Source organism: Nicotiana sylvestris, chromosome 9, assembly GCF_000393655.2.
Source record: "Nicotiana sylvestris chromosome 9, ASM39365v2, whole genome shotgun sequence".
In the NCBI taxonomy this organism is placed as follows: domain Eukaryota; kingdom Viridiplantae; phylum Streptophyta; class Magnoliopsida; order Solanales; family Solanaceae; genus Nicotiana; species Nicotiana sylvestris.
This window is the reverse complement of record NC_091065.1, coordinates 192,539,068-192,611,156: the sequence shown is the minus strand read 5'-3', so window position 1 is coordinate 192,611,156 and position 72,089 is coordinate 192,539,068. Positions and strand designations below refer to the sequence as shown.

The 72,089-nt window shown below is 36.8% G+C and overlaps 6 protein-coding genes across 11 annotated transcripts in view; 3 read left to right on the top strand and 3 right to left on the bottom strand.

Moving 5' to 3' along the window:
• Positions 1–1,947, top strand: part of LOC104241474 (increased DNA methylation 1) — a 10,242-nt gene extending 8,295 nt beyond the window's left edge. The window contains exon 9 of the mRNA XM_009796416.2: positions 103–1,947. Coding sequence (XP_009794718.1) covers positions 103–503 — 401 coding nt within the window. The 3' untranslated portion in view covers positions 504–1,947. The remainder of the gene's footprint in view (positions 1–102) is intronic.
• Positions 1,948–5,676: 3,729 nt separating this feature from the next.
• On the top strand, positions 5,677–7,373 carry LOC104241475 (uncharacterized). Its single transcript, XM_009796417.2, has one exon. The coding sequence runs from the start codon at positions 6,014–6,016 to the stop codon at positions 7,103–7,105; it is 1,092 nt and encodes a 363-aa protein (XP_009794719.1). The 5' UTR covers positions 5,677–6,013; the 3' UTR covers positions 7,106–7,373.
• A 708-nt stretch (positions 7,374–8,081) lies between these two features.
• On the bottom strand, positions 8,082–8,528 carry LOC104241476 (ferredoxin C 1, chloroplastic). Its single transcript, XM_009796418.2, has one exon. It carries the CDS (start codon positions 8,526–8,528, stop codon positions 8,082–8,084), a length of 447 nt encoding a protein of 148 aa, XP_009794720.1.
• Positions 8,529–27,342: 18,814 nt separating this feature from the next.
• On the top strand, positions 27,343–33,675 carry LOC104249371 (uncharacterized). Of its 6 annotated transcripts, XM_070156428.1 has the most exons (4): positions 27,343–27,481; positions 27,591–27,839; positions 28,176–28,270; positions 33,223–33,675. In XM_070156428.1, exons 2-4 carry the CDS (start codon positions 27,608–27,610, stop codon positions 33,346–33,348), a joined length of 453 nt encoding a protein of 150 aa, XP_070012529.1. In that variant the 5' UTR covers positions 27,343–27,481; positions 27,591–27,607; the 3' UTR covers positions 33,349–33,675. The 6 variants fall into 6 exon arrangements, with proteins under 6 accessions (XP_070012529.1, XP_070012528.1, XP_070012530.1 ...); XM_070156427.1 differs by having other exon boundaries at positions 27,343–27,839; positions 33,223–33,671; XM_070156429.1 differs by having other exon boundaries at positions 27,343–27,839; positions 28,179–28,270; positions 33,223–33,663.
• LOC104249372 (uncharacterized) lies at positions 28,858–29,680 on the bottom strand. Its single transcript, XM_009805784.2, has one exon. The coding sequence runs from the start codon at positions 29,603–29,605 to the stop codon at positions 29,162–29,164; it is 444 nt and encodes a 147-aa protein (XP_009804086.1). The 5' UTR covers positions 29,606–29,680; the 3' UTR covers positions 28,858–29,161.
• Positions 33,676–62,881: 29,206 nt separating the features above from the next.
• LOC104249374 (uncharacterized) lies at positions 62,882–63,223 on the bottom strand. The gene has a single exon (XM_009805787.1). It carries the CDS (start codon positions 63,221–63,223, stop codon positions 62,882–62,884), a length of 342 nt encoding a protein of 113 aa, XP_009804089.1.
• Between the last annotated feature and the right edge of the window lie 8,866 nt (positions 63,224–72,089).

The following is a 72,089-nucleotide window of genomic DNA, read 5'->3' as shown; positions in this document are numbered from 1 at the left end:
CTGCTTCGTCTTTGTTTTTCTTTAACATTTCGCTTCTTCATTAAAGAATTTTATCTTTTCTATCAATATTTGTAACTTTGACTTGTACGGCGTTTTCTGCAGCTTGTGATTTACAACATAGTCATCCTCCGCCACCTGCTTTGGTTGAAAAAGCTGATCAGGAATCATCTATCAGGCATGATCGACATCTGCATGATGGCGTATGTGTGAGCATAGTGGAAAAAACTGATGACGGGTTTGGTCCCATGGATTCTGGCTCTCCAGCTTCTGCTGTTCATTTAAGTGCTAGCACTGTGGTTAGAGCACAAGGTGATTGTTGCGAGTCTGATATCCAAATCTCCAGTACGGAGGCAGAGAAGAATTTTACTGAATCAGCCACAAATTTAATGCTCTCTTCTCCATCTGGCGCAAGTAACGGCAGCCCTGATACTGAAGATGCTGCACTAGGTCCTGCAAATATTGCTGTCAACTCTGGTATAGAGCCTATCAATCAAAAAGTTTAGAAAGAAAATGCCTAACCACCTTGGTAACAATCTGGTCTTGTTTCATTAGCTGAAGTTTCTTCCAGGAGCACATCGGTAGAAAACAGATTGAAGAAGCTTCTGATAGTTCTGCCACTAATAACGATCAGAAAGATATTTGTGTGGTTTGCGTAGATGGCTGTTTTCTAGACCCTGCTGTCCAAAGTGCTAGAGAAGAAGTCAGCAGCAATAGACATGGTTTAGCATCTACCTCGACTCCCTATGCAATTTGCAAGGATTTACGTTGAATCAACCAAGCAGATCTGATGTGGTAAATGAGCTGCATGTGGCTCCAAAACAAGCTTCTGATTCTAAATGCGTCAGTGATGCAAATTTTCCATGAATGAGGGCAATTCGGATACCTCTGCAGTTTATGATGGAGGTGGTGATAGAATTAGTGCTGAAGTTTCTTTTTATAAAGCTGGAATTGATTCATCAAATGAAACTCCTTTACAAAATACTGTTTTATAGAATAATGCAAATGATCAACTTGGCTCTTCTGGATCTCGAGTGTGTGACTCTGACTTTAACCCTTGATAACGGTTAAGAAGTAAAGTTTCTCTTGTCGAGAGGATTGTTCAGTCTTCTGATCTTGGTCGAAAATCATTGGAGTGAATGTGATAGATGCTGCACTGTTCCTTGTCCTGCTGATGTTTCCGCACAACGTGGTGCTGAAGAAAAGTTTGAGAACTATGATCCTGTTAGTGTTCTTCTCATACTGGCCATGATATTACCTCGATCAGCAGCCAACTTGAAATAGGACATTGTTTCCCCAGCTGAATCTACAGTCAACTACTCAGGCATCGTTGATGTTTGGAGCTATTTGGGTTGGTTTTCTGTTGAACTGATTCTTGATGTTTCCTTCCGAGCTTTGGCTCAATTGTGCAAAAGGCAGTTTGGAGGAGGACGAGAAAAGAATTGCTCAGCAAGGCTATTGGACAAAGTGGTCTAAATCATGCCGTTTCCATGGGATCTAGGTGGAAGTTGAAATGAAGTTGGAAGGCTATGGTAGTTTCTGATTAGGTGCACTGAACAAGATCCCTCTACCATTTTAAGAATGTGGTCGCTAAATGCCTTTATAGGAGCTGGGGAAAGTACATGGATGCTACAAATCTATCTACACAGCAGTGTATGCTATGGTTTGATGGGAAATGAATGCACTTGTTTTGTTGGAAGGCATTTAGCAATGCCAATGTTTCTTGCCTTGCCGTCTAAACAGATGATTCCTTACAGAATACACATTCAGGAAGATGTGCATTATACTTGATGGCTTTGGCGCATTTTGAGAATTCTGCTGACTTCATTGGTAAATAGTATTCTTGCATTTTCTAAATGAACATATGTAGATATATTTATATCTAATATTCAAGTTTTCGATGGTCATTGAGATCTTTGAAATCCATCATTTGAACGGATAATTTCGCGACATCTGGTTCAATTCTCTTGGAAGCTTTTTTCTGGTGACATTAAGCACCCATCTACCAAGTGAAAAAGGAAAAAGTAGTGTCAAGTATTCATTACCCAAACTGCTGTAACTAGCTCAAGGGTGTGAATATTGAAAACTCAATCTTTCATTTAAAGATTACTCTCTTGAGCCTATTAGTACATGACATTCTTTTCATTGCAAAATGATTCTCATTCATACTATTCTCTTCAGTAAAAAAATCTCTGCAGTTTCCATGTGTAGTTTTTCTCAAATACATTTGTAAACCGTGGCTTTGCCAGTCGGATCCGTTTCTGCCACCTTCATTTGACTTTGCATTTTTCTTGACATTGTTAGTGCTCCTTTCCCGTAATTGGTGGATTTTTAGCACCCCGGAGGCGGATTTGAAGCTTATAAGTTCTTGCTGACTATATTTATAAATATTTAATCGGTTTCTTTATATATATACAGGGCACGCAAAATTTATTGGGTTCACATGGTGTAATCAAGCCTCCGCATCTGCCCTGCCACAATTAACAAACGTTTTTTCTGTAAAAATAGCACAGTCTAGCCAGTTTTCGGACTGGTCATTCAAAAATAGCCAACGTTTACCAAGTCAATGAAAAATAGCCACTATTTTGCTGCAACAGAGACCAGTCCAGCATAATATACTGGAAGCATATACTGGAGTTCGGTGCACCTGTGTATGAACTTTCAACATATTATGCTGGAACTCCAACACACGGAAAGTTCCAGCATAATATACTGGAGATTCGAGCACTTGTGTATGAACTTCCAACATATTTTACTGGATCGGTATACTTTGCTGGAACTCCAGTATATTATAATATACTGGAGTTCTAGTGTACTTATGCTAGAACTCCATCATATTATGCTGGAGTTCCAGCATACTTATCATGGAACTCCAGTATAATATGCTGGAGTTCAAGTATACTTATGCTGGAACTCCAACATAATATACTGACGTATTTTCCTGGTTTAGAATAGTGTTTTAGCTCAGATTTATCTTTACATGAAAAATGGGCTAAATTTCGATTACTTTTGAAATTGGGATATTTTTGAACGACCACTTGTAAATCTGGCTATTTTTGAATTTCTCCGTTTTTTTCCACTAACCAACCGAAGGCTCTTATCATGCTCAAGCTACGGTTACGTCAAACTCCGAGATGTATAGACTTCTATACACATGGATGTTGAGCTTTCAATTTGAGATTGTCGATATACGGGAGAAATTTAAAAATAGCCAGATTTATAACTGGTCATTCAAAAATAGCCCAGTTTCAAAAGTAATCGAAATTTAGTCACTGTTCATGTAAAGATAAATCTGAGCGAAAACACTGTTCAAAACCCGAAAATACGCCCGTATATTATACTTGAGTTCAAACATACTTATGCTGGAACTCCAGCATAATATGTTGGAGTTCCAGCATAAGTACACTAGAACTCCAGCATAATATACTGGAGTTCCAGCAAGTATAAATGTCCAGTATATTATACAGGAGTCAACAAAGTATAAACCGGTCCAGCATAATATGTTGGAGTTTATACACAGATGCACCGAACTCCCGTATATTATGCGGGACTAGTCTCTGTTGCAGCAAAATAATGACTATTTTTCATTGACTTCGTAAACGGTGGCTATTTTTGAATAACTAGTCCGAAAACTGGCTAGACCGTATTATTTTAACTCAATATACACATGATTATAGTTTTGAACCTTGTGTTTTGGATGGTACTATTTTTTGGTAGTACGAGGAAGAGTAGCACTCTCAATCAATCATTAACTCTACCAACGTCCTCCAAGAATAAAGTTACTCCCTCTGTCTCGCGTTATCTTTCGTGTTTTTCTTTTACACGCCTCTTAAGAAATACTCTCTCCGATCCATAATAAGTGATCAATTTACTTTTTTATTTTGGTCCAAAATAAGTGTCCATTTATATAATCAAGAAAAAGTTCAATTTATTTTTCTAAAATTACCCTTATGTACGTATCCCTAAAAAGTCTTTTACTCCTTACATTAACTATGTTGCAACTAGGGGTGTACAAAGGAAATCGACAAACCGCACTAACCTGATAATCCGAGTCAAATTGAGAAAAAAAATTCGACTATGGTTTGGTTTGATTTTAAAAAATCCGACCATAATTGGTTTGGTTTGGTTTTAACGAAAGAAAGTCAAACCGAAACCAAACTAACCCGACATTACATATATAGAATTTTTAGATATTTAATATATAAATATACTTATTGTGATGTAATTTATAAATATTTCTTAAAAGATTTCATAATTTTATCTTTTGAGGTATTATTTCAAGGTTGGACTTAGAACTTTTGAATGTTTCAATAAGTTTTATAGCCATTAACATTAGTAAATTAGTTAGTGCTAACAAAAGCCCAAACCAAAATCAAATCAATACTAATGCTAACAAAAGACATTCAACTCAATACTACGAACAAGAATTTATTGAATATCTATTTTTTGTTTTGCAATAATTTAGATAAAATGCATAACATATTTTATTTTTTCTTTAGCTTTTAGTCATGTAATTAATATTCCCTTATTAGTGTACTTATTTTAGTATGACTTGTACTTTTAGATTATGTTTATTTTTATCATGGCTTGTTAATTAGCGATATTTATATTACATAAGTTTATTATCTTTATTATTGAATATTTTAGGATAATGCCATGACATATCTCATATTTTGTATTATTTTCTTAGAAAATACTTTATATAGTTGTACTAGGACTAAAGAAATATTTTGAGCACAATTTATATGTTTTGTTCAACGAAGATTTTACCGAAAAAAATCCGAAAAAACCCGAATAACCGGAAAACCCGAGAAAAACCGAGAGTGAAAAACTCGAGTTTTATTGGTTTGGTTTGGTCTTTAGATTTAATAAACCGACACAATTGGTTTGGTTTGGTAATTGTAAAATCTGAACCAACCCGATCTATGTACACCCCTAGCTGTAACATTTAATTAAGGGTAGTTTAGTCACACAAACTATTTTTGTCTAGAATTTAGTATTTTCTTAATGGGTGTGCCCAAGGCAAATTGGTCACTTATTTGAACCGGAGGGAGAATTAATTAAGAAAGAGATTGGACTATTCTACTCTTATTTATGTCTTAAGATATAATCTCTCTTTATTGAATATTTATTCTATTTATGTGTTATCTCCATCTTCAAGAACAATTACTACTAAGGGTAAAAAAGGAAAAAAAACATTCAATTTTGTCTTGAACTTCTAAAATGACAGATAATTTGAGACAACTATTTTTAGTAACCACAGCTGTAAATATGAGACGTAGGGAGTACAAAACTAAGAAGTTGTGAGTTCGAGTCTCCCCAAGAGCAATGTGGGAACTTCTTGGAGGGAAGGATGCCGATGGTCTATTTGGAAACAACCTCTCTACCTAGGAGTAAGGTCTGCGTACACATTACCCTCCCCAGACCCCACTAAGTGGGATTATACTGTATTGTTGTTGTTGTTGTTGTTGTTGTTATTGTTGCAGGGATTACAAAACTAAAAGAAAGTACTTCTGCCAAGTTTTATGTGACATCTTTTTCTCTTTAGTTTATTTAAAAAAGAATGACATAGTTTTTAATTTTAAAAAAGAATAGCTTAAAAACTTATAAAAAATATTTATAATAAAATGTGACACAATAATTTCTTATAAAGAATACTCAAATATGAGAGTAAGAATCGAAAATCCTCACTTTATGAATGTTTCCTTTTCCTCTTAGTTATGATTTAGGCCAAAATGATTTAATATTTTGATCCCAAACAAGTCTTCAATCCCAAACAAGTTAGAGTTTAGGCCAAAATGATTTAATATTTGATCCGCGAATTTATGTTTAGTCCGCGAGAAATCTATCGGCAGTGATCTGTGTTACTGACCGTTCGCTGAGCTTATGAGACTAGACCACAGTAGTCATTCCCCACCAACTGTTCGATACATTGTCTCAAAGAAGTTGAAGCAAAGACATTGACTTTTCAGCACTTTTTATGCTAATTTGGAGCTGTAGCTGATTGATTTTTTCCATGTCAATCATGTTATTCAGAAGACAACTCATCAACTTGTCTTGTATACTCAATTCCCAATTTCTTCTAAGAGTATGTTCATATTCCTCAAGACCAACAAGAGCTTGTCAAGCAAATGAACTTAATTTCGTCGATGATAGTAAACCCCATTCAGCTGCTGCAAATGTTGATAACAGGGTTTTTCACCTTTCACCATTGTATAGGGATATTTATAAGGATTCTCTAAAAGATTGCAAGATTGAAATAGTGGATAATGAGACTTGGAGGGTGTCCTCTGGTTTAGCTGAGGCATGGCGAGACAACACAAATGTTGCATCCAAGAAAAAGTCATTTTCCATTGAAACTGAAATTGATGATGAGGCGACTAGTTATGCGTCTTTGAACGAGGACGGTCATGACTTTGATGAGATTGAGGATATGAGGATACGCGGGAACTTGTTTTACAAGCTTGATAAAGATTCCAAGGAATACGAAGAATATAAGTTTGAATTCCATAGAAGGAATAAGAACAAGAATAATGGAAATGACGGTCCAAAAGAGAAGGAAAAATCGAATAACGTTTCAGCTTCTAGGGTCGAGAAAGGTCTAAAGGGTATAGATGAGAAGCAGCAAAACAAGAAAGAGAAACTGAGCTATAACTCTGCCTCTCCGTTTCAGAATTTTCAGCTAAATGATTTCGGAGCATCTCCAATAAAGAGGTTAAGGGTTCCAACTTTTAATCAGCTTACTGCCCCTTATCATGAGCCGTTTTGTTTGGATATTTATGTGTCGAAAGGTTCAGTAAGTGCTAGCATTATCCACAGAGCTACTAGCAAGGTTGTTGTTGTGGCGCACTCTATTTCAAAGGACATGAAATTTGACTTGGGATCAACTAAGAATAGAGCTACTTGTGCTGCTATTGGGGAAGTTCTGGCTCAAAGAGCACTGGCTGATGATATTCATAACGTAGTTTATACGCCAAGGAAAGGGGAGAAATTGGAAGGGAAACTTGAGATTGTACTTCAGTCCATTATTAACAATGGCATCAATGTGAAGGTGAAGATTAAGCAGAGGAAAACCAAGAAACCTGGCTTCCACCGCCCGACAGCTTAGGTGGTCATTCTACATTACGTAGGATGAAATTAAAAGTGACAAGGAAGTTTTATCAACGTCTTATAAGCTCGAAACAGCGCAATGTAGTAAGTAGAACAAGGTCAGAGATGTATTACTACCTCTTTTGCGAGGTTGCAGAACATTTCCCTAAATTCAGTCTTTAAATCGGTTTCAATAGTAGTTACAAACTTGGGAATAAATCTTTTATTTCCTGCAATTTGTATTCTCTTTATGAGAATACATTGCTGTTAACGGAGAAATCTGCTTTACATGTTAGCATTCTTTGTAATTAGTATGATAGAAAGAACAAAAAATTGAGACTTTCTTCTGGTTTAGCACCTGGTCCAGTACCCTCTCTGGGACCCGACATCCGGATTCGGGAAGTCCCACTTTGGGCGGTGAAGTGCTCACTACCAAATCCAAGGGCTCGAACCCGAGACCTTTGGACTCTGATTAAGGATAAAAGGGTACTTACCACCGCACCACAACCTTTGATAGCACACCTGTAACTACATGGTTGAAGGTTTCACACTTGGTGTCTGGTACCCTCTTTTGGGCCCGACATCCGGATTCCGGAAGTCCCACTTTGGGAGTAAAGTGCTCACTACCAGAGGTGACTTCTTCCTACGCCTCGAACCCTTCTTCCCAGGGCTCGAACCCGAGACCTCTGGTTAAGGACGAAGGGGTACTTACCACCCCACCACAACCTTTGATTTCCAAAAAGATAGTCTGAAAACACCTTTAACTACATGGTTGAGCGCTTGTAAAATAATTCTGTATGGGATCAAGAGCAATTTTTGGTTCATTTATATGTTCGAATGCCTTACGTAGAGACGAAAGACATATTCTCAGTAAACAATTTATAGCAAAAAACAGCACATACTTTTGCATTGAATTCCTCAAGAAGTACAACATCTTATATCAGTTTCTACATCAGTCAAAAATGGAATAACAAAAACAGGAGTCATCTTCAGGTTCAGTCATCAGCAGTTGCTAGTTGCAGAGACAAAAGTTCTTCCTCAGGTATAACTCTAATATGACAATCTGATCTTGGATAAGCTGCACATAGTAATGCATAACCTCTCTCCACAACATCATCACTAAGCATACCTTCACTTTGATCCACTTTCCCACTGAGTAACTTAGCTGGACAAGTCATGCAAACTCCTAGTTTGCAATCATATGGTACAGACATGCCGACGTCGAGGGCCTTAGACAAGATTGTCTCATCAGGTTCAACTTCCAACTCTGTGGTTTTACCTTCATGTTCTACTAATACTTTATAAGCCCGGATAACGGTTGATATTCGACGATTTTTGGTTTTCCAGGGACTGTTTAGATGAATAGCAGTAGCAACATTGGCTTGGTTTCTTGGTGAGATGAGGGTGAAAGATGGAGAGGTTGTAAAATGAAGTGTCGCCATGTTAATGAGGGAAATGAGAAGGGAAGGTTTTGTGGGTGTGGATAAAATGTCTTTGATGAGAAGATAAGGTTCTATTGGAAGTTAATTGGTGGATTTTGGTTTGCAGTCTGGGAATGGGCTACTCGTGTAACTGTATTATTGCTGGCTAAAATGGAAATTTGGGCTGCACTTTGCCTGCAATTTTTTTCTTTCCTATACATATGAAACCTTATTACCAAAAATGTGCATAATTTCTAATTTACCCGCCCTGTCCACATTTTTTCTACTGTTATTATACCAATCATTAAATACTAATTAATAGTAGCTGAATCTTCCTAATTTGTTGAGCTAAAATTGAGGAACAGAATATTCTAAAAAGATTTGGCGTAAATCAGATCAAATCATATCTTCCAGATATTCCTATTTAGGCGCGCTACAATTATAGAAGTAAATATTCTTTCAGATATTTTTCATCATTGATAGCCATTAAAAAGCTTGAAAGCTTTGAATTCAAATTTGGGTTTTCAAAAATCATTATTTGTTTGGATTGTGTGTTGTTGAAATTAATCGGGGATATGGTTTGGAGTTTATATCTCAATTTTGAAGGGTTTTGGTGAAGATTAGACTTGGTTTTGACTGAAATTCAGATTGAAACTCGAAGAAGAAGACATATTGCAGAAATTGTAGATTATTTGTATTCTGATTGTAGATGCTTTATTTTCTGTTTTCACAAATAAAAAACGGCTAAAACTTCTACAAATCTTCTGAAAAAACGTAATTATGTCAAAAAACACAATTATGCTACAATTGGATGAGAATTGGGATATTAAAATTCAATGTATCCATTTTGTAGATATTTTGTAGATAAATTGTAGATTATTTGTATTCTGATTGCAGATGCATTGTTTTCTGTTTTCACAAATCCAAAATGACTAAAACTTCTACAAAATCTTCTGCAAAAAACAGTTTACATTTTATCTACAATTTCTGCAATATGTCTCAATCTGAATTTCAGTCAAAATCAAGTCTAATCTTCACGAAAACCCCTCGAAATTGAGATATAAACTCCAAAACATATTCCTAATTATTTTCAACAACACCCAATCAAAACAAATAATGATTTTTGAAAACTCAAATTTGAATTCAAAGCTTCAAAGCTTTTTAATGGCTATCAATGGTGGAATTGCTACTCTCTTGTCTCTTTGAAGGTTTGTTCTTCTTCATTGAGAAAATTTGAAACTGAAGGTAAATGTGTGTATGAACTTTGAAGAGTTTACTTCAATTTTGATTAACTTTATTGTTATTCATTGATGAACTTTAAAACCAACTTTGTTGAAGGGTTTCTTCAAATTTTTATGAATTTAGAGGGAGAATTTGTTTCAAAAGATGGAAAATGGTAAAAAGAACGTCAGTATGGGTAAAACGTGGGTGAGACTGAGGGGTTAGGAGGGAGAAATGTGCAGATTTCTTTAATTAAGGAGTAAAAAATGTACAATTAATTATACTCTTAATTAATTAAGGTATAGAATTGGTAATTTGGTATACTAAGTGTAATTAAATCAAACCTTAAATATTGAGGGTAATAAGGTTTCCTATGTGGCATAGGAATGTAAAAATCTCCTCCACCAATTTGGGTAAAAGTTGTGTGGGGTAGCCAATTTTTAAAGTTGTATTTACTTTTTATCCAGCATTTTTAATACTTAACAATAGTAACTACTAATCTATTAAAATTAATATAAAAAGACTGTGTTACCCTTTCTTCTATCTCTTTTGCTTCCCAAACCCTCTATCAAGTCCGGGTTTGACATAAAAGTCTCTATCCAGTCTTCTACAAATACTGGAACTAATTTGGTCTTGTTGAAAGTAATCATGTATTTCAGTTACTGACAGGATTCTCTGCTTCTTTCTTAGAAGGAAATTATTTCAGGGGAAGCATTCTTTAATTTGTGCAATTCTACTTTGGAACTTAATAAAAATTATGCAATCATGCTGATTAAGGGACGTTTTCCTCTGCTGCCGGCGATATTCAACAACTCATCAATGGGAAATCTTAAGTCAAGTTTGATTGCCTCTAGCGGTAGTTTTTGGAGATTTGAGAAAGAACAAGCACATAAATTAAGTGTCAAAAGTTAAGGACAATAGGTCCTCGACTTACAGTTACAAGTTAAAAAGTCGAGGACAATAGGTCTTGAAGTCCTGAACTTAGACTAACAAGCTCAAAAGTTAAGGACAATAAGTCTCGACTTACAGTTACAAGTTCAAAAGTCGAGGACAATAGGTCTTGAAGTCCTGAACTTAGACTAACAAGCTCAAAAGTTAAGGACAATAAGTCCTCGACTTACAGTTACAAGTTCAAAAGTCGAGGACAATAAGTCTTGAAGTCCTGAACTTAGACTAACAAGCTCAAAAGTTAAGGATAATAAGTCCTCAACTTACAGTTACAAGTTCAAAAGTTAGAGGACAATAGGTCTTGAAGTCCTGAACTTAGACTAACAAGCTCAAAAGTTAAGCACAATAAGTCCTGAACTTAAGGTAAGAAGCCCAAAAGTTAAGGACAATAGGTCCTGAGCTTAGACTAAAGCTCAAAAGTTAAGGACAATATGTCCTGAACTTAGACTAACAAGCTCAAAAGTTAAGGACATTTGGTCCTGAACTTACAGTTACAAGTTCAAAAGTTAAGGACACTTGGTCCTGAACTTAGACTAACAAGCTCAAAAATTAAGGACAATAGGTCCTGAACTTAAACTTATAAGTTCAAAAGTTAAGGACAAGTAGTCCTTGACTTAGAGTTACAAGCATAAAAATTAAGGACAAGTGGTCCTGAACTTCGAGTTTCAAGTTCAAAAGTTAAGGACATGTAGTCCGGAAGTCCTCAACTTAGAGTTGCAAGTTTAAAAGTTAAGGACATGTAAGTTTGAAGTCCTGGATTTAGAGTTGCAAGTTCAAAAGTTAAAGACACTTTGTCCTGAACTTTATGAGTAGAAGAGTGTTTTAGTCCGGGCAAGTAAAGTTTATTAAAACAGTGGCTAAAGACTAAAGACATTTTAAATAATGGCTTAAAAGTAAATACATGTGTTATTAGTGGCTAACCGTGCACTTCCCCTCAATTTAGACGGGAGAAATTAAAAAATACCCAGATATACAAGTGGTCATTCAAAAATAACCATAGTTTCAAAGGTAATCGAAATTTAGCCATTTTTCATGTAAAGATAAATCTGAACGAAAACACTGTTCAAAATCCGGAAAAATACTCCAGTATAATATACTGGAGTTCTAGTATAATATACCGGTCTAACATAATATATTGGAATTTTCCGCGTGTTGGAGTTCCAGCATAATATACTGAAAGTTCATACACATGTGCACCGATCTCCAGTATATTATGCTGGAACTTTCCGTGTTGCAGCAAAATAATGTCTATTTTTCAATGACTTTGCAAACGATGACTATTTTTTAATGACCAGTTCAAAAACTGGCTAGCCCATATTATTTTTACAATTTGGACTACAGTTTGTTTACACACTATGGTCCATTTTCGTAAAGGTAACCAAAATGGTTGTTAGCAGTAGTAGATTCCCAACATAAAACTCTGTACAAACAAAGATAATCCTATTATATAAGACTGGACAAATTACACATTTGACCAGTTGGTCAAAAATAATTATATCCGCTAGTCAAATATGCCAAAAATATGTGTATTACATGTATATTACCCATTATATACAAAGCATACAGTATATTTTGTCGGCTATTATTTTGGGAAGCAGTTATACTATGTAGTTTTCTCTATAAGGATTTCTCATAAGTAACAAAATATTGGCCTCATAAGAAAAAATAATATATGTAAAACTAATGCAGCATTTGATTGATATATTAAGGGAATTTTTCATAAAGCACCATCTTTTTAGTTTAATTAGCCATTTATAGATACCATTTGCTATATTACGTGTTATAGATACCTTTTATATTTTTATACAATGTATTTCATGTATTTAAGTTGTTGTATTCATTAATACAACCAAAAATATAGGCGTAAAATCTGGAATTCCAGCTAAGTTTGACATGTATTTAGCTGTATTCAAGCGACATTAACATTAAATACAGTAACGTATCTGCGCTAAAAACGGAAGGAAATAAAATCACATGATATTCTCCTAATTTAACTCAACGAACTAAAACGATCCCTCATTAATCTGTATTTGAAAGATGCATAATAAAGATTATAGCTGAATAAAGAGAAATGCATATGAATAATACAGTTGAATACAACAAAATACACATTAATTCATCTGAATAAAACACTTGAATACAACAAAAATACAACTGAATACAGCTGAATAAACTCTTGAATGCAACAAAATACAACTAACTTCTGCTGAATAAAATAGTTGAATATAATTAACTACAACTGAATATAGTTGTATAAAACATTTGAATACAACTAACTACTGTTGAATAAAATAGTTAAATACAACTGATTAAACCTGAATACAAGTGAATACAGCTGAAGAATACATTCGAATACAACTGAATACAAATAGGCGATTTGGGCGATCTAGAGAGAGAAACAGGTCTATGGCTTCGCCGGCCGGCGGCCAGCCATTAATTCCGGCTGTTCAGCCCCGTAACACATCTACAAAAACCCTTTGTTGGGTTTAGGTTTTCAAGGGATGCATAAAGCATTGGAAGGCTTTCTCAAAATGGAACTCGTCGGACTGTGGCCTATCCTCTTTTCCCTTTCTGCTTCTGCAACTATGACGTCTACAGTAAGTCGTAGATTTACAAACAAACTTCTTAAAAATCCTTCTTTTTTTTTCTTCTCCACTTTCATTCCTCAGCCTTGTTATGACTTATTTAAGGTTTTCTGATGATAACGTTGGTGACACGGAGCATAAAATTGAGAATTTGGGTGGACGAAGAGTTAAGAAACTAGGGTTTGTGGGAGAAGAGAGTCTGGTTGTATGCAAACAGAGAGAGGTTGTATTGGGGTTTGCAGATACGTGATAATTATGTGAGAGAAAATACAAAAAGGGAGAGAGAAAAATAATATTTAGCATATATGGTGTATTGGGAAAAAACTGAATTTATATTAAAAATGATGTGGCATGACACGTGGATTAGTTGAATGGTCAAAGAACAACAATTGACTAAGAGGCATGGTGAAAACAGCCACGGAAAGAAGAATTTAAATAAGCACGAGACGACGTATAGATACGAGTCTCGTACCAATTTAAATTATTTGCAGCCAACAGATTAGAAGGCATTGAAAGCAAGGATCAGATGACAGAAAGGAGCCCAAATTCATTATTAATTGTCTGATACGTTATAAAGTTGGTATTTAATAGGAATGATTGTGTAACGGCCTATTTAATGTCATTTATTGCTCATGATTATATCATTAAAGCTGAGGCTTTATTCCTTTACCTAGAGTGATCTATAAAAGGAAGAAGGATCATCATTTGTAAGGACACGAAATACTATTGAGAATTCATTGAAATACTTATCTATTTACCTTCTGCCATTATTCTCAAAAGTATTTTATTTTTGTCTCCTGATTATCAGTAACCCGAATTTCTCTTTTAGCTTTGACCAAGGACTCATACTTTTGGTTAAACAAATTGGTTCCGTTACCGGGAATCTGATAATCTTTCCTTTTAAACTATATCTTATCTATTATCGTCACCATGTCAAACAATAACGCCGACAACAACAGTAACAACACATTGGGAAGCCATGAAAATCAAATATATCAAAATCAAGATACCGTGGTTCCCTCTCCTTTAAATTCACCACGTCAATCTCGTGAAGGCACTCCTGTTACTGAATCCCGTGCTGATCAACAAGAGCAATCTGAACATTTTGAAGGAGTTACAACTGAAGCTTTGCAAAAGCTAATCGATGCACAAGTCGGCAAAGCTCTTCAGGCACTTGTTAGTCGATTGCCTGCTGCGCCACCTACGCCGACTCCTAATAATAATACATTGGAGAACCCCCGTTCTGGTCTTGATAATTCTGGAAACGGAGCAACCCCCAGTGAACCACAAGAAGGGGGACCAGGTAATTTAAATAATTCATATTTGCAAAATTTAGTACTAACCTTGCAGAAACAGCTGAAGGAACAAAATGAGCGAATAGAGCAAATCCCTGGAGTTCCACCTGTAATAAAAGGAGTAGGCATGGACAAATACTCACAACAACCATGGAAGCCTAGTGCTGCTCCCCTTCCAATTCCGAAAAAATTCAAAATGCCTGACATCCCGAAATATGATGGTACTACAGACCCACGTGACCACGTGACTGCATTTACAACCGGCGTGAAAGGCAACGACTTGACCAAACAAGAAATTGAATCAGTATTGGTCAAGAAATTTGGAGAAACACTCACCAAGGGTGCATTAACCTGGTATTCTCTTTTATCTGAAAATTCTATTAATTCTTTTGCTGAGCTTGCAGATTCTTTTATTAAAGCACATTCGGGAGCACAAAAAGTTGAGAAAAGGATGGAAGATATCTTCAAAATCAAACAAGGGGATTCAGAGTTGCTTAGAAACTTCGTTGATAGGTTCCAACGTGAAAGAATGACTCTACCTCGTGTGCCTGACAATTGGGCTGCTATAGCTTTTGCAAGTAATTTAAATGACAAAAGTTCTGAAGCCACGAGACGACTCAAAGAAAGTCTTCGAGAATTTCCTGCAACCACATGGAATGATGTTTACAATAGGTATAGCACGAAGCTGCGAATCGAAGAAGATACCGTACCTAAGCTCCATCATGAAGAAAGGGGCGGTACCCGAAGGTCAGATTCCGAAAAAAGATCAGGTAAAAACAGGTACGATCCATATATGGGACCCGCAGAAAAGGACCCACGGTCGAAGCAAGATAACCAACAATACGATCAAAAGTCAAGGAACCGGGATTCTAGCTCTTCTTCAAAGTTCAGGAATGATCGGAATAGACAAGAATCACGTGATGATGACAGGAGTTTAAAGGCACGATTCGGTGGATATAATTTCAACGTCTCTACCTCCGAGCTCGTAGCTGTTTTAAGAAGCATGGGAGATAAGGTACGGTGGCCGAAAGTAATGCGGTCAAATCCAAGTAGACGCAATCCGGATCATTGGTGCGAATTTCACAACGATCACGGGCACAAAACTTCAGAATGCAGATTCCTGCAAAGTGAAGTAGATCATTTATTGAAGCAAGGATACCTCACTGAGTTATTTAGTGAGAAAGGAAAACAAGCTTATATGAAAAACAGACAAGAACCACCACAACCTCCTTCACCCAAGAGGACAGTGAATGTCATAAGCGGGGGAGAAGATATTCATGGCATAACTTACACAGCTTCCAACAAGGTTTCTAAGGTAACGATTACACACGGGAAACGGGTGCGGCAGGTCCTTGACAATGAAAGCATTTCGTTCGATGACGCAGATAACGAAGGAGTGACAACTCCACATAATGATGCACCGGTAATATCTTTACTTGTATATGATACTAATGTAAAGCGAGTTTTGATTGATCCAGGAAGTTCTGTAAATATTATATTACTAAGGGTACTGCGGGAAATGCAAGCTGAAGACAAAATGTTACCCAAGGCGCACACCTTGTCAGGTTTCGACAACTCAAGTGTAGTAACAAAAGGTGAGGTAATACTAACAACTTTTGCTATGGGTGTTGTGAAGGAAACTAAATTTCAGGTAGTTGATATGGAAATGGCCTACAATATGATCATGGGAAGGCCATGGATACACGATATGGATGTTGTCCCATCAACCCTGCATCAAGTTATCAAATTCCCATCACCATGGGGAATTTGTCAAATTCGTGGGGATCAGCAGATGGCCAGAAATGTCAACGATGTAACAAGTACGAGCGCCGTAAATAAAGCAAAATAGCAATTACAGGAAACAGTTGAAAGTAAAAAAGATCAAACTTCAACTGAACAAGAGAAAACAGATTTGGACTCAAGGCCTGACACAATTCAAGAACCTGAAGAGAATGAAAGCATCAAAACGACGATTGAAGAGCTTGATGCAGTGACGTTATTTGACCAACAGCCTGAACGGAAGGTTTATATTGGAGCTAATTTAGACACGAACATGCGAGGTATGATAATCGAATTTTTAAAAGCTAACTTAGATTGCTTTGCTTGGTCCCACGCTGATATGACAGGGATACCTCCAAATGTGATGACTCACAAACTCAACGAGGACCCTTCTTTCACACCAGTAAAGCAAAAGAAACGGAAACAAGGTGCTTTCAAGAACCAGGTGATTCAGGATGAAGTCCAAAAATTATTAAAAATCGGATCAATCCGTGAGGTAAAATATCCAACTTGGTTAGCTAATACGGTGGTTGTACCTAAGAAAAATGGTAAGTGGCGTGTTTGTGTAGATTATACTGATTTAAATAAAGCATGTCCAAAAGATTCCTTTCCCTTACCACATATAGATCAACTAATTGATGCGACCGCAGGTCATGAACTTTTAAGTTTTTTAGATGCATACTCAGGATATAATCAAATCAAAATGGATCCTGGTGATGAAGAAAAAACTTCTTTCATCACAGACAGGGGGACTTATTGTTATAAAGTAATGCCCTTTGGTCTCAAAAATGCTGGGGCAACCTATCAAAGGTTGGTCACCAAAATGTTCCAAGAACATTTAGGGAAAACAATGGAGGTATATATAGACGATATGCTCGTCAAAACCCAGCAATCTCATGATCATATTTCTCATCTATCTATTACTTTTGAAATTTTGCGAAAATTTAACATGAAACTCAACCCAGAAAAATGTGCATTTGGAGTTGCATCAGGTAAGTTTTTGGGTTTTCTTGTTTCTAACCGTGGTATTGAGGTGAATCCTTCTCAGATCAAAGCAATAGAAGAAATCCCGGATATCCTTACTAATAAAAAGGAAGTACAACGATTAACGGGAAGAATTGCAGCTTTGGGGAGATTTATTTCCAAATCCTCAGAAAGGTGTTTTAAGTTTTTCTCTGCACTTAAAAAGCAAGATCATTTTGAATGGAATGAAGATTGTCAGCAAGCCCTTAGAAATTTGAAAACTTATTTGTCAAAACCACCGTTGTTGGCAAAACCGAAGGTAGGGGAAAAACTTCTCATTTATCTGGCCGTATTTGAAGTCGCGGTAAGTGCTGTTTTAGTCCGCGAGGACCAAGGTAAACAATCTCCTATTTATTACGTAAGTAAGTCTTTATTGGAAGCTGAGACACGATACCCACAGTTAGAAAAATTAGCATTAGCTTTGGTCATGGCATCTAGAAAGTTAAGACCTTATTTTCAATGTCATCCCATTGTTGTAGTTACTGCTTTTCCGCTTCGAAATATTTTGCATAAACATGAGCTTTCAGGAAGATTAGCGAAATGGGCTATAGAACTAAGTGAATATGAAGTTATTTATCAACCCAGGACCGCTATAAAGTCTCAAGTACTAGCTGATTTCGTGGCTGATTTTAGCCAGGGGATGCATTTAGAAGCAGAGAAAGAATTATTAGTTTTTAATGGTGCGAACCCGGGGACTTGGGTTTTATACACTGACGGTTCATCTAATGTAAAAGGGGCAGGCTTAGGAATAGTCCTCGTACCACCTGCGGGTGAGACCATTAGACAGGCTATAAAATGTCATTCTATAACTAACAATGAAGCAGAATATGAAGCTGTAATTGCAGGTTTAGAATTGGCACGAGAACTCGGCATAACACAGATTATAATCAAGAGTGATTCTCAACTCGTGGTTAATCAGATGCTGGGGACTTACACAGCCAGAGAGTCACGAATGCAAGAATACCTCGCAAAGGTACGGGAGTTAGTAAAGCAATTCCAAACTTGGAAAGTAGTGCAAGTCCCAAGAGATGAGAATGCAGAGGCAGATGCTTTAGCAAACCTTGCATCCGCAGCAGACGTGGCAAACAATACAGATGCTTCAGTCATACATCTATTTCATTCTGTTCTCGAACCTGACAAAAACGAGGTAAATTTTAATCATCTAACATGGGATTGGAGAAATGAAATTGTTGCCTTTTTACAGCACGGAACCGTGCCTAATGACAAAGGAAAGGCTTTCGCGCTTCGCAAAAGAGCTGCACGATATTGTTTATATCAAGGTAATCTTTATCGAAAGATGTTCGGCGGACCACTAGCAAGGTGTCTCGGCCCTTCTCAAACCGAATATGTCATGAGAGAAGTACATGAAGGACATTGTGGGAATCACGCAGGAGGACGGTCACTGGTAAGAACGTTAATTCGCACAGGATATTATTGGCCTAAGATGGAAGAAGAGGCAACCATTTTCGTGTCCAAATGTGATAAATGTCAAAGGTACGACAATAATATGCACAGACCAGCTGAGTTACTACATACTGTTTTAACCCCTTGGCCCTTTATGAAATGGGGAATGGATATCGTAGGTCCACTTCCAGAAGCGAAAGGTCAGGTAAAATTTCTACTCGTACTTACAGATTATTTCACTAAATGGGTAGAAGCAGGGGCATTTAAACAGGTACGAGAAAAAGAAGTTAAAGACTTCATATGGCGCAATATAATATGCCGCTTTGGAGTACCAAAGGAGATCGTATGTGACAATGGACCACAATTCATTGGAGCACAAGTTACAGAATTTTTTCAAAGTTGGCAGATCAAAAGAATAACATCTACGCCATACCATCCAGTAGGGAATGGACAAGCGGAATCAACTAACAAAGTTATTATCAATAACTTGAAAAAGAGGTTACAAGATTCAAAAGGTAATTGGCCTGAGGTGTTACCCGGAGTACTATGGGCTTATCGTACAACGACCAAAACAGGCACTGGAGAAACACCATTTTCGATGGTTTATGGTACGGAAGCCTTAATACCAGTTGAAATAGGTGAGCCAAGCACACGGTACGATCAGGCAACGGAGGAATCTAATAATGAGGAGATGCGGGTTAGCCTAGATTTACTTGAAGGAAGAAGAGAGGCTGTTTTGATAAGGATGGCAGCACAAAAGCAAGTAATAGAACGATATTACAACAGGAAAGCACGCCTCAGATTTTTCAAAATTGGGGACTTCGTGCTTAAAAAGGTTTTCCAATCTACAAAAGCTGTTAACTCAGGAAAGCTAAGTCCAACATGGGAAGGACCATACAAAGTTCGTGGCATTGCGGGAAAAGGAGCATACCAGTTGGAAACAATGGATGGTAAAGTTTTACCCTCACATTGGAATGCTGTCCACTTAAAAAGATATTACTTTTAAGAAAGTACCTACGGTCAGGTATCATCATGTAAAAATTCTTCTCTTGATTTTTTAATATTTTACTAACGATTTTAGATGCTAGGCTAAATATCCTAACTCGTGCCAAATGATGAGTCACAACCTGCAAGGCAAAATGGAGTATGCATAAATTCCTAGCCCAGGGTTACAATTAATCTGATGGAAATACACACGAGTTAGGCAGTCTTCATCTATAATCACATAGTCGAGTCCCGTATATCTTTCTGTTTCAGGAAAAGGGCCAAAGTAAAAAGAAATAAACAAGTGTTCGAGGCTTCATACTTCACCGCTCAAACACTTGGGGGACTACATATTATACACAGATAGGTGCAAAGAAACAGATACGAGTATCGAATAAAAGTCGGCCAAACTGAAGCAAGTGTTGAGAAGAAGTTACGAAGTCTTCAGCATTCATGAGAACAACAGAGTCATCTCTCAAACTCATAAACAAAGTCACCTCTCAAACCCTTCTTAACATGTAAAGATAGGGTCATGACTATGTACTGAAACAGGTTATGAAGAAAAACCTTGTTTATTTTATGTTATTTACAAATCTGTTACAAGAAAAACAGTTACGAGAAAGTTGTAGATGTATTGTAATACATGTAACAGTCAAACACTTGTTAAAAGTTTATGAATAAAAACTTGCCAAAGTTGTTTCATACAAAACGTGTGTTTTCCTATTACTTTCATCGTATTATAACACCATTATGAAGTTGAGACGTCTTCTTCATTAAGTGTCGATAAAATAAAAGGGCCCTCTTTTATAAGCCTCATGTTAATAAGTCATGAGAAGAATCATAAAGCATTTTCAAAGGATAAAAATGCTAAACTATTCTATAAGTCCTAAATAAGTAAGGAAAAGGCAAGAATAGAACACATTGAAGTACTAACAAAACTTCTTAATATAATTAAAAAGACTAAGTAGAAACTTAGTCAATAAAAGTTTATACAAGTGCCCCATTATGATAACTGGGGACTTTCACCAAAAAATCCCTTAAAAACTAAGGGATAAAACCATCATCCAGTTGAAGGGGTTAGTACATAAGAAGTTACAATATTAATTTCACTTTCAGCCACAGGCACGGTGGCAACTTCTGAAGAAGCAGCAACAGGAACGGTTTCAGCTGAACTTGAGGGGATTGTCACGGAAGCTTCAACTTCCATAGACTGGGTTGTAGAAGTTTCACCCTCTGAAGCTAGAATAGCAACATTTTCAAGAACTTCAAGGGTAGGAGAAGGAGTATCAGTAGACTGTTGGCTTTTCTCGATGGTATCTATGACTTTAGCCAGTTCAGACTGCAAGTCAAAACCCTCTTGAGCAGCTTCTGTCAAAGCATCACGACGAGATTTCAGAAAAGCCCAACTCACTTCTATGTTAAAGTTTTCCTCTAGAAGTCCATATTCCTTTTCCCACATAGCAAGATCGTTTTTTAAAATTTGATTTTCAGCTAAATGAGAATCAAGGGAAGCTTCAAGAGAAGCATGAGAACTCTTCAAAGCTTGAATCTCGACAGAAGAAGTCTGTAAGTCAGCCTGAGCTTGAGTCAAGCTTTGCACTAACTCTCCTGCATATTCTTCCTTTTTAGCCAAAAGTGCCTTCAGCTCTCTAACTTCTTCACTAGCTCTGGATAATTGTTCTGATAAAGAGCATTCCAAAAGCTCTTTGTCTCTTTTCAATTGGCTTGAAGAAGCTTTGACTGTTGCCAGCTCAGAAGTTAAACCACGGTTTTGCTGCTCTAGGAGGTTTTTATCTTCTTGCAACTCTTCTATAGTTCCTTGAGCATTTTCGAACTGTTCCTTCCAGTTGGTTGCTTCAAGTTGGGCTCCCCTAGCTATTTCCTCAGCCTCGTGGATAGACTTTTCAGACTCACGAGCTTTTCTTTCCAGTAAGGAAATTCTTCTCATTAGTTCCGTGCTAATAAGATTAGCCTACAGAGGTAAGTCATGGAAATGAGAAATTGAAGATAATTTAAAAAAAAAAACTTGTTGGTAGAAATACCTTCAAAGTAGAATGAACTACGTTGTTCATCAAAGTTAAGCAGCTATGGCTCTCCATCTTCTTCTTCTCGATATCTCCAATGAGAGGTTCGAGCCAAACATCGGCTCTACCAGTCTTCCTCAGGAGGCTATGATTGGCAGGAACTTCCAAAGTAACACTTCTCATTAACATATTTCCGCTGCTAGAACCTGTCTCTGTATGATGAACAGAGGGAAGAGGAGCAGCGGAGGGAATAGAAGGAATGGAGGGAAAAGATGTCGAAACCAACACCGGAGCAGAAGCAGGTGCGGTTGAAGTAGCCAAGGGAACAAATATAGGAGCAGTAGAAATTGGCAAACAAATGGAAGGTGTTAAAGCTGGTAAAGAAACACTTACGGTAGGCAGAGGAATGGAGGAAATAGGAACAAGTGAGGAAAGAGGAGCTTCGTCAAAAACAGGTCCGAGCTCGCCACTCTCGAAACCACTGTCAAAAAGGTGCTGAATTGATTCATTATTATCTCTTGGTTCGGCATCCTCATCAGATTGAATCAAAACAGGCTCGGTGGCGGAGGTACGAGCAGGAGTGTTTTCAATTTCATCATCAATGACTATTCGTCTCCTGGCCCTTGGCCTGGTAATTAGGGAGGTACCCTCCTCTTCTTCTTCAGAACTTTCCTTTGTAGCTTTTCTTTTAGGCAACAAGGCTCGAGCCTTATCTAAATCCAGAGCAGCATTCGCAGACATGCGAATGGCCATAGCTACTTCAGCTGTCATTCCTCTAATGCCAAATCCTGATTAAAGAATGGATATACATGATTAAAGTTGAGGAAAAAGTGCTTAACATGTAAAACAAAATTTTGTAAAAGAGGGGATACCGTGTGTTTTGACTTTCCAGCCATGTAAGGAAGAAATTGATTTCCAAGTTCTTTGCTCCCTTGTAGCAACTCCCGTTATGCGCGAGGTCCAAAGAAGAGCGGGACCACAAGTGTCTATTGTATGCAGCCTTGTAAGAGGTTGTCTTCACGGCTCGAACCTATGACCTCCTGGTTAGGAGTCACGTGGAAAGAACTTTAGCAGTTACGCCAAGGGTCCCCGTCCGCTAATGAATCATTGTTTACAGATTAATTAATTCAATAAAACGAACTATAATTATTCATAACATTGTTTTCACTCAGTTTTTCTACAGTTCAATTGCAGAATTAATCTAAAATTATGGCCGAGGAAAAGATTGGAATTGCTAAGGATGTAACAGAAGTAAGTTTATCATTTTCTTGTACAAACCATTGTGTTTTAGAATGTTGATAATATTTTGAGGCTATTTTTGGCACAGTTGATTGGTAAAACTCCTTTAGTTTACCTGAATAATATTGTGGATGGCTGTGTTGCGCGTGTTGCTGCTAAGCTGGAAATGATGGAACCATGCTCCAGTGTCAAGGATAGGTAATACATTTTGGTTTTGTGTTGGATAATTTCTTAGAATTTTTTTCTTTTTCTTAATAATTGAGAAATCCGGAGCGTTAGGGACACACAGTTCGAAACTCGGTGGATAATGTCCCACCCTTTTACCCTTCTCCACTTAAATATTATGTTTTCGTATGCAGCATGGTTCGAACACGTGGCATGCTCCTGATCCAGGCATCATGCATTGCGCTCTTACCACTAGATTGTAGCCTGACGTCTAATTTCTTACAAAGTTTGTTCATTGACTTCACAAGAATCATACGGACACTTGATTTTTTTTTGCCACAAGGTAGGGGTAAGACTGCGTAGACACTACCCTCCCTAGACCCAACTTGTGAAATTATACTAGGTAAGTTGTTGTTGCTTCTCGGACCCTGCGTAAATGAGGGGTGCTTTGTGCTTTGTGAAATTCCTGGCTAGGCTACGTCATGGTTAGCTGAAATGTTACTGTAATGCTAGATACACTATGAAACCACTGGTCCTGAGATATGGAAAGGCTAGAACGGGAAGATTGATGCGTTTGTCTCTAGAATTGGAACTGGTGGAACAATAACAGGTGCAGGAAAATATCTAAGAGAGCAAAATCCTAACATAAAGGTGAATTATTCTTTAAATTGCACAAACCATTTGAATTATAGATAATCAGGAATCAATACTTTGTATGCTAATCAGGGGCGAATTTAGGGGGCGAACACCCTTCGCCGAAAAATTACACTGTATATATAAGGCAAAATCTGTTTTTTATCTCTATATATTAAGTTTTGAACACCCTTAACACAATCCAAAAGTGTAGTTTAGTAGTCAAGGGGGTTCAAAATCTACATAAGGTCATCGGTTCAATTCCCACTAGCTACAAAAAAAAAAAACGTAGTGGAATGCCACGAGTGGGGTCTGGGTAGGGTATTGTGTGCAAACCTTACCTCCACCTTATGAAGCTGGAGAGGCTGTTTCCGATATATCCTCGGCTCAAGAACAGTGTCCCCAGACCCCAATTATAGGAATATACTGATATGTTGTTGTTGTTGTATATATCTGGCCAATATGATAGATCAGTCCAAGCAGATACATTATCTGTTGCGACGTGTAGCAATATTAGTTGACTCCATGATTCAACAGTTCGGGAATCAATATAGATGGAGTAATGAATTGGTTTTGGCTTTCTTTAAATTTGTTTTTTCCTGATTTCACTTGGAAAATTTAAGAGCCCTGGACATTAGAAGGCCATTTTCAGTCATGGTACTTGTGCCAATACAATATAGCACGACATAAAAACGATACATTTTAGTATTGTCTAGAGATTGGGACTACGAGACATCGATGGATATGATGCACAAAATAGTTGTGCTTACTGCAAACAGCTCAACACACTTTTCTGTCTGTGTTGCGACCAAAAACACTCACGCAAGTGCACATGATCGCCAAGTAATAGAGTAGTGAGTAGAGTGTCGTTCCCGCGAATACTTATGATTAACTGTTAACTGATTCAAACCCAATTTCTTTATCTACTCAAGAGATTGTTCACAAAAGAGAGATGTAATTGTTCTACTACTTAAACTATAAAGAATTAATCTAACTAAAGCAAGTAACCAAACGAATAGCAATTTCGAGTAACAAACAGTAGGAGAGGATATTCCAGAGTCACGGGCATAGTTAACAATCGTGTTGTGTTCTTGGCTTAAAATGACTAATCAATTTATCTGGGTTATTGATTGACAGGGTTGATATTACTCATAAGAATTTGTCGAGTTCTTACTCGCCTATTCAAGTCAACTCAATGCCTATATGTCTATGGAATTAAGATTAACAGGAACGCATTTGCAATTCCTGTATTTCAACCAAGCAAGGCAATTGGGTATATGTCTATCCCAATTGCGAATCCGTTCCCCGAGGCCTGGGTTCAAGAACTTGCTCTATTTAATTCTATATGCAATCTAAAGTTTCCACTTTCGAGTTCAACTAAAGATTCGTAGATAGTATTTCACCGTTAGCTACTCAGCAAAATAATTAAGAACAGAATTAAATAAACAACCCAATATGATAAATCGACTTTGTCGAATTAAACTTCAAACAACAACATTCATGTTTTACCCATGACCCTAGAACAATGGGTCTTAGCCACTCATACTAGTGTTCATCACAAATAAGTTCAATTTCATCACAAAATAGCAAAAACAAGAGAAGAAAAGAAGAACTTGATGGTCAAAACTCCTCCTTGCCTCTTGCCTCTCTATTTCTTGCACTAAACTATGAAAACCTTCCCCCTTTAACCTTGGACGAGCTTGACTTTATATAGGTTAAGTGGGTTTCTCTCCAGATTTCCAATTTTACCCCTAAATAACGTTTTTCCGGACCGGACACGCGCGAGCTCGCGCATAATTTCGCGCGTTTCTTCGCGCATGATTCTGCCTCGGCCTTTCTTACGCGCGAACTCCTGCGCGGCTTCGCGCGTTTCTTCGCGCACCTGGAGCTTGATTGTGTCCACTTTTTCGTCTCGTCCTTGCGCGCACTCAACTCCGAAGGGTTGTTCTTGCTCATAAATCATTCCAATATCCTCTTGAGAGCATCATATAGGCTCCTCATCCTGCAATGTATACATATCATAATTAGAGCCTATTTTTCATCAATCAACCATAATATGTCATTGGAATATAATCAAGCGGACGCATAAACAATAGCTAAATCACCTAGATTTCGCCTATTATCAGTCTGTCTACTCGTAAACCAAGCTATATTCTTGCTCCTAAATAAGCTTTACGTCCATCATTATTTGGTTCTACGAGAAGTTTTTCTGACCTACCAATTCTCTTAATGCAATGCATTTTTCGTCTCTTGACAATTCACTACATTGATCATAACCTAACAGTAGAAATTAAGCTATAGATGACCCGCCCAAAAGTTACTTGAGCTAAGATGAGTTAGGTCAAAATGGGTTAAAATTCGGGTCATAATCCAACCCGCCCAACTCTTATTAAACTTTAATTAATATATGTTATTTTCTTATAAACTGTATAATTACTAAATAAGGATTTTTTGCTTTTGTTATGGTCATATTTAAAATATTAAACAAAAAATAAAATTATTTCTCAGATATTTTGACAAACTTACTCGTGGATCAATTTGGGCTAAAAATTAGCCCAACTTTAATTGGATTGAGATGAGTTGGGTCAAGATAGATTAAGTTCAATAAATGGACGGGTCAATAACCAACCCAACCTTGGACGGATTGGGCGGGTCATTTGGGCTTGGGCCAAATTTGACAGCCCTAGTTTTACCATGATACAATATGGCATTGTAAGTGAATCTTTAGCTTCATGTCAGATCACTCAGATGATACTGCTGAAGATAATAGGTTTTTTCCTCTCCTTTTTTCCCTTCTTGAAATTTGAAAGCAAATAAACCATATATTCGTTCGATGTTAACTTTTTCTATTAAATGCAGTAACCGTCAATCATCATTTAAAGTGACCAGTGACCTGATTGCGTAAATATTTTTGATACTGATTGGGCGTAGAATTTAAACTCTACTCCAATCATATGCTACTGGAATTCATACCTAATCAATGAGCTAGTTAATTTGTACATGCTGACCCCCAATACCATAAAGGGCAGCACGGTGCACTAAGCTCCCGTTATGCGCGGTGTCCGGAAAAGGATTGAATCACAAGGGTCTATTGTAGACAGCCTTACCCTGCATTTTTGCAAGACGCCGTTTCCACGGCTTGAACCCGTGACCTCGTAGTCACATGGCAATAACTTTACCAGTTACGTCAAGGCTCCCCTTCTGACCCCCAATACTATGATGCTACAAATATTAAAAGTCACTTGTAAACCATGTATATGAGACATTTTTCCTAAGAGCTTAGCATTTGGCACTACTTGTTTTTTTTTTTTCTATTTTTTTTCATCTTTCTTTAGAAATAATTATTGGTTTAGGTTTTTTGAGTTATCCTAGTTGTTGATAACATCATAGGGAAATAAACTTATATATTTGCGCACCATTCAATTTCTCCTAAGTTATCTCTAGATCTCCACTTCTTGCGCCATTTCATTCCCTTTGTATATATTTGCTTCTTTCAGCTCTTGTTTTTCTCTATATATATATATATTGCGCCCATGTGGTATTCGTCTTTCTTCTTTGGGAGGAGAGAGAGCAAAGCTTTTTTCGGAGTATAATCATCTGATATTCTGTACCTACTGACTCGACTAATTCACGTTCGCGTCGTGTAAAGCCCATTAAAGGGAAAAAGTGGTCAGGTAATTTCTTCATTCTCAGGACTCGAACCCGAAACTTCTAGTTAAGGGTGAGAGTTCTCATACATCCTGCCACATCTCTTTGGCGGTGTAACAAAGCTTTCATTTGCAGTACTAATTATAAGATGAATGATGGAAGGTTTTATTAATGCTAATAAAGATGAAGCATGTCTTGCTACAAATAATAGAAATGTGAAAGCCAAGTTGTCTTTGTCTCCTCTTCAAGAAGGAATTTCAAAGCTCTTATCTCAATGGCCAGGCCTTCAAATGGCTATTCAAAATGAATGGGGTGGCCAAGATTCTCCTCAAAAATCAAAGCAACTTTCCTTTGATATTCTTTCTTGTCTTTCTCAATCGAATGGTACATATCCTTTTCCCAATACACAATTTTTTACAATGATATTTAGTGCGGACTGATTCGACTAATTCAGATTTATGCAGGTAGACCACTAAAGGACAACTCTCGTACTTTATATTTGATCCGTCCTTTCATTTCAAATAAACGTGTTAATAATAATTTCACATCGTTAGGAAAATAGTGGAAAATGTAGCATAACCAATTAATTTAAACTGATCGTAATAAGGATTTTTATACTGCTAGCGTATATATATATATATATATATATATATATATATATATATATATATATATATATAACCTAAATCATGTATAAATGCTATTGTTTTTTTTATATAGCAGAAACTATTGGTGTAGAGGATGTAGAGAATCTGATTTACGAAAGGTTGCTGCTGTCTTTCAACACTGACATTGATGATGGAAGTATTGAGGAGGTAATTATTATTATTATTATTATTATTATTATTATTATTATTATTATTATTATTATTATTATTATTAGTATTATTAGTATTATTCATATGCAAAATTCCTTCAATTCTGATCAATATTTATAAAATACAATCAGGTTGCGGAGCAGTTAATGACTCTTCGTGAAGAATATGTTCATGGAAATCATCTATACACAACCACGAAATAATTGAGTAGTACAGTATTCCATCATTTTCTTCAAGTCTTTGGCCAGGAAATAATTTTTTGTATTTTAATTAAAGTATCTTGGTCGCATCTACTATTCATAACCCAAGAAAACTACTTCTGTCTCAATTTTTGAGGTACTGCGAATTTAGAGGGTCAAACTTTAATTTGGACTCTTGAGTTAAATATAATATTTTTAAGCCTTTTGAAATAAAATTTACATATTTGAAAATTATATAAAAAATATTATAAGTTACAATTATTAAAAATTTAAATTTAAAAGGAATACAAGAAAATTATGACCAAAGAAAAAATTCATTTGACTAATCTCGGTCAAATAAGAAAGCGGCAACTTCAATTGTTGCAGCATGAGGGACTTGCAAAATTTCAATCATGTAGTCAATATATCACACAATATCGAGAAACATTTTCGTACATTCTTAAATTTCGTGTATATCGAGCTCCGTACATAAAGTATTCCATATTTATATAGGGTTAGCTAAATAGCTACATATATTTTAGGGGTGTGATGTTGGCGGTCGTTAATGGCTAATGCTACGGATCGACTTGTAACCTATAAATCACTCGAAAATAACTTTACGGTTAGTTGAAGCCCTTGAATTTCGTGCATAGTTAAACTAAAATACATAGTACAAAAATGGAACGGACGGAGGACTTAGCTCTCACTACTACACAACAACAAGCCTGCGTACCAAAACATTGTCCCTTCCGCCGTAAACTCCACGGCCATTACCACCCTTTGGTACCGTCACGACTAACTCTCCGTCCACAAACACCGCCGTAGCCAGCTCCGGCTTTGCCGATGCAGGCAACCTAAACCTCCACGTGTCCACCTTCAGCTGTTCCAAGAACAACTCCGCTTTGCCACCTTTGTCTCCATTTCTCACCACAATCTTCGTCACTCCAGGATGTATCTCCACTGCCTCAGCCCTCACATTACCAACGTCAATGGCGCTGTTGACATCACCGTGCACGCCGATTTCGGTGACGAAACGGAAGAATTCCGGGTTTTCTTCCACCTCCACATCCGCATCGGACCGAAACGGCAATTCAAGAACCTTGCCAAACACGTGAGGCAGTTTCTGAAGTTTTTTAATGGCGTTTCCTGCCATTACTGTAGTTGAGACAAAGAATAAGAAGAAGAAGAGTTCGAATCAAATACCTTGGCAAATGGCTACGTTTTTTGTTGCATGGACAAAAAATGGACCCTCACGCTCTAGTTTTGTAGGTTAGAAATGACGACATGAGAATAAAGTGACAAGAACCTAAATCTTGATAAGATTCACTATTGTGGGGCGGTGAAGAAATGGAATCATGTTAATGAATGAAAGGCAAGAGCTTTTTTTTTTTTCTTTCCCCATCATTTAGTGTTCGGAACACTCAGCTAATTCAGATTCGCGCCGCGTATGACGCATTAAAGGAGGAAATGTTCCTTAGCTGTCACGGGTTTCTTTGTCCTGAAAGTTCAAACTCGAGACCTACAATTAAAATTAAAAGAGAAAAGGGTTTCATTCATCGTGTCAGTCTCATGGTAGTTGTTTTACCAAAAACGTGATAAACCTTTCTTTAGGAGGTTTAATGAATGAAATGAGAGGTTAATCCTAGTTAAGCTTAATAACTGTCAGATATATGAATTTGATGATGGGCAGAATGAATCATAGTGCTGTAATAATAAATGCTAGGCAAAGATGCTGATGATGATTGATAATGAATACATAATTAAGTATGCGGATTAAATGCATGCAATGACAATAAATGTCATATTAAAGGATATCTCGTCCAAAATATCAAGTGATAAGAGTCAACTAACTCTTTGTAACACAGATGATAGGAAGTATGAGTGGAAAACAAGGCTCTTGGATTTTGTACTCCCTCCGGTTTTAATTTATGTGAATCTATTTCTTTATTAGTCCGTGCCAAAAAGAATTATCACATTCCTAATAAGGAAACTTTCCAAATTTTCAGTTCCATTAATGCCCTTACTATTTCTCGTTTGAATTCCGTATCGGACCCACTAACTCTAAAAGTAAGTTACTACTCCCTCCGTTCCAATTTATGTGAACCTGTTTGACTGAGCACAAAGTTTAAGAAAAAATGAAGACTTTTGGAATTTGTGGTCCTAAACAAGTTAAAAAGGGGCTCAAAGTATTTGTGTGGTTATAAAAGCTTTTCATTAAGGGTAGAGTTGTAAGTTTATACTAAATTGTTTCCAAATTTAGAAAGGGTTCATTCTTTGTTGAACGGACCAAAAAGAAAATAGGTTCTAAACAGGGAGTACTACTTTTTCATTTTTTTTTGTGTTGAATAGTCAACATTTTTAAACTTACAATTTCAAATCTCTTATTGGCTTTTCTCTAAATCTTTCTGTTCTAAACCTGGAAACAGCCTCTCTACCCTTCGGGGTAGGGGTAAGGTCTGCGTACATATTACCCTCTCCAGACCCCACTTGTGGGATTATACTGGGTCGTTGTTGTTGTTGTATTGTTGGCTTTTTCAAACACTATCATAAGGAAACTGAGAATAATACCATAAGATAATGTGTGCTTTAAATAGATTTTAGTATTTAGGTAAATAAAGAGAGATCCAACTGTCAAGGGAATAAATACAGATACGATTAAAGTAATGAATATTAGAAATGTGTATACGTTTTTACAGGTGGGCATAGTTTGGACAGAAGTAAAAAAAGAAAAAAAAAATTAACCAAACTGAATTTTTTGGTTTTTTTAATAACGGTTCGGTGTTTGGTTTTAGTTTTCAAAAAAAATCTTGTTTGATTATCGATTTTAGGGTGAAAAAATATCGGATATTTCAAAATCTGAGAACTTTTATACTACATATTTGACCTTATATAAGCTTTAACCAACAAAACATGACATATGTCAATAATATATTTTTCAAACATTTCAAAAAGTATTTAATTTGTATATTAGACGATTTATTAAAGTTAAGTCGTGCGATGCACATTTAGCTCGATTGATTGCACATCTGTTAATCGTGGTATTGATAGCATTCAAGCTACATTTATTTGCTCCCAAATCTGTAGAAATAACACCTTAGCCACTATAAAAGGCTGCTATTTAGAAATTAGCGAGTGCGTCCTGAATTTCAGTTTTTCTGTTTTATTTTAGAACAAAAATATCTTGACGTTACGACTTTTAGGGTGTGTTTGGTATGAAGGAAAATATTTTCCGTGGAAAATGTTTTCTTGGAAAACAAGTAGCAATCTTATTCATTTTCCGGTGTTTGGTACACAAATTAAGGAAAATGTTTTCTCAAGAGTATTCTTTAATAATTTTGATACAATAAACATGATGCCTTACACTTCCGGACCAACAACATTCTGAACCCACAAATTTTATAAACTTCTGAACCGCAAAACATTAGAAACTGCGAAATTTCGAACCCGTAAACTTTGAAACATATAAACCTCCGAACTCATAACTTTGGAACTTGTACAATTTTGAACCTGTAAATCGAAAGATGAAAAAAGTAAAATTGAATATATATATATATATATATATATATATATATATATATATATATATATATATATATATATATATATATATATATATATATAAATTCGGGATTGGTATATGCGCGTGGGGGTGCAGAGAAAAAAATCAGAATTTTAGAAATTACAAAAAAAAATTGTGCGGGGTGGGGTGGTGGGGGGTGTAAAAAAACAAAAAACAGAAAATTAAAATTACAAAAAAAAGGTAATTTTTTTTGGGGGAGGGGGATGGCTGGGTGGGGGTAGTAGGGTAGGTGGTGACCGGAAAAAAACTTTTGGAGAGAGGGCATGGGGTGGGGTTAGGTGGGTTGGGTGTGGCGTGGGTTGGTGAGGGTATGGAATAAGGTGGGGAAGCTTGAGAAGGAGTTTTGGAAAATGTTTTTCCTTGTCTTGATAGGGAAAACATTTTCCTCTAATCGGAGGAAAATGAATTGATGAGGAAAATGTTTTTCAAAACATTTAAGCCAACCAAACATGGTAAAATTAAAAAATATTTTCTGGAAAATGTTTTCCTTCATACCAAACACACTCTTAGTTTAAATTTTCATGACAAAATAAGTACTGACTAATCTCTAAATAACATCTCTGAGAATGGCTATCTGTGCACTTGCCCTCGCTACGATGGATTTGTTACTTAATTGGTCGTTGCGCTAAAACTCTTGTCGCTCATAGTTGCTCTTTTGCGAGGCAAAATTCGCAAATAGCCATTTTTCAGCCCCTATAGTTGAAAAATAGCCAATGTCATGGATATATATTACTATTGTTATGGAGTTTCACCTGTAAATTTTTGAAATTCACGATAGTTGCTATTTTTTAATTACAGGGCTGAAAAGTGGCTAGCCAGCAACATTACCACCTCTTTTGCCTCCATTTGGGCTATGAATTACTAAGATGATCTGCCTGGCCCATTAGGCCCTTAATGATGGGGAAACTACACAAATAGCCATTTTAGAGCTACTATTTAGGGTTTAGTCAGTAGAGGTGTGCATTCGAATCGGTTTATGATAAATCGAATCGATTATTTGTTATCGGTGTATCGATATCGGTTCATCGATTTATCGATTTCGATTTCGATTTCGATTTTGTCCGCTTCGGTTATCGGTTTATCGATAAACCGATAAGATATATTAAAAAGACAAATATACTCTTATTCTATAATACTATTTCCTTTACCCTAAGTCTCTAACCCTATTATTTTCTCTACCCATTCTTCAGCGCCGCTTTTACCTTTCTCCCTCTCTCCCGCGAACTGCAAACCCAACAGAGAAAGTGAACTCCGGCATACTCCGGCAAACTCCGGCGTACGTTTCTGCTGCAAAAGCACAAGAAACAACTCCTTGACAAACATATTCCAACATCGCCTTTGCACTGTCAATGACTTCAAAACCTCGAAGGCTCGGATTATTTGCTGGTGAGTCCTTTTCTGCTGTGTTTGATGGGGTCGAGTCGATTAGCACTGATCCATCACAGCCCTATTATAATGCCAGAACGAAAATGTTAACCAAGTGCAGAGTAAATAGTCAATATGCTGGATGTATAATGTCTTAGCCCTTCTTATATGGTTTTTAATCTTAAGTTAGTAGCCTTAGATTTCTTATATTCTTAATTGAAAACAGAATTAGCCGTGATGATGTATTTTTTTATACCGTTGAAGTGTTGGTGGTATACATTTGATCCCTTACTTTAGTTTCGTTGCATGTGCTTGTTGACACAATTTTTATGTTATAAACAGTGTTCGTCTTATTTTAGCCTCTTTTTGTCCATATTAGTGAGGCGTGTTTATAGCGATATACTTTCCGTGGAATCCCGTAAATTTTCTTATTGGTGTAATCAATAACCGAATTGATAAGCCCCAAAAATCGTTAAATCGAAATCGAAAAAATCGAAACCTTATTGAAACGATAACAATAGGCATATGTACAAATCGATAATCGATAAGTAATTATCGATAAGGGCCAAAATCGAATCGATAAATTGAATGCACACCCCTATTAGTCAGTACCTATTTTGTCCTGGAAATTCAAACTAAAAATCTTAATTTCAGGACTCTGTGTCTCGAAAAGTTCAACTAAAAAACTGAAATTCAGGACTCATTAGCTAATTCCTAAATATTAGTCCTCCAGAATGGCTATCTTGTGTCATTTCTACCTTATAATGATGGGAAGAATTAACCCAAATAGCAGCATCCCCAATCGTTTAAACAAAAATTAGCCGGTAGAAGTATAATATATGCATATTTTATATATTATATGTGTATAATTATGTATAGACAATGTATAATTTATGTATATGGTTAGAAAAAGTAAACATTAAGTATGGCCGGCTATTTATGTAAAGATGTGACGATCCGAAATTCCACCTTCAGGCCGTGACTGTGTCTAATGTTGAACCCGCTAGACCAGCCAACGTGTGACACAACACTAACATAATAACGCGGAATTTAAAAGAATTAACTAGAAACAGTTTACCATCTTTAACAACGAAAGTAGATAAGTTTCAAACTAAGAGAAATTAACAAAATACAATACGTCGACATAATCCCCAAAACCTAGAGTCACCAACTCACGAACATACTAAAAGATTACTAAATACAAAGTCTGAAGAAAATAATACATGAACTGTCTCAGAAACTAAGAGATAAACAAGACAGAATAGGAAAAATAGGGATAGAGGAGACGCCAAGGCCTACAAACGTCTGCGGGTCTACCTTGAAATCTCTGAGGTGGACTGAAGGCTACTCCCTCTAACGATGCCCACTGGGTCCGGCCGCGAGATTTGCACAACATAAAGAAGTGCAGGTGTAGCATCAGTACAACCGACCTCATGTACTGAGTAAGTGCCGAGCCTAACTTCGGCCGAAGTAGTGACGAGGCTAGACTTGACAACGATAATCTACATGTACAGTTCTACAAGATATAGCATAGAAAAGAGTAGGAATAAATAGATAAGCATGGGATACATGAGCAGTTAATGGGGTAGCAAGTGAGATAAAACAGTCAATTAAGCATATAGGAGCAAACAAGAAAGGCAAGTTAACAAAAATGTTAATGAAACAAGTATAAATGCCAAGAAGATAAATAATGGCACTGCATCACCCTTCGTGCTTTTACTCTCTTCCTCACAATGCAATGTACGATGTAAAATGGTATAAATCATGGCACGGTATCACCCTTCGTGTTTTTACTCTCTTTCTCATGATACCATGTGTAAGCACGTGATTTTTTGCCCTATATGAGAATTACTCCCAAAAATTCAAAAATAAAATGATTTTCTTTGGTGTGCAATTTTATGATATTTTGAATAATTATTTGTAGTTGTCTGTGCGTGTTTATTTGCTAAATTAATAAAAAATACAAAAATATGTCGCATTTTGCATGTAGGATTTAATTCTATAATTGATAATAATTAAATTTGTTTTACAAAAATTAAAAATTATAAAAATAGGCATCGTTTGCATTTTTAGCATTTAATGTCCAAATATACAATTTTATGCTTAATTAATACTTAATTATGCGTTAATTGTTATTGGGAGTTAATTTGCACTTTTATAACTTAATTTAGTTCTTAATAATAGTTTAAGTATTTTTATAATTTAGTTTTAGAAAAATAAAAGAAGAAAAGAGAGCGAAAATATAAAGAAAATCGGAATTAGGCTTCTTCTTCAACTTCAAGCCACAGGCCCAAAAAATGGCCCAATCTTGCCTACGACCCAGTCCATTTCGAACTGGGTCGACCCAGTCCATAACTAACACCCCTATTATTTTACAAACAAAATAAAAAAAAAAAAAGAAAAACCCTAAAAATACCTAAGCATCCGCCCCCCCCCCATTTTTCTTCCTTCTTCCTCCAAAGCTCCAACCCAACGTCCATGGCTGCCCTTCACCAGCCCCATCGACAACCAACTCTTCACATCACGTCTCCATCTTCTTCCTCGTCTCCAAATGACCCCTCCAATCGCCGGAAAACTTGACAATTGGAGCAACTATGGTTGGTTTCCGAAGAAAGCCCCATTGTTGCGTCTTTGTCGAGCTCCAACTGATCATGGTTGGTTCTTCTTCTTCACCTCATATTATCATGAGCGTTCTGCTGCCCGCTACGTCCAGCTCGGAACAACCAACGTCACCGCCATCCACGTCGACCTCCCCGACTGCTTCGCCGCTGCCTTGGTTGCGTTTTGCTCGTCGAGCACTACTCCTGCTGCGTCGTTGCTGCTTGAGCTCACCATGGCCAGCTGCTCCTGCTTGCAAGCTTCTTCGCGCAAGCACCAAACACACACCCCAGTTATTTTTTCTTCGCTACATCCAGTGCATCGACCTTCTCCATCATTTTCCGCTACTGCTGAAGCAGAAGCTCCGTCCAAACAAAACCAAATCCAACTGCTACTGCTTCGGCTTCTGCTTTCGACTGTGTATCGCTATATTTTGTGTTCGAGCTTTGTTTCAGATTTGGTCGTCGTCGTTTGGTCGAGTTTGGTCGTCGTCGTTTGGTCGAGTTTTGGTCGAGGCTCGTCAAAACAGTCCGTACATATTCGTTTCGATCCGGTTAGTAGTTTTTGAGTTTTATTTTTGTTCGTATTTCGTTTGGATATTTTTCGAATCTAAAATCGGCAAATGTTTGTTTTGTTCATGTCTATGGTTGGATATTTGATTTTTGGTTTTATTCATGTTCATGTGTTTTATTAAAATTAATTTTCAGATTTCAAAATGAAAGATTAATTAGTTATTTTTCATGTTTATTTCATGTTTGTATTGTTGTTTAAGTGAATATTTGTTAGTTTGATGTTTGTTAGATTCAAATTGAAATTTAATCAACTATTTCTTCAATTTGTTTCATGTGTTTATGTATTGTTAGAAATTGTTAATATTGTTAAGTTCAAGTTTAAGTTCATAATTGTTTCTTCGTCGATCTTGTTATTTGTTTAAAGAATTTAGTTGTATTAAAGGAATATATTGTTTTAATCGTTTAATCCGTCATGTTTGTTGTCTTAAAATAGATTCATTCATGTTCATACTTTGTTTGGATGATCTTGAATCCGAATTTTGTATAGTTTGATTTCTTGTTTACCATTTATGATTATTGCTTGAATTGTTCTCATAATCTTGTTTAAAGTTTAATATAAGAATTGTTTGTTGTAATGTTGTTAGAGTTGATTTTAAGTTCAATATGATTGAATTTAGAAATCTTCATACTTTGTTTGTTGTTGTTGTTGAATCCAAAAATAGGATTGTTTGTTGCTAAAATATTGTTCAATCAAATTTTAGTTGTTCTTTGTTGTTCAATTCGTGTTCATGTGATTTGTTGTTGAAATGTTGTTAAAATCGTGTTCATGTGATATTGTTGTTATGATGTTCATCCATGTTCATATTGTTGTTTGAACATTGTTAGAAATTGATCATATTGTCTATATTTTGGTTAAGTTTGATTAATTAATGTGTTATAGCTGATGGTTAGTTTGGTAAATTTGTAATACGTTCAGGGGTAGTTTGGTAATTTCAGTAAGGTCGGAAGGGGTAGTTTAGGAATTGTACATTTTGAAATTGTTTATTTGAAGCATGGGGGACAAAATGAAATGGGGTGGGTTGTGATATGATTATTTAATATAAAGGGGGGACAAGATTTAAATTAAAGGGGAATCTTGCATTATTTTAAATAAAGCATGGGGGACAAAAATATAATGGGGTGGTGTGATATATTTATTTAATGTAATGGGGATGAGTGGGAAGATAATGGGTTTGGTAGAGAAAGGGATTGATTTTAATTGATTAAAGGGTGGGGATTATATATAGAAGTCTGAAAAATGATAGAAAAAAAAAAGACAGAGAGAGAAAAAAAGAGAGATAAAAAAAAAGGAGCGGAACATTTATTCCAAAAAAACATTCAAACTCTCAAGAAAAGAAAAACATACAAAGAGAAAATAAAAAAAAAAGTTGAAAATTAGAAGAGAAAGTAGTACACACCTGATAAATATTCTGGTATACAGGTGTAGAAATTAAGGGTTGAAGATTAAATAGCCTTTCAAAAATCTGAAAATTTCCCTTGGTTTCTGTCCGTTATTTTCGGCATTCTTGGATTTTATTTTGAATTTTTCAAAGCTGTCACTGGGATTTTCGTTGGCTGGTTATTGCTGGTTATTGTTGTTGTTGCTGTGTTACGTATTACGTTGCTGATTTTCTTCTTCTTATATTGACAATATCAGGTACACAACTGTAATTTTGGCATTTTGTAAGCTGAAATGAAGAATGGAGAATTAAATTTTTAATTTAGTTTAATTTAATTTTTTGTATTGTATTTAGGTTATTCATGTATTATTATTCTGTAAATCACTGTCCTTTGGCATAACTAGGCATATTATAGCGACATATTAAATAACGCCTTAACCATATTATTAGGAAATATATTTAAGCTTGATTATTAATTAAAACTGTTTAATAACAAAAAATAGAAGAAATAACGTAAAAATGGCGTTATTGAATCAGTTTGGCAAAAATTAATTAAGTTCCTTATTCATAAGGTTTTTCGTCAACGATAAGTTAATCCGAATCATGTAGTCAATTTCAGTTATAACATGAATTAATTTGCGAACAAGTATTAGGACATGATGAATTAAAACAAAGTTAGTTAATGTTAAATTGTTTAAATTTTTAGAAATATGATTTAGTACTCAAGTTTTTATTTTTATTTCTTTCAATTTTCAGTATTTGTAAATAATTAGTTTCAATAAGCTTAAGTCTTACTAACAATTTGAATTTTAATCCAACTATGGGATAATTAGTTTTTTTTTTATTTTTTTATTTTTTTTACTTTTCAATAATTCCATGTTGTATTTATGATTATAATTTTATTACTTTCTGTTAATATTTATTTTCCTCTTCTATTTAATATGTCATTTTCAAGAATGTAGATATTGATTTTATATTTATAAACAAACTTAGTAATAATAAAAATGTAGTCATTAAAGGATATTCTTAAAATAAGGAAGGATTTCGTTAAAAATAAATAGATGTAAATAATACAAAAATTTACAGAATTCTCCAATCTCATTTATTTATTTAATTTTTTTTTTTTTAAAAAATTTTTTACTTAGAATTTGGGATGGATTGTTTAGTGAATTTCACTTCCTTCCCCAAAGATAATGACGCTCTAGACTCTTTAGGCGCGATTTAATCAATTTTACCATTCTTAAACTCGGATGCGCATTTCATGCGACCCAAATCTAAATCTTAAAACATTGAATAAAAATGTGTTCCGGATTGCGGGTGCATTTCATGTGACGTAATCCAAAGACATGTTTTAAACGATGTTCACAATTTTTTTAAAAATAATAATAATAATAATAATAAAGCGGTAAAAGATAAAATTTGCACATGGTTCATAATTGTATTAAAAATCAGATAAATAAGCCGAATATAACAGTTGAGCGACCGTGCTAGAACCACGGAACTCGGGAATGCCTAACACCTTCTCCCGGGTTAACAGAATTCCTTATCCGGATTTCTGGTACGCAGACTGTAATATAGAGTCATTCTTTTCCTCGATTCGGGATTAAAATTGGTGACTTGGGACACCCTAAATCTCCCAAGTGGCGACTCTGAAATAATTAAACCAATCCCGTTTCGACTGTCCTTTAATTGGAAAAAACTCCCTACGCACCTCGCGGTGCCGGAAAAAGGAGGTGTGACAGCTCTGGCGACTCTGCTGGGGACTTAACCCAGAACCAGTGGTTCAGGGTTAGAAATTCGAGCTCATATAAATTGTTATATTTGGTTTTATCTGATTTTTACATGTTTGAGCCTAATGTGCTAAATGCTGCTTTTACCGCTTTGATATTACATGAACTGTGTATAAACTGTGCCGAAACCCATCTCCTCTCTGAGTCTTCTAAATCATGAAGAAGGGTGTACTTCGTACGACTTCTTTTCTGTATAGTGTAAAATCCCAATTTAGAACGAGGTTCGGACAAGTTGCTAAGCCGGTGAAGCTTCTGTATTCCCGGTACGCTACCCCCCCTCGGCTCGAGCTGTCCGCTCGGGTAAGCCAGGTCTAGAACAAACACCCAGGTTCTGAACCTAGTATAACAAAGCCACATGCCGGATCCCTAGTAGGAACGTTTGTTTGCATCACGTGCATCTGACTTTGGAGGCTCAACACAGGGGTTGGGTCTGTCTAGGACAGGTGCACCAAAAATGAAAATGACCATCCTGATGCATCTTATTTGTTTTATGTGCATTTATTTGCTCGGTCTTGCATGTTGACCGGCTTCTGAGTCTCGGGAGTGTAAAGAATAAAATAAAATAAAAATAGCAAGTGGAAAGTTAGATGATTAATTTAGAAAAATCAGTGTCCAAGTACTGTCGAAATGCTGCCGAATTTTTTTTTAAAAAAAACATATATATTTTTACTTTTAATTGTTTGTTTGCTTAGAAAGCAGAAAGTGTGTAGGAATAAGTCTTTTATTTTAATTTGCTTTATTTTCAAAAAAAAAAAAAAGGAAAATAGTTTTTTTTTTTGCTATAAAAGAAAAAGGAAAAATTTGTTTGTTTTCAAAAATTAGTTAGTTTATAGCCTGAACTACGCGGGTCTGATTCTCACCGGATGTGAGATCAGAGGCAAATCTCTTTGGTTTCGGCTCACTGTATTCAAAAAAAAATCCAAAAATATTTAACATTACTCACTTCTTTAGAAAGTTTTTCTTTTAGACCTCAATTTTTTTAAAAAAAATATATTTCCTTTTAATTTCAAAATCCCATTTATTTGTTTAAAAGATATTCAAAATAAAATTCAAAAAATATTTTTTTTCTGTAGTATTTCTTTCATAAATTCAGAATATTAGTTCAAAAATATTTCCTTTCTCCTTAAAAGTTTTTTTTCAAAAAAAAAAGAAAAGAAATTTAAGTCCAAAAAAATATTTCTTTAGAATATAGATAGTTTTTTTAAGTCAAATAAAAGTTTTTCCTTCTTTAATCACTATAATAAATGTGCAGGATGAGCATAAGTCAAAATGAATCATTCTCAGTGTGTAGCGAGGTCCCTTCGCAACTCCACATGTGGTGGAATGATATGGGAAAGGATAGTATAAAGATAGTGGAAAGAGTTTTGGGAGGTTTTGTCGATCTGTTGAATATCAAGCCAAGGACAGATATCATCGAGGCTCTAATACCGTTCTGGGACCCAACCCGCAACGTGTTTCGTTTTGCTGACTTTGAACTTTCACCTACACTAGAGGAAGTCGCCGGATATGCGGGGTTGAATGGGAAACTAAGAGGGCAGTATTTACTTTCACCAAGACCAGTATCTCCGCACGCGTTCTTGGATTTGCTAAGCATTAGTCGGAAGGTACAGAATGATGATTTGTCGAAGGGATGTTGTACTCTCCAATTCTTGTATCAACGGTACGGAATTCCTCAGGGTTTGGAAGAACCAAACCTCGGATTAATTCACACTGGGAACAGAATCAAGTGGGAAGCAAGACGTACTTTGGCATTTATCACAGCATTTCTGGGAGTTGTGGTCTGTCCCCGCAAAGATAAAAAAATAGAGATAGGCCTTGTAGGGATGGCCGATGTTGCAATCAAAAGAACCGACAGTACTGTGGTTCCTTTGATTTTGTCCGAAATCTACCGAGCTTTAACTATATGCCGAGAAGGAGGCAAGTTCTTTCAGGGATGCAATCTGTTACTCCAGCTGTGGATGCAAGAACACCTCCATCACCGAGTGGGATACATGAACCACGGGTTGACTGAGAGAAACTGCATTAGCGGCTTTGAGAAACGAATGACAGGCGTCATATTTCCCGAAGGCGTCGAAGCATGGCTTGCACAATTGAGGTCAACAACAGCCGACCAAGTTGAATGGGCATTTGGGTGGTTGAATGATACTGAGGTAATATACATGGCGGCCGAGGAATGTCATGTTCTTTTGATGGGACTTCGTAGCATCCAACCATATGCTCCTCATCGGGTACTGCGCCAACTAGGAAGATTTCAGGTAATTCCCACTGATGAGGATCTAAGCAAGCACGCCATTGAGTTGAGTCCAGGAGTCGTGTTCCCCGAAGGAAAAATTAGAAAGCTGTGGCACGAATGTAGATTCCTTGAACCCAAGACTATGGTTCGAGAGCTGGCTAAGGGTGAGGTAGACCCAAAATACGATGTTTGGTTCGGGAAAAGGTTCCAGATTCGTCAGAGGCCTGCCAAAAGAGCTCACGTCCAACAATTTACGGATGATTCGCAGGAACAGTGGGGCTGGTTAGTGAGAGAGGAAGGCTACCGGGTTGAAATCGGGAAGCTGAAGCGACAAATTGAAAGGCTTATGTTTGAAAACAACGTTCAAGTAGCCTCAGAGCAGGGTGAGAAGAACAAATTAGCCAAAGAAAACCAGGCACTGAAAGCCCGAATTCGCCAAGTCAGTAAGAGTGATAGCGACCGACAGAAACGTCGCTCTGATGAAAGGTTGATAGCGGAATTGAGAAATCAAGTCAGCCAAAGCCGAGAAGACTTGGAGAGATCCCAGGCTTGTATAACAAGAATGCGGGTCAGGTGGGCTACAGTTACAACATCACGGAGAGAGCACCTATGGCAAGTAAAAAGGGACTACGAAATGAGTGTTGCGACATTGAGAGAGATAAACTCCATTCTCAATAATCGGGTCCTCAAACAAGCCCAGGATGCTAGAACATATAGAGAACACTGCCATGAGTCGATAGCCCGGATGGAAGAACAAATGGAGAGGTTCCAAGAGCAGCTCATTGACAATACTCGAATATTGGGACTAAAGAATCAACGGATAGAACAGCTGTGCATAGAGAGGGATAGAATCAGGGGTAGGATCAATGATATAGGGCGCTATATCACCACAAAGTGCCTAACATGTGAAGAGATGCCTCGTGATGTCCTATTTGCCTCAATCATGGGTTATGTCCATCAGATCATGGAGGAACTAAAAAGCTTGCAAAGAAGCCTGGCCCCCAAGCCCGCGGAAAGGCCGAATGATGCCTCGCGGGCACCAAAATTCAAAGCTTTAATGTATCCCTAGTTCCATCTTGCACTTGTTTGTTTTGCGAGTTTGTTGTCTACCTATATGTTTTTTTTTTCTCTCTCTTCAAACATTCTCAAAAAAAAAAAAAACAATATATATATATATAAAGTCTGTATTTTTTGTTTTTTTGTGATGGCTTGTAATAGCATTATTTTGAGTAATAAAAAAAAATATATATATATATATTTGGTCTTATGGCACGAACTACGCTTGGTCTGATTCGTGCGGGGTCACGATACGTAGGCAATCTCTATAGGATTCGACCGTAATTAAAAAAAAAAAAAAGGAAGAATATATATTTGTCAGAGCCAAAAATAAGCCGGGATGATGCATGCGGTCAGAGCAAAAGCATGATAGAAATGATTAACTGCCTAGGAGCATTGCATCCCCCTAACGTGCAATTACAATATCTGTTAAGACTCTAACACTGACAAGTTTGTTGTTTTTCCAATCAATATCAGTTAGTTGTTAGAGCGTACTGGCACCGTACCATTATCAGACAAGATCAAAAGGTCCTATACCAGAAAGCATGACTGGGTCAGACAACAGCGTTGAGTCAGAAAAAACGGCCAATCAGATGCTGAAGGAAGCCCTGGAGAAAATGGAAAAAATGAGGCTAGAAATGAATGAAATGCAGATAGCCTTAGCTAGAGCCCAGAAGGGGCAAGAACTACCCGTTACTCCTACCCTCCAACCAACACACACGCCGGAATACCCTTCTCCCGGTCCTTCAACAAGTTTCCCAAGCCATCACTATTATCAGGGAAGAGAGGCTTATGATTCCCAAGCTCCACCACCCACTCAAAACCCTCCTCCACCAAATGTTCCCGTCTTTGTGGCACCTCCCCCAGCCCCATTGCACAGATCATCTAGTGAGCCACTGTTTCAGGCTCACGATACACAATACTACCCCCCTGAACTCACATTCAAAGCACCCGAGCCACATACCTATAATCCCCACTTTGAGGTCCCGGCGGAGATTGAAAAGCCGGCTAAGAGCCCAGAGCAGGACGAGGTGATGCGGAAATTTAAAAGCCTGGAGCAATCCTTCAGGAACATACACGGGTTAGGTAACCAAGTCAGCGTGGCTTACAAGGATCTATGCCCTTTCCCTGACGTTCAATTACCAGCAGGGTTCAAAATGCCCAAGTTCGATTTATACGAAGGGCATGGTGATCCTATGGCACATCTACGAGGTTTTTGTAGCAAAATGAGGGGAGCAGGGGGCAAAGATGAGCTATTAATAGCTTACTTTGGCCAGAGTTTGAGCGGGTCGGCGTTAGAGTGGTATACAAGACAAGATCCGAGCAGGTGGTACACCTGGGATGACTTGGCACAGGCTTTCGCAGGACATTTCCAATACAACCTTGAGATAGTCCCAGACCGTCTCACATTGCTAAAGCTCGAGAAGAAACCCGGAGAGAGCTTCCGGGAATTTGGGTTCCGATGGAGAGAACAGGCAGCCAGAGTTGATCCCCCAATGAGAGAAGGAGAAATGGTGGATTACTTCTTACAAACTCTCGAGCCAACTTACTTTGGTCACTTGGTGACGTCAGTTGGCAAATCATTTAATGAAGTTGTGAAAATGGGAGGTATGATAGAAGAGGGACTTAAGTCCAATAAGATCCTGAGTTATTCGGCAATTAAGGCAACAACTCAGGCCATTCAGAGCGGCACGGGAGGTGCGCTAGGGAAGAAAAGGAGAGAGGAGGTCACGACATTAGAGGCCGACAATTGGTCCAGATCTAGAGGTCCTTCCCCTCATTACCAACCCAGACCCCATCGTCTAAACTACCCACACATTCCAAATTACCCTCCACAACCCTACTACCAACCACAAGAACAACATTTCACCGTCCATCAAGCCCAGACATACACCCAACCTCCGGTTCGCCCACAATGGCGCGCGCCGGTTCCCCACAATACATACCCACCTCCACATAACACATACCCACCACCACAAAACACCTATCCACCACCAAGAGCCTACAGGAACCCTCCAGGGATGGGTTTCAGGGGAAATCCGGCCGCCAGAAATGAAAGATTGCAGAGGCAAAGAACTTTTACTGAGTTGGGGGAAACTTATATTGCCTTGTTCCACAAATTGAGGCAGTTGGGTTTATTAAATCCTGTTGAGCCTAGATTACCAAATCCCTTACCCCAAAATATGGATCACTCGGTAAGATGTGAATATTGTTCGGGAGCTCCCGGACATGATACCGAGAAATGTTGGAGGCTGAAACATGCAATACAAGATCTTATTGATACCAACAAGATCGAGGTACAGGCACCGGAGGCACCCAACATTAACCAGAACCCATTGCCAAAGCACCCTGAAGCCCACATGATCGAGCTTGTGCACGAAGGAGGGGAGCCGAAGAAACCCTCACAGACAGTGATGATGATCCGTGCCACTCCGAAAGAAAAATCGATCAATGAGGAAGCAGGGGTACAGTTGAAGGGGGAAGATGTCAAGCCAGTGGTGATATTGGGGAAGAATCCATCTGCCGCTACAAGGAAACCAGAACCAGCCAAGTTGGTAATAACGGGAGCATCATCTGCACCCGTGGTTGTTGTGAAGGGGGTCTGCAGGGAACCGGTCATCATAAAACCAGTAGTCCAAACACCAGTGATTGATAGCAAGGCTGTGCCTTGGAAGTATGAGAAGGCAGTGGTGATGTACAAGGGACAACAAGTGGAGGAGAATAGTTGTGAGGCGCAGGGACTGACTCGATCAGGACGGTGTTTTGCTCCGGCGGAGTTGAGAAGACCCAATCCAGCTGCAACAAAGAAACCTGTGTCAGAAGAAGAAGCTGAGGATTTCTTAAAGAAGATGAAAGTGCAGGATTACTCCGTGGTCGAACAGTTGAAGAAAACACCGGCCCAGATCTCACTGCTATCATTATTAATCCATTCGGATGAACATCGTCGGGCCCTGATGAAGATACTGAATGAAGCTCATGTGCCCAATGAGATTTCTGTAAATCACCTGGAAACGATTGCCAACAAAATTTTCGAGGTGAACAGGGTAACATTTTCAGATGATGATCTGCCAGTGGAGGGCACGGAGCATAATAAAGCTCTCTACCTAACTGTCAAATGTGAAGATTCGGCAGTTACTCGGGCATTGGTGGATAACGGCTCAAGTGCCAATATTTGTCCATTATCCACCCTGAACCAATTGAAGATCGACCACGGAAGAATCCAAAAGAATAGCATTTGCGTCCGAGGATTTGACGGAAATGGAACAGCCACCGTGGGGGATATTGTACTTGAGTTGACCATCGGTCCAGTCCAGTTTACCATGGAATTCCAGGTATTAGATGCTACGGTATCTTATAACTTTCTGTTGGGACGACCGTGGATCCATGCAGCCAAAGCAGTGCCATCCACCTTGCATCAGATGGTCAAGTTCGAGTGGGATAGACAAGAGGTCGTGTTGCACGGCGAGGACACTGCGTGCACCGTAGGAGGCGCCATTGTACCCTTCATAGAGACCAATGATGACAAAGGTCCCTGGGTCTACCAGATTTTTGATGCAGTGTCGGCAAACAAGATCCCCGAGGGTGAAATCATTCAGCATCCTAGGATAGCTTCCGCAACGGTTATGATGGTTTCAGAAATGCTGGGTAATGGGTTTATGCCAGGAAAAGGCTTGGGAGCTGAACTTCAGGGAATTGTTCAACCTGTTTCCTTGCCCAAGAATTTGGAGACCTTTGGGTTGGGGTTCAAACCGACTGCGGCAGATGTAAAACGAGCTCGGAAAATGAAGAAGAAAGTTTGGTTTCTTCCCAAACCTGTGCCACGTCTCTCAAGATCTTTTGTTAGAGCAAGCGCCAAGGGGTCACCAGTCCCGAAAGTTCTCGGGCGATTGATTGGGATTGACGGGGATCTGAATCAGAGCTTCGAAAGATTGTTCACTGATGTCAATATGGTAGAAGTCGGAGAGGGTTCCAGCGGAACAGACATACAGTTTATGGGGCCTGAGGCCAAAACCAACAATTGGACGGTTACTCCTCTTCCTACTCGGGGAGAGTCCTGGTAGTAGGCTTTGATTTTTGCTTTCTTATTTTTCGGATTATTCAGGGTGTAATCCAAATCTTATTTTATCTTGTAAAAGTGTGAACCCTGTTATCCCGCATTTTAATAAAATTCTTTTCTTGTCTCATTTTAATTTTGTTTTATTCTTTTCTCTTTCTGAACAGTTCTCTTTTTACTGGTTCTAATGACATGGCATGCACGACGGATCTTCGACCTAGTCTAATAAATCAATCTGACTCTGATTTAATGATACAAGAGATCGATTATGAGTCTGAATATGATGAGGATAAAGCCTTCGAAGAAATAAACCGAGAACTATGCCAATTTGAAGAGAAACCCAAGCCTAATCTGAATGACACCGAGGCTGTAAATCTAGGGGATGCGGATAATGTCCGAGAAACCAAAATCAGCATCCACATTGAGCCTGGCATCAGGGAAGAATTAATCAAAGCACTCATTGAGTTTAAAGATATTTTTGCATGGTCATATGACGACATGCCGGGTTTAAGCACCAAGCTAGTGGTTCACAAATTGCCCATTGACCCGGCATGCCTTCCCGTCAAGCAGAAACTGAGGAAGTTCAAGACAGATATGAGTGTGAAGATTAAAGAAGAAGTAACCAAGCAGCTGCAAGCAAAGGTTATTCGGGTCTCTCGATATCCTGATTGGTTGGCTAATGTAGTGCCAGTACCAAAGAAAGATGGGAAGATCAGGGTATGCGTCGACTACCGTAATCTGAACAGGGCAAGCCCAAAGGATAACTTTCCATTGCCCAATATCCATATCTTGATCGACAATTGCGCCGGGCGAGAAATCGGCTCCTTTGTGGATTGCTACGCTGGGTATCATCAGATTTTGATGGATGAAGAAGATGCAGAGAAAACAGCTTTCATTACGCCATGGGGGACTTATTGTTATCGGGTAATGCCATTCGGTTTGAAGAACGCTGGGGCAACGTACATGAGAGCAATGACTACTGTGTTCCATGATATGATACACAAAGAGATCGAAGTGTACGTAGATGATGTGATCATCAAATCCAAGCGTCAGGAAGACCACGTAGCAGACCTTAGGAAGTTTTTCCAAAGACTTCGAAGGTACGACATTAAGCTCAACCCAGCCAAATGTGCATTTGGTGTTCCATCTGGAAAGCTGTTAGGATTTATCGTCAGTCGGCGAGGCATTGAGTTGGATCCGTCAAAGATCAAATCCATCCAGGAATTGCCGCCACCAAGGAACAAAACAGAAGTAATGAGTCTGTTGGGAAGATTGAACTATATCAGCAGATTCATCGCTCAGCTCACAACAACTTGTGAACCCATCTTTCGATTGCTGAGGAAAGATGCCGCGATAGAATGGACGGCAGAATGTCAGGAGGCATTTGACCAGATCAAAGGTTATTTATCCAATCCACCTGTATTGGTTCCACCTGAGTCGGGGAGGCCATTAATCCTTTATCTAACGGTCCTGGATCATTCGTTTGGTTGCGTGTTGGGTCAACACGACATCACAGGAAGAAAAGAGCAAGCCATCTATTATCTCAGCAAGAAGTTTACAGTCTATGAGAATAAGTACACTCAACTTGAGAAGACATGTTGTGCTCTAACTTGGGTAGCACAGAAGTTTAAGCATTATCTGTCGTCACATACTACATACCTTATTTCACGTCTGGATCCATTAAAGTATATTTTCCAGAAGCCTATGCCCACAGGAAGATTGGCAAAATGGCAGATATTACTCACAGAGTTCGACATTGTCTATGTGACGAGGACGGCCATGAAAGCCCAAGCATTGGCCGATCACTTGGCTGAGAATCCTATTGATGAAGAATACGAGCCTTTGAGGACGTATTTTCCAGATGAAGAAGTGATACATATAGAGGAGTTAGAACTGAATGAGGAACCAGGGTGGAAGCTTTTCTTTGACGGGGCTGCTAATGCAAAAGGAGTTGGAGTAGGAGCAGTACTTATTTCAGAAACAGGACATCACTATCCTGTTACAGCTCAGCTACGTTTCTATTGTACCAACAACATGGCTGAATATGAGGCATGTATTTTGGGCCTACGATTGGCTGCAGACATGGATGTTCAGGACGTCTTGGTCTTGGGAGACTCGGACCTCCTAGTACATCAGATCCAGGGTGAATGGGAAACACGGGATTTGAAGCTTATACCATATCGACAATGTTTGCACGATCTGAGCAAGCGATTTCGATCAGTGGAGTTCAGACACATCCCGAGAGTTCACAATGAGGTTGCCGATGCTTTGGCCACTTTAGCATCGATGTTGCACCATCCAGACAAAATCCATGTTGACCCATTGTATATTCAGGTTCGTGATCAGCATGCCTACTGCAACATAATAGAAGAAGAAATGGATGGCGAGCCATGGTTTTATGATATCAAGGAATACCTCAGGATGGGGATATACCCGGAGCAGGCAACCGGAGATCAAAAGAGAGCCATTCGACGACTGGCAAATGGATTTTTCCTCAGTGGAGGAATGTTGTACAAAAGAACCCCAGATCTGGGATTGCTGAGATGTATTGATGCAGGTCAAGCCACGATAGTGATGACAGAGGTACATGCTGGAGTCTGTGGGGCCCATATGAGCGGATATGTGTTGGCAAAGAAGATTCTGCGAGCGGGATATTATTGGCTCACTATGGAGCATGATTGTATCAGTTTCGTACGAAAATGCCATCAGTGTCAGATACACGGAGATCTGATTCATTCTCCACCAACGGAATTGCACACAATGTCCGCACCATGGCCATTTGTGGCATGGGGCATGGATGTCATTGGGCCTATCGAGCCGGCAGCTTCGAACGGTCACAGGTTCATTCTGGTAGCCATCGATTATTTCACTAAGTGGGTTGAAGCCAAAACTTTCAAGTCTGTAACCAAGAAGGCAGTGGTGGATTTCGTCCATTCCCATATCATTTGTAGATTTGGGATCCCAAAAATAATAATCACGGACAATGGTGCTAATCTTAACAGCAACTTGATGAGAGAAGTATGTGAACAGTTTAAGATTACACACCGTAATTCCACCCCGTATCGGCCCAAGGCGAATGGAGCAGTTGAGGCAGCCAACAAAAATATAAAGAAGATATTGAGGAAAATGATTGAAGGATCCAGACAATGGCATGAAAAGCTACCATTTGCGTTGTTAGGATACCGCACTACTGTTCGTACTTCAATAGGTGCGACTCCTTATTTGTTGGTATACGGAACCGAAGCAGTAATACCAGCAGAAGTTGAAATTCCTTCCCTTCGAATTATCGCTGAGGCCGGGATTGACGATGATGAATGGGTCAAAGCCCGACTAGAGCAGCTGAGTTTAATGGATGAAAAAAGATTGGCAGCAGTATGTCATGGCTAGTTATATCAGAAGAGAATGACAAGAGCATACAATAAGAAGGTGCGCCCCAGGAAATTTGAAGTAGGGCAACAAGTATTGAAACGGATCCTCCCACATCAGATTGAGGCAAAAGGCAAGTTCGCACCGAATTGGCAAGGGTCGTATATTGTGACCAGAGTATTATCCAACGGCGCTTTGCGTCTGACAGATGTTGAAGGAAGATGCGTCGACATGGCTATCAATTCTGATGCAGTCAAAAGATATTATGTGTAATTTCTTTTGTTGTTTATTTGTTTGTTTGTACTTAGTGCTTATCGGATAATGAAATGACGGAGGCAATTCTTTCTTCTATCCAAACACTTTTAACCTTTGCTTTACCCCTTTGAGCCATACTTATCTTTTTATACCCCTCTCTTGGAATCATTAATGAAAAAATGTATGAAAAAAAAAACTTTTTGAAGGTCGCAAGAAAACAAAGGAGTCAGTGAACTACGTTCGACCTGATTCCTCAAAGAGGATACGTAGGCGCCTCACGGCTCGGTCATAAGGTAATAAAAAAAAATCAAAAGAAAAATCCCCAAGTAAGAAAATTGGGGCAGAAATTATGTTTCTGAATTTTGAAAAAAAAAAAGAAAAAAAAAGAGTTTGATTCCAGGAGTTGTAATACTTTACCCATCAAAGTTATTTTGAATTTTATATCCTTTTCTTCTAAAACCTATATTGATATCCAAAAAAGACCTCCCGATCAGTATCCGAGAGGTGTTAAGATAGGCAAATGAAAACCAAGAATAAAACGTCGGTCCCTGACTGAATGAGGATCATGAATTGAAAGAATTTATAGCCAAAAGAATTCCCGGCAGAGAAAAATCTTATCGGCAACACTCCAATCCCAAGCTGAGAAAATAAGATGAGAGAGTCTTATCGGCGAAAACCTTCACAGGCGCCATAAGGCGACGTAAGCTGAGAAATACAAAATGAGAGAGTCTTATCGGTGAAAACCTTCACAGGCACCATAAGGCGACGGGAGTTGTGAGAAATGAGAGAGCCTTGTTAGTGAAAACCCCGCGAAGGGCACTATAAGGCGACAAGATAGATTGACGGAAAAGATCCGTATTTTGCGAAGAATTGGGCACCTATTTATCCCCAGCAAGTGAAGACATCAGAAAGTTTGATCGACACAAATAGACTGGGTTGATTAATCCGGAATGCACAACATGATCATTGGACTCGGTTGTATCACCCAGATAAGTTCATTTTTTTGTTCAGAAAGATTTTCTCATTTTTCTATCTTTTCATTTCTTTGTTTAAAAGAATTTTTCTAGAAATTTATGTTTTAAGAAAGGTCTTTCAGAGCTTACTACCAGTTTGCCAAAATGGTACAACATAAAATGTGAAAAGGGCAGGCAAGAGACAAGGCAATAAGACAAAAGACGTTGGTTGCTAGGCCGAATAATACTGTCCTAAAATGGCAAGGAAAGTACGGGGAAGAGCCGGAAAAAAAAAAACATGTTGAGAAAATTGTAAGCCAAGTTCCAAGACGATCCCCAGAGTACTCCGACCGAATATCGACCAAGCTCCGAGGTGGTCGGACAACACAGAAGGGGAAGGGAAGAAAGGAAAATTCATCTTCGGCAAAATAACCTCCAGAAATTTTTGAGATACAAAATGGTGAAGGGATAAATGGAAAAACCATCCCCAGCAGAATGTTATCCCCAGCAAATAACATCATCCCCAACAAGTTTTGAGAACGCCGAACAGGAATAAGGGAAAGGGAACAATCATCCCCATCAGGAGTGACATGACCACTCGCCATATTTCAAAAAAAAAAAAAAAAAAAAAACTAACTAAATTTTCTTTGATTTGAACAGGAAAATAAAGTGTTGATGATGGCCTAAAGATACGCCATAAGAAAGATCGCCAGAATTGGGGCAGAATATTTTCTGCCACAAGTGGAAATTTTCTCGGAGAATCGAGGAAACAAATTCAAATTATTCTTTACCAATTAGGCGCCCATCAGTATAATGCGGCATGCATTTATCTTTTCATTTCATGTTCTAGGTCGCCCACCAGTATAATGCGGGCATGCATTTATGTTTTCATTTCATGTTCTAGGTCGCCCACCAGTATAATGCGGGAATACATTTCTGTCTTTTCATTTCTGTTCTAGGTCACCCACCAGTATAATGCGGGTATACATTTCTCTTTTCATTTCATGTTCTAGGTCGCCTACCAGTATAATGCGGGAATACATTTAAGTTCTAGGTCGCCCACCAGTATAATGCGGGAATACATTTCAGTTCTAGGTCGCCCACCAGTAAAATGCGGGAATACATTTAAGTTCTAGGTCGCCCACCAGTAAAATGCGGGAATACATTTCAGTTCTAGGTCGCCCACCAGTATAATGCGGGAATACATTTCAGTTCTAGGTCGCCCACCAGTATAATGCGGGAATACATTTCAGTTCTAGGTCGCCCACCAGTATAATGCGGGAATACATTTCAGTTCTAGGTCGCCCACCAGTATAATGCGGGAATACATTTCAGTTCTAGGTCGCCCACCAGTATAATGCGGGAATACATTTCAGTTCTAGGGCGAAATGCGGGAATACATTTCAGTTCTAGGTCGCCCACCAGTATAATGCGGGAATACATTTCAGTTCTAGGTCGCCCACCAGTATAATGCGGGAATACATTTCAGTTCTAGGTCGCCCACCAGTATAATGCGAGAATACTTTTAAGTTCTAGGTCACCCACCAGTAAAATGCGGGAATACATTTATGTTCTAGGTCGCCCACCAGTAAAATGCGGGAATACATTTCAGTTCTAGGTCGCCCACCAGTAAAATGCGGGAATACATTTCAGTTCTAGGTCGCCCACCAGTAAAATGCGGGAATACTTTATGTTCTAGGTCGCCCACCAGTAAAATGCGGGAATACTTTATGTTCTAGGTCGCCCACCAGTAAAATGCGGGAATACTTTTAAGTTCTAGGTCGCCCACCAGTATAATGCGGGAATACATTTCAGTTCTAGGTCGCCCACCAGTATAATGCGGGAATACATTTCAGTTCTAGGTCGACCACTAGTATAATGAGGGAATACATTTTGTCTGTTCATTCCATATTCTAGGTCGCCCACCAGTATAATGTGGGCATACATTTCAGTTTTCCATTTCCAGGTCGCCCACCAGTATAATGCGGGTATACATTTTCATTTCATGTCCAGGCGCCCACCTGTATAACGAGAGGAATACTTTTCAGTCTTATACTGCAGATTTTGAAGTCAGTAACCCCACCGGAAGGCAGAAGGTTACAACAAGAATCCCCAGCAGGAAACAATAAAAATCCCAACACCGGAAGGCAGAAGGTGGCAACAAGAAGTCCCAGCGCAAATTCAAGCGCATGAGTCAAAAGAAAGAAAAGACGCGTCTTGATGAATCTGATGAAGATAATCGTGTCCCAAGAGGAACAGCCAAAAAGCTTAAATGAAGAAAGCCATGTCCCCAGCGGACCGAACAAAATGACGAAAACTGGTATTAAAAAAAAAAAAAAAAAAACCAAGGGCCAGAAGTCTTGGTAAAAAGGCACCAGAGGAAACACAAACCGACAAAAAGCAAGGCAACCAGAGCAAGGGGGAAAACAGATAAGATTCTGTAATTTCTAGCTTAGTCTAGCTTCTTATTTTTTTAGCATGGTGTAATAAGGAGGTCAGCAAACAGTAAAAGTAGCATGCAACAGCAGTAACTTTGCAGTCCCATGGTAGTCCCAGCTACCAAGACTTCCCGAACTACATTGACTTGATTCCTGTTTAGCCCAGGATATGTAGGAAACCTTTGAAGCAAAGGTTCGGTCAAATCTTTTTCAAAAAATGCTTCAACAGAGTACTCGGATGGGCAAAAATCGCTCGCTTTATCTTTGCACGAAAACCCTTCGTGTCTCCGGGCAAAGAGGGGCAGCTGTAAGCACGTGATTTTTTGCCCTATATGAGAATTACTCCCAAAAATTCAAAAATAAAATGATTTTCTTTGGTGTGCAATTTTGTGATATTTTGAATAATTATTTGTAGTTGTCTGTGCGTGTTTATTTGCTAAATTAATAAAAAATACAAAAATATGTCGCATTTTGCATGTAGGATTTAATTCTATAATTGATAATAATTAAATTTGTTTTACAAAAATTAAAAATTACAAAAATAGGCATCGTTTGCATTTTTAGCATTTAATGTCCAAATATACAATTTTATGCTTAATTAATACTTAATTATGCGTTAATTGTTATTGGGAGTTAATTTGCACTTTTATAACTTAATTTAGTTCTTAATAATAGTTTAAGTATTTTTATAATTTAGTTTTAGAAAAATAAAAGAAGAAAAGAGAGCGAAAATATAAAGAAAATCGGAATTAGGCTTCTTCTTCAACTTCAAGCCACAGGCCCAAAAAATGGCCCAATCTTGCCTACGACCCAGTCCATTTCGAACTGGGTCGACCCAGTCCATAACCCAACACCCCTATTATTTTACAAACAAAATAAAAAAAAAAAAAGAAAGAAAAACCCTAAAAATACCTAAGCATCCGCCCCCCCCCCCATTTTTCTTCCTTCTTCCTCCAAAGCTCCAACCCAACGTCCATGGCTGCCCTTCACCAGCCCCATCGACAACCAACTCTTCACATCACGTCTCCATCTTCTTCCTCGTCTCCAAATGACCCCTCCAATCTCCGGAAAACTTGACAATTGGAGCAACCATGGTTGGTTTCCGAAGAAAGCCCCATTGTTGCGTCTTTGTCGAGCTCCAACTGATCATGGTTGGTTCTTCTTCTTCACCTCATATTATCATGAGCGTTCTGCTGCCCGCTACGTCCAGCTCGGAATAACCAACGTCACCGCCATCCACGTCGACCTCCCCGACTGCTTCGCCGCTGCCTTGGTTGCGTTTTGCTCGTCGAGCACTACTCCTGCTGCGTCGTTGCTGCTTGAGCTCACCATGGCCAGCTGCTCCTGCTTGCAAGCTTCTTCGCGCAAGCACCAAACACACACCCCAGTTATTTCTTCTTCGCTACATCCAGTGCATCGACCTTCTCCATCATTTGCCGCTACTGCTGAAGCAGAAGCTCCGTCCAAACAAAACCAAATCCAACTGCTACTGCTTCGGCTTCTGCTTTCGACTGTGTATCGCTATATTTCGTGTTCGAGCTTTGTTTCAGATTTGGTCGTCGTCGTTTGGTCGAGTTTGGTCGTCGTCGTTTGGTCGAGGCTCGTCAAAACAGTCCGTACATATTCGTTTCGATCCGGTTAGTAGTTTTTGAGTTTTATTTTTGTTCGTATTTCGTTTGGATATTTTTCGAATCTAAAATCGGCAAATGTTTGTTTTGTTCATGTCTATGGTTGGATATTTGATTTTTGGTTTTATTCATGTTCATGTGTTTTATTAAAATTAATTTTCAGATTTCAAAATGAAAGATTAATTAGTTATTTTTCATGTTTATTTCATGTTTGTATTGTTGTTTAAGTGAATATTTGTTAGTTTGATGTTTGTTAGATTCAAATTGAAATTTAATCAACTATTTCTTCAATTTGTTTCATGTGTTTATGTATTGTTAGAAATTGTTAATATTGTTAAGTTCAAGTTTAAGTTCATAATTGTTTCTTCGTCGATCTTGTTATTTGTTTAAAGAATTTAGTTGTATTAAAGGAATATATTGTTTTAATCGTTTAATCCGTCATGTTTGTTGTCTTAAAATAGATTCATTCATGTTCATACTTTGTTTGGATGATCTTGAATCCGAATTTTGTATAGTTTGATTTCTTGTTTACCATTTATGATTATTGCTTGAATTGTTCTCATAATCTTGTTTAAAGTTTAATATAAGAATTGTTTGTTGTAATGTTGTTAGAGTTGATTTTAAGTTCAATATGATTGAATTTAGAAATCTTCATACTTTGTTTGTTGTTGTTGTTGAATCCAAAAATAGGATTGTTTGTTGCTAAAATATTGTTCAATCAAATTTTAGTTGTTCTTTGTTGTTCAATTCGTGTTCATGTGATTTGTTGTTGAAATGTTGTTAAAATCGTGTTCATGTGATATTGTTGTTATGATGTTCATCCATGTTCATATTGTTGTTTGAACATTGTTAGAAATTGATCATATTGTCTATATTTTGGTTAAGTTTGATTAATTAATGTGTTATAGCTGATGGTTAGTTTGGTAAATTTGTAATACGTTCAGGGGTAGTTTGGTAATTTCAGTAAGGTCGGAAGGGGTAGTTTAGGAATTGTACATTTTGAAATTGTTTATTTGAAGCATGGGGGACAAAATGAAATGGGGTGGGTTGTGATATGATTATTTAATATAAAGGGGGGACAAGATTTAAATTAAAGGGGAATCTTGCATTATTTTAAATAAAGCATGGGGGACAAAATATAATGGGGTGGTGTGATATGTTTATTTAATGTAATGGGGATGAGTGGAAAGATAATGGGTTGGGTAGAGAAAAAGTATTGATTTAATTGATTAAAGGGTGGGGATTATATATAGAGGTCTGAAAAATGATAGAAGGAGAAGAAATACAGACAGAAAAAAAAAGAGAGATAAAAAAAAGGAGCTGAACATTTATTCCGAAAAAACATTCAAACTCTCAAGAAAAGAAAAACATACAAAGAGAAAATAAAAAAAAAGTTGAAAATTAGAAGAGAAAGTAGTACACACCTGATAAATATTCTGGTATACAGGTGTAGAAATTAAGGGTTGAAGATTAAATAGCCTTTCAAAAATCTGAAAATTTCCCTTGGTTTCTGTCCGTTATTTTCGGCATTCTTGGATTTTATTTTGAATTTTTCAAAGCTGTCACTGGGATTTTCGTTGGCTGGTTATTGCTGGTTATTGTTGTTGTTGCTGTGTTACGTATTACGTTGCTGATTTTCTTCTTCTTATATTGACAATATCAGGTACACAACTGTAATTTTGGCATTTTGTAAGCTGAAATGAAGAATGGAGAATTAAATTTTTAATTTAGTTTAATTTAATTTTTTGTATTGTATTTAGGTTATTCATGTATTATTATTCTGTAAATCACTGTCCTTTGGCATAACTAGGCATATTATAGCGACATATTAAATAACGCCTTAACCAGATTATTAGGAAATATATTTAAGCTTGATTATTAATTAAAACTGTTTAATAACAAAAAATAGAAGAAATAACGTAAAAATGGCGTTATTGAATCAGTTTGGCAAAAATTAATTAAGTTCCTTATTCATAAGGTTTTTCGTCAACGATAAGTTAATCTGAATCACGTAGTCAATTTCAGTTATAACATGAATTAGTTTGCGAACAAGTATTAGGACATGATGAATTAAAACAAAGTTAGTTAATGTTAAATTGTTTAAATTTTTAGAAATATGATTTAGTACTCAAGTTTTTATTTTTATTTCTTTCAATTTTCAGTATTTGTAAATAATTAGTTTCAATAAGCTTAAGTCTTACTAACAATTTGAATTTTAATCCAACTATGGGATAATTAGTTTTTTTTTTTTATTTTTTTTTATTTTTTTTACTTTTCAATAATTCCATGTTGTATTTATGATTATAATTTTATTACTTTCTGTTAATATTTGTTTTTCTCTTCTATTTAATATGTCATTTTCAAGAATGTAGATATTGATTTTATATTTATAAACAAACTTAGTAATAATAAAAAGGTAGTCATTAAAGGATATTCTTAAAATAAGGAAGGATTTCGCTAAAAATAAATAGATGTAAATAATACAAAAATTTACAGGATTCTCCAATCTCATTTATTTATTTAATTATTTTAAAAAAAAATTTTTTGCTTAGAATTTGGGATGGATTGTTTAGTGAATTTCACTTCCTTCCCCAAAGATAATGACGCGCTAGACTCTTTAGGCGCGATTTAATCAATTTTACCATTCTTAAACTCGGATGCGCATTTCATGCGACCCAAATCTAAATCCTAAAACATCAAATAAAATATGTTTCGTATTGTGGGTGCATTTCATGTGACACAATCCAAAGATATGTTTTAAGCGATGTTCACATTCCTAAAAAATAATAATTATAATAATAAAGCGGTAAAAGATAAAATTTGCACATGGTTCATAATTGTATTAAAAATCAGATAAATAAGCCGAATATAACAGTTGAGCGACCGTGCTAGAACCACGGAACTCGGGAATGCCTAACACCTTCTCCCGGGTTAACAGAATTCCTTATCCGGATTTCTGGTACGCAGACTGTAATATAGAGTCATTCTTTTCCTCGATTCGGGATTAAAATTGGTGACTTGGGACACCCTAAATCTCCCAAGTGGCGACTCTGAAATAATTAAACCAATCCCGTTTCGACTGTCCTTTAATTGGAAAAAACTCCCTACGCACCTCGCGGTGCCGGAAAAAGGAGGTGTGACACCATGTATAATGTATGGCAATGTAAATCATGGCACGGCATTACCCTTCGTGCCTTTACTCTCTTTCTCGCTATACAATATATGATGTAATCAATGTGAATCATGGCACAACATCACCCTTCGTGCTTTACACTCATCCTTACCAAAACAATGACAAATATCAAATGGCAAGGAATGCAGCATAGTGGAAAATATAAGTCATAATCACCCGACATGGGGAAAAATATCAGTCAATATCATAACAATTGCCCGACAAGGGTCTCAGCTATAATCAATCTTTTCATGTATATAATTTACAATTGGGTCCTCAATCGAACCATTACATCACAAGTTCCTCAACAAGGATTTTCAACAACAATCAACTTCCAAGTAGAAAAAATTTCATAATTCAATGAGTATGGAAGTAATAACAAGAATTTCATCAAACATAGACTCACAGGCATGCTTGACATACAATACATAGGTACTTGTCACTTTACCTATGCATTGAACATGACAAACACTTAGCACATAGCACACAATACTTATTTCCTCACCAAAGTTAGGCAAGACACTTACATCAGGTCCAAAATTAGCAATCCAAGCCTCTAACACCGCCTTTCCTTTAGAATTCAACTCCGAAACAACGATATCTAGACATAATTAACTTAATAACATCAATAATGACTCACTAATACAATCACATAGCCTAAATATACATTTCCTAGCATTCTTCCAAAAATACCAAAATTTGACCCCGGGCCCGCTTGGTCCAAACACGAGGCTCGGACCAAAACTCGATCACCCATTCCCCCACGAGTTTAAATATATGATTTGTTTTGAAATCCGACCCCAAATTAAGGTTGAATTACCCAAAATCCCATAAACCCTAACTCTACCCAAAACCCCTAATTTCTACTTTGATTTTAGGATTTTAGGCCTAGATTCTAGTGTTTGATGATGAAATTAGAAGGAAAAATGGAGTTAGAATTGATTACCTATGAGGATATGGTGATGGAGCTCTTCAGAAATGGCCAAAGGGGGTGTGGGGAAGAAGAAGATGGTGGAAGGAGGTGAAATCCCGTAATGGGTTCTGTTTTGGGTATTTAAAATAACTGGGTGAAATTTGTTCAGTGCGATCGCGGAGAAGCTGGGTTTCACTCTCTGCAATCGCGGAGAAGCTGGGCGGCACTCTATGCAATCGCGGATAGAAGAATGCGATCGCGGAGCTTCAGGACTTCCTATATACCCTGCGATCGCGGCCCCACCAATGCGATCGCATAAGGCATCAGGCCCCTCCCCCACACTCAACTCTATGCGATCGCAGATCTACCAATGCGGTCGCATAGACTAAGCTACCAGACACCAGAAAACTCAAGAAACACCAGATTTTTCATACTTTTTACACCCCATTAGCTACCCGAAACTCACCCGAGCTCTCGGGGCTCAAAACCAAAAACACACATGACTCCCAAATCATCCTACAGATTTATTCTAGCATTCAAATCACCAAAATATCATCAAAATCAAGGAATTAAACCTCAAAACTCATAGAATTTTCTTAAAACTCCATAAGGCTCAATTATTCCGATTTTGATCCGAAACATGTCATTTCGAGTCCGTTTTACACCAAACTTTACAAATAACTCACATAACATATATTAAACTTGTTCTGGGCTCCGGAACCATAATACGGGCCCGGTATCATGGTTTTCACATTAATTATCGTTTTCAAATTTTTTTTATATTTTTCAGAAAATAATTTTCTTTAAAAATTTATTTCTCGGGCTTGGGACCTCGGAATTCGATTCCGGGCATACACCCGAGTCCCATATTTTCTTACGGACCCCCGAGACCGTCAAATCACGGGTCCGAGTCTGTTTACCAAAAATATTGACCAAAGTCAATTTTAATCAATTAATTATTATAAAATCAACTTTTCATCAAGTTTTCTCATAAAGGCTTCCCGGCTTCGCGCCCGGGCTGCACACGCATATTGAGGTGAGACTAACGGAGGCTTTCGAGGCCTCGGAACACAAATTTAATTAAATTAACATAGGATGACATTTTGGGTCATCACAAAAAATCTCTAATGATGGTGGCTGATAAGCCCAAGATGCCTAGCCTTTGCAAACTAAGGACCAATAGTTTGGAAAACCAAAGTTAAGGATTCAATTCCTTGATCATGGGGCAACTAAAATCATAGTATTATGTAGAGTAATTTATATTTGCTGAAATCATGAAATCAGTGGATCATGCCATGACTTAGCTGTGTTTAAGAGATCATTTTTTGATATTTAACAAAGTTGGTGTACTACTCCCTCCGTTTAATTTTATGTGGCATAATTTAACTTTTTACAGAATTTAAGAAATATAAGGAATATGAAATTTTTGATCTAAAATAAACCATTAATATTTGTATTAAAATAAGCCATTAATATTTGTATGAATATACTCATCTTATAAACGGTAAAATAAGAAATTTAAAATTAAATTATTTATAAACTTGCATTATTCGAGGAAGGGGGGAAAATGAAAGAAAGGAAACTCCAAAGTTATTTAACTTAATACAAAACTTTATACTTTCTTTTCCTCTTTTTGTTAAAAAAAGAAAGAACAAATTTTTACTAATATAAAAAAATTATATTAGAGGAAAAATCATTTTCATCAAAGATACTGTGATTCTTTTCTAATTAAACTGAAACATAAATGGAATTTGCGCAACGTGAATCTAAATTAATTAGGTTAGTTGGTTAGGAAAACTGAATGGCCAAATATAAAAGTTGAAATACAAAAAAGTGATACCCATATATAAGGAAAGAAAGTTCTTGGGTTCGGCCTTCGAAATAAAATTTTTGGTAGGGAGAACTTCTGGTTAAATGTGTCTTACGACGTATGAACCTGGATTAGATGAATCATTGTGTTCCTATTAAATGTGTCTTACGACGTATGAACCTGGATTAGTTGGACCATTGTGTTCCTGAAACTAGATGGTTAAACAAAAAAAGTGTTGTTATACTTTATTCCACCGTACTTAAGGTTACCATTGTCTAATTATAATAAGAATATTAGTTCATCCATCTTCATTCCAAACAAAGGCGAACATCTGCCTTCAGCCGTAGAGAGACTTTTAAATTGCGAGGTACCATTACGAGCTCAATATATACGAGTGTTATTCCGTGAAATAACTCGAATTTCAAATCATTCACTTGCTTTAACTACTCATGATATGGATGTAGGAGCATCAACTCCGTTCCTGTGGGCTTTTGAGGAGCGCGAGAAATTGTTTGGAATTCTATGAAAGAGTTTTGTTATGGTTTACTTTATTCCACCATAGTTAAGGTTACCATTGTCTAATTATAATAAGAATACATTAGTTCATCCATCTTCATTAAGTGACTGTAACTGCTATGGTTTACAGTCAATAGTTCTTAATCAACCCATTTGTTAATTATTAATTAATATTAATTAATTAATTATTATGTCATGTCTTTCTTTATGAATCTCATGATTTTCAGGACACGAATCTTACTCTAGGATCAAAATAAAAGGTAAAAGACTCTTTACTGGTAATTAAACCCACTAATCATTATATCTTTTTTACCATGTTCAATTTGTAGAATGAAAATATTCGAATCTGGTCCTTATGACATATATGCATCCCATCCCCATGTATAGTAAGAGTCTTTCCAACGAGGAACTTCACTATCGTATAGTTGACTCGACTAGAATGCCCTCTTAGCAATAGCATCTGTAACCGCATAGAAGTAAAATTCTTGGTACGAAGAGTTTTCCTTAATGAGCCTTACGACGTGCAAATTTGGATTAGTCGAATCAGTGTGTCCCAAAAACCAGACGACTAAAATTCTTGGTACGAAGAGTTTCCCTTAATAAGCCTTACGACGTGCAAATTTGGATTAGTCGAACCAGTGTGTCCCAAAAACCAGACGACTAAACAAAAAAAATGTGTTACACTTTATTCTACCATAGTTAAGGTTAATTACTCTTGTCTAATTACAATAAGAGTTAAAAGATCCATCTCCTACTTGGGATGTGCTTGTTGATCTTGTACATTTCTTGGAATGTAAGAAGAAGATAAATCACCAGACCTTTTCCTCAACATCTGCCTTATCCCATCAGCTACACAAATTGCAGGATTAGAGTTATATTTTCTACAAAATGACATGTGAGCCTTCACTGCTTCTTCCATCACAAGAAAATATTGATTATTATTTTTCCCTCTTTCAACTTCATCTCTAACAGCTTCTGAGCACAACCCACACAACCATTTTCCCTTGAAATTGGCCTTCACTTCATTAATATAATCTTGTGTGCAATCTTCTTTTAGACCACAACACTCACACTTAGCCAATTCTATGTCCATTTTCTTGAATCAAAACCAAGACTTTCTTTGCTAGCTAATCCTTTTTTTTTTTTGGGAATTATTTTATGGGGAGCAAAGGGAAAAGGTGGGAGGAGAAAGGAGGAGGAAGTGAGAACTTATAGTGCATTTTTTTGGAACGGAAGATCAGGTTTTGTAGTCCATTGCGGATGTTATTTTAGTTATATAGCCATTTTCGATTAACACGGGCAGCCCGAAGCACTAAGCTCTCGCTGTGCACGTGATCTGGGCATGAGCGAAGTTATGTTGGCTCAAGAGTTGTCAACTGACAACCCTTCACCGACAAATTATACTACGTATAAGGTAAAATATTGTTTGTTATTGGTTAAAAAAGATTTTGAACCCCCTGCATAGCCCATTGGCAAAGGGTGTTCAAAATTTGAACACCCTTGTTAAATTTTCTGGCTTCGCCACTGTTTGGGGAAAGGCCGAACCACAAGAGTCTATAGTATGCAACTTTATCCTACACAAAAGGTTGTTTTCACGGCTCGAAACCGGCCCGTAAGCCCCTGATCACATGACAATAACTTTACCAATTACACCAAGGCTCCCCTTCAAAAGATTAACAGAGGAAATCTATAAAATAAATACATGAAATTTTTGCAAGATAGTTTTTTTAAAATTCAAATTGTAAGTGGAGATAAAAAATCATTTCCGACTTAGGAAGAAAATGCATAAATTTTCTCCATGTTCTAAGGGACATAGGGCAGTGGAAAATGAGACAATTGGGAATTTGGTCTTGGATGGGCCACTAAGGTGCGGCCCTTTTTTATAATTTAAACCAATGATTAATGTGATTTTCAACTTGCTTTTGTCATTTTCTATTTAATTGTTAGTTGTTACTTTAGGTGCAGTTTCTGCTTTTGGCTTGAAAGACAGTTACTTTCGGTTGAAATGGATTTAGGGCCCGTTTGGATGAGCTTGTTTTAAGTGGCTTTTAATTCAAAATAGTTTTTAAGCTATAAGTTAGGAATTTTAATTTTTGGTTTGTTTTTGTCATTTTAGCTTAAAAACACTATTTTACTTTATCCAAACACTACAAAATGACTTAAAAACTATTTTTGCTTTAAAGCACTTAAAATAAGTCAATCCAAACGGGCTCTTATTTGGCTTCATTTGGATTTTTCTGGCTTGGTCTCAGTCATGTTATCCTGATTCCATGCATGCATCTGTTGACCATTCAGGCTTATCTTTTTTGCATATTTGACTAAATCAGAGGCTTGTGGGGGGGGCGGCGGTCCCCTGGACATAGTCCTTTCAGGCAGTGGCCGAGAGTATAAAAATTTATGAGTTTTGAATTTGCAATAAATTCATAGAAATTATTTAGTACAAGAGATAAGGATAATAATGTCGGAATAGAATTTGGAATTATATTTATTTCATAGATACTAGCTAATTCCAGGAGACGTTTTATACTAAAATGGTAGATTAGCTATTTCATATTGAAGATGGAATAGTTAATCCCATAGGGCAGCCAGGTGCATTAAGCTCTCGTTATGCGCGAGGTCCGGTGAAGGACCGGACCACAAGGGTCTATAATACAGAGCCTTACCCTGCATTTCTGCAAGAGACTGTTTTCACGGCTTGAACCCGTGACCTCCTGATCACATGACAGCAACTTTACCAGTTACGCCAAGGCTCCTCTTGAAAGTATGAAATCCTAGTTTATCATACCATTATACCAAACGACCTCATAATGTATTAAATATTTATATACATTTAATAAACTTCTTCATATAAATACAAATCTTAGCATAATCATCTGTCTAAACTAATATTGTTAAGTCAACATCACATCTAAACTGATCTTTTTTTCTTCTGGCCATGTGTCACCCTAGATATCAATAATGGTGTATACAAAAACAATAATACCAAACTTTTCCTTCCATTTCCTGTACCAAATGCCATATTGTAGAAGTAACAATAAAACTGTCCCTTCTTTAATAAAAGAAGAAACAATAAAAATTGGTACCAACAAAGTAAATATTGTTATGAAACAATAAAAGAAAAAGAATAATATTGCAGAGAAAGAGAGAGAGAATTCTTATTAAATTGGGATGATTTATAATGGAAAAACCCTCCCTCTATTTATAGGCGAAAAGTAACTTAACCACCAAGTAACAAACCCTAGAATCTTTCTAGAATATAGACATTCACCATAAATAGAATTCTATTTATAACACTCCCCCTTGAATGTCTATTCAACAAATAATGTGCCTCGTTAAAACCTTAACTAAAATAAAACCCAAGAAAAAAATTCTAGAAAAGGAAAAAGTACACATGTTTAGAAATGCATCTTTTGGTTGCCTCGTTAAAAACCTTGCAAGGAAAACCCAGTGGGACAAAATCTTGTAAGGAAAAAAAAGTGCAACGTGCATTAACTTCCCCTGATGAGAGCATCAATTCACATCCTTGAGCCTTCACATCACAATCTTGTGTATTAGCTTCTTGAAGGTTGATGTTGATAGAGATTTTGTGAACAAATCAGCCATATTATCACTTGAATAAATATGTTGCACCTTGAAATCATCATTCTTGTATATATATAATGCCTTTATATAATGTCGTGGAATAGCCTTTTCAGTGTCTCCATAGATGGAATAATTCTCACTATCACATTATCATGCTAATAGTTATAGCAAGATACATATGTGCATAAATTGTACGTAGGATGTAGTACTTCATGACCAAGAATTTTATATGCTTTTAGCAATATCCTTCAAGAATTGTCATATAAATCATATAATAGACTTTAATTAGATGCATATCAAGTTTTCATGTTATACTAGACAAATAAGATATCGAAAAGTGATTGTATATATCATTGACTTTATATTTTCAAGTGTTTGAACTTTATGTCCAAATACTTGTCTTTCATATGAAACCAATTCTGTTTGAATTGCGTCTCTTCTATTTGGCCAATATTTTTTTGGGTCTGTATTAACTTAAGATCCTCATCGATACTTAGCACTATGAAAGATGTCGCCGACGAACATTTTATATCGGTTCCAATATTATCTTTTTCATAAAAACATAACATAGAGATCTCTTCATTCATATTTTCAGGTACCTGAACCTCTCTTGAGATTTATGAAGTGTTATGTCATGTGATCTTCTAGATCACTTGCCTCCTTTATTATGATCATTTTGATCATTTGCTCATCTTCTTTATCAAGAAGTGTATTTGAAACCGATCTGTCTATACGCTTTAAGCGTGCTATACACTTTGTCTTTATAGGACTTATTCTAAATATGAGCATTTTCAGTGAGAATATAGTTACTTTCGTTGGGTCAGCAAATGCGCCTGGCATGCTTTGCAATATATTGCAGATGAATTATATTTTTATGAACTTCAAGTTCATATTATCTTATTCGAGGATCTAGATGGACAAATGATAATTTTTTCCACGTAACTTTTTCTCAATTGTTTATCATGTCTCTCCCTCATGTTAGAAAAACTAATTTTCTTCCTCAATTTTGGGAATCCATCTTTGTGCGTTATGGTGTTAATCAAAATATACACCGCACATCAATAATAATAAGATGGAATTATTTGGTTCCTGGCCCTGAACCACTTGTGAGGGGAGAATGTAATATACTTTTGTATATAATGTATATCAAACTGATATAAACAACTTAGTTCTCATAAGTAATAGTTTAGCTATTAAGTGGAGGCACTCAATAAATCATTTTGCTAAATCAATTGTGATATAACCAACTTATCAAGATAATGTCTTGAATAGAAAATCTGGAAATTATGCTCTAAATTAATTTTTTTTCCCTTGCTTGACTTTGAGATCTGCATTCTTTCTTTCTAAAGTCCCTATTAATCCAGAAAATGAATGCTACTAAGAAATAAAATAAGCATCTCGGGATATTTTAACAAAAATCATAATAGTAGCATAGAGTGAATTTTGAAGAACATGTTTTCTAGGACATAGGTTATTATTCTGCTTTCCATCAATTTCGTATTTCATATATTGCTGTTATTTTATTATGACTCTATTAATGGTACTAATATATCGTTTCTTATTGTCTTCTTGAGCCGAGGGTCTCCTGGAAATAGCCTCTCTGCCCCTCTGGGTATGAGTAAGGTCTGTGTACATATTACCCTCCTCAGACCCCACTAGTAAAATTATACTGAGCCATTATTGTTGTTGTTGTTATTGTTGTATGTTTTCTAGGACATAATAATAACAATTATCAATCTAATCATACACTTCATGAACTCAACCAACAATAACAACCAAATTGAAGTCAAAAGTTTAGAGCATTAGATCAACCTGGTGATCAAAGATACTACAACTATGTATCGTTTCATAATATATCATATAATATTATATTGTACTATATCATTGGATAAATTGTATTGTTTGTCGTCATTTTATGTGAAGAATAAATTAACAATATTATAAAGAAAAAGCAAGGTACGAGGTAAAATTATTATATAAAAAGGTAGAGTAAAGGATAAAATAAGATTATTTAATAACAAGGAAAGGCAAGATGAGATAAAAAATAAGGTAGCGACGCAACCACACCAAATCGATCGTTCCATAAAGTAATATTTTTTATCACTACGTAACGATGGATTTAACATACGATATAATAAAATTTAAGTGACAATCAAAACAAACATTCCATTTAAAATAATAATACAATACAACAAGTAACAACCATCCAAACAAGAGAGAAAGAAGAAAAAGAAAAACCCAATTGAAATTAAACCCCAAAACGTAAAAGCCCTAATTTTTCGACAAATTCCTAATATCAACAGAGTAAAGGAGAGATTGCAGTAAAGGAACCTGTGTATAAATCCCTTTGATTGTGAAACCCTGAAATTTACACCAAAATTCGTGATGAGAATCACAATATATATATATATATATATATATATATATATATATATATATATATATATATATATATTTACTAATCTGATGGAAGTTACGAAACAGGTGAATGAGATCGAGTAGAGAAAATATAATACGAAAAATAAATTTTTATTTTTACTTTTCACTTTAAGTATATCAAGAGAAGATAAATCTTTTTTTCTGTTATACCCACAATATTTATTACTCATTTCAAGTCACTTTCTCAAATCCAATAAAATATGCATCAATTAATATGTGTATCATGATAAATTATGCACTTCATTTATTATTTCTTAAGGGGTGTGAAAAGTCAAAACGTGCCCAGTAAAAATGAACGGGGTTATGATTTTTTCTTAATTGGGGTTGAGAATATATAGCCATATTTTCAGTGTATTTTGGTAGATCGCATGGACCATTGCTATTGGTTATACTAGACGTGGTTAATAAGCCACAGGCCCAACTGTGTTTAATGTAGAGAATTTTTCATAAAGCACCATCTTTTAGGCCTAAATAGCCATTTATAGATATCATTTGCTATATTACGTGTTATAGATATTATTTATGTTTTTATACAATGTATTTCATGTATTTAAGATGTTGTAGTCAATAATACAACAAAAAGAAATAGGCGTAACAACAGGAATGCCAGCTAATGTAGATATGTATTTACCTGTATTTAAGTGTATTTAACCTTAAATGTAGTAACGTAACTGCGCAATATCTGAAAGGTTAAACGGAAGGAAATCAAATCACACGATTCTCTCCTAATTTTACTCAACTCAAATAATCCATCATTAATCTGTATTCTGCACTAAGAAAGAAACCCAGAAACGTGAAAAAAAACTAAAATACAGAGCAACAGCTGATCGATTTTCTTCCATTCTCTTCTCCTCCTTTTCGATTGATACAAATTATATACAAGCGAAGGTATAACTACTCCATACATATGGCATGTTTAACAGTTTTGTTGCGTCATTCTGACACGTGGAGCGATGAGGGCAATTACATCGACTTTTCAATTGAGGGAATATTGATAAAGGAGTATGCCTCCTTTAATAATCAGGTTGCTTCAATTTCTAATCAACTGGGCATCGATTTGAGCTCAAAGATGATTAAAATACAATACAAAGTAGAGGAAAATTCCACGCCAATGAAAATACACAATGATATGGGTTACAGAGTATATGTAGAATTGAAAAAGGAGAATAGAGAATTTGGGATGTATCCTTTATGCATAACAGCTATCGAAAAAGATCTTATATCCGGAGGCAGTTTAAATCAAGGGGATATTGTGCTAATAGATGAAGCAGTTCAAAGGTGCGAGTCTGATACAGATGATACAATGGCTCTAGATGTTTTCAATTCAGGTGAAGCGATCGGAGTGTTCGAAATCCACAAAGATTTGATAATTTCAAGAACTGATCAAAAGTAGGTTTTTGCTAGACAAGTTTATAAGAATAAGGCTACATTGAAAGAGGTGATGGAGAATTATGCTATAGCTCAAAGGTTTCAATTCCGGGTTGACAGGTCTAATGCTGTAAGGTTTGTACGTATTCAAAAAAAAATTCCATTGAATTTTCAATCACTAGATGGTGCTGTAAGTATTACTTTTTGTATTTATGTGTATTTGTGTATTCTCAACATCGTGATCACATTTGAAGTAAACATGTGTGTGTTAAGGGTCCTTAAATACATGTATCGAAATGTATGTTACTGATATAAAAAGACAACAGTGATGTTTGGAGACTTGCCATGTTGCGATATTTCAATTTTCAGAAAAGTTCCATTATTTTTCTCTAAGCTGAACTGCTGGAGGAACAAATACTAAGAGCAAGAAAGCTTTTTGGGTTACTGAAGGCGGTAGTAACATAGACTTCCCAGTGCTAAAGTAAATAAATTCTGTACATCTTATGAAGAAATGGCTTCTCGTTCTCTTTAGGTTCTATTCAATGTGTCTTTTCTGTTAAGGCCATGTGATTGCTATATGAATTTTCACAAAAATTTTCATACTCGTTTTACTGATACATATGATGTTTTATGCTGATATAAAAACATAACAGTGACTCTAATATAATGTAGAATGGTTAATTGTTTACAGCTATGCATTGTTATGTATTTCAGAAGATTGTCAATGAAGGTTTAAGGCTTCAAGCATTAACAAATCAGAACTATTCAAGGTGAGGGAATTTAATGATAACCATACACGTCCGCTGAAGGACAAGGTGTATGAGCAGCGGCAGGCTAGTAGCAGCCTTATCGGTGGTATGATAAGACCTAAGCTTACAAACTATAAGAGGAAATACACGCCAAGAGATATTATTGATGATATGAAATCAGATTTAGGTGTGGATGTTCGCTATATGTTGGCGTGGAGGGCTAAAGAAAAGGCAATAATTTCCTCGAAGAAGTTAGAAAGATGTTTGGACGTTGGAATTGTAGTAACCGCAAAGAAGCTACACATACATACACGACTCTTGGGAAAAAATACCAGAAGATGCTGACTTTGAATGAGGGATTGTCTACACGTATAACTGTAAGTTATATTTTAATGTAATTGCTTGATATATCTTAATTGTTTTCTGAATTAACGAAATGGATACAACTGAATAAAATTAGTTTTAATTATTAATACAGTCTGGCATGTTTTTAATACATATGAATACATATATTCTAAAAATCATGAAAGACAGATTTTTCCATACATCTGTGTTAATTTAACTAAAAACTGGATGGCACCATCTTTTGGAATACATCAGAATACAAGGAACAAAGTTGTATGTCAAAGAAACTTTAATGCTTAATGTCAATATATATGATTCTAGTGGATCTGTTTGCATAATCTTGCATAAAGTAGGAACATGAGAGTTTCTATAGTTTCATTACATTATATGTAATGTTTGCATCTTGGATACGATATATGATGTATTCGTATATATGCAAATATTTCAGTTATGTGTAACTTATTAATTCAGCAATATACATTTGTTAATGCTCAAAAACTTATATTTCTATTTTAAAATATAGGTGGTACCATCAACTGAATACTTACATACGGTTAACGATGGTGGGAGAAACTACACGGTATGCTTGTTAGAGAGAAAATGTGTTTGTGGGAGGTTCCAAGTTGATGAATTGCCATGCCCACATGCTTGGGTTGTATTGGAGAGCAAGTTTCTAATGCCAGAAAAATATTGCTCTAACTATTATAAACCAAATATAATTGTATTGACATACGGTGTGCCAGTGATCCCGCTACCGGACAGAAATGACTGGAATATACCACAACATGTTGCAGATGAGGTTGTACTACCTCCCAAATGGAAAAGACCTCCTGGAAGGCCAAAAAAGAAGCGAGATAAAACTTTAAGTGAATTGCTACAGCCAAAAAATCAAGATTCATGTAGCATATGTGGTCAGGGAGGACATAACAAGCGAACTTGTAGAAATGCTCCCCGTAATAAATAGTGTACAATTTGACATGTATTGGTGCTTGAACGATTTGTTAATGACATTGTCAAGTATTATATTCTGAAATGGATTGCGTGAATTTTTTTCTGAAACATATCGTTGAAGTATTTTTATACAGTAAATGTTTTATGAAATATATAGTTGAGTATAACTGAGTATAGATGATTAATTAGCGTAAATATGACTGCATAAATATTATAATAATTGACTACGTACAACCTGTGGAATACAAATGAAATGACGTTATATAATATGTATTTTCTGAACTTGAAAGGTATATGTGAATATATGCTGCTGAATACAACTGAATACCTCTTAATTTGACAGCTAAATACAGTTGAATATACCTGAATACACTGACTAATGCAACTAAATACAACTGAAATTAACAACTAAATATAGTCGAATACAACATAATAATATACTTAAATACAACTGAAAACAGAAAGAATGAATACATCTGAATTAATTCTGCTTACTACAACTGAGTATATCTGCGTTTAACAGCT

Excerpts from the sequence above, each read along its gene's own strand:
- LOC104241475 (XM_009796417.2), top strand. The coding sequence starts at position 6,014 with ATGTCAATCATGTTATTCAGAAGACAACTCATCAACTTGTCTTGTATA.
- LOC104241476 (XM_009796418.2), bottom strand. The coding sequence starts at position 8,528 with ATGGCGACACTTCATTTTACAACCTCTCCATCTTTCACCCTCATCTCA.
- LOC104249371 (XM_070156428.1), top strand. The coding sequence starts at position 27,608 with ATGATGGAAGGTTTTATTAATGCTAATAAAGATGAAGCATGTCTTGCT. Across the intron at positions 27,840-28,175 it reads TTGTCTTTCTCAATCGAATG|CAGAAACTATTGGTGTAGAG; the intron begins GTACATATCCTT and ends TTTTTTATATAG. Across the intron at positions 28,271-33,222 it reads ATGATGGAAGTATTGAGGAG|CGCCGCTTTTACCTTTCTCC; the intron begins GTAATTATTATT and ends CCCATTCTTCAG.
- LOC104249372 (XM_009805784.2), bottom strand. The coding sequence starts at position 29,605 with ATGGCAGGAAACGCCATTAAAAAACTTCAGAAACTGCCTCACGTGTTT.
- LOC104249374 (XM_009805787.1), bottom strand. The coding sequence starts at position 63,223 with ATGGACATAGAATTGGCTAAGTGTGAGTGTTGTGGTCTAAAAGAAGAT.